Source organism: Phascolarctos cinereus, unplaced genomic scaffold (assembly GCF_003287225.1).
Source record: "Phascolarctos cinereus isolate Bilbo 61053 unplaced genomic scaffold, phaCin_HiC Scaffold_2;HRSCAF=192, whole genome shotgun sequence".
In the NCBI taxonomy this organism is placed as follows: domain Eukaryota; kingdom Metazoa; phylum Chordata; class Mammalia; order Diprotodontia; family Phascolarctidae; genus Phascolarctos; species Phascolarctos cinereus.
Genome location: NW_027555625.1, coordinates 271,620,980 through 271,693,068, shown reverse-complemented (window position 1 = coordinate 271,693,068; position 72,089 = coordinate 271,620,980). Strand labels below are relative to the sequence as shown.

Here is a 72,089-nt window from a genome sequence, read left to right as displayed (position 1 = left end):
ATGACTTCTGGCTTCCTTCAAGTGTTAGCTAAAATCTCACCTTTCAAAAAGTCTTTTCCTGTCTCCTTGTCTCCTTGTCTTTCCTCTGAGATTACTCTCAACTGTTCCTGTCTTCAAGGACATTATAGTCTATGGGGAAACAATATATGGTGTGTATATGTGAATATAAGTAAGTTATACATACATATACATATAAATGTGAAAAGACATGTAAGTGGGAGATGGAATACTGTGTACAAGAACAATTAGGCCTTTTTGGCTGAATCACAGAGTGTGTGAAGGGAAGTTATATGATGATCTTGGAAAGATAGGCTGGGGCCAGACTGTGAGGGGCTTTGAATGGCAAACAGAGTTGAGTTCACAACCCCAAGGAACCCAAAACATCATGGATGCCAGACTATGGCAGCCTGCCTTGTTGGCCCGTCATCCTGCCAGAAATTCATCATATATCTTCACTCCTTCAGTTAACTGATTTTGATTCAAATTAAAGTACAGTTCCTCCTTGCTAAGCTCCTCTCTCCCTCCCCACTGAGGGACTCCCATATTAGCCAGCATGATGGAGTGAATAAGGGTTTTTGTAGGCATAGCTTTTTAAAAAATTTATTTATTTATAAGCAATTGGGGTTAAGTAACTTACCCAGGGTCACACAGCTAGTAAGTGTCAAGTGTTTGGTCTGAGGCCAGATTTGAGCTCAGGTCCTCCTGACTTCAGGACCCATGCTCTATCCACTGCACCACCTAGCTGCCCCCAACACAGCTTTTTGAATGGAAAGGTTGCCTAAAGGCCTTGGGTGAGGAGAGTCAGAGCAGAAGAGAAGGGAAGGAACCTGTCAAAGAACAAAAAGGAATGAGTTGAAGGTGGGGGAGATAATTCCCAAATAAATTTTATTTATTTCCCAGTTTTGTGACCTCTGTGGCCTCTGCCACAAAATCAGACCAATGTAGCTCATGATGCCAAGAAGTTCTATGGTGATCTTAGAACACAGTGAATCGGCTGGAAGGGGCCTTAGAACAGAGAATGTCAGAGCAGGAAGTAAGGGTATGCTGGAGCCAGCTAGAACAGGCTCATAAAAGCCAATTGTTAAATTTTCAGCATGAGCATTTATACCTTACAAATCAGCAAACACCAAAAATCATGGCTTGATTTGTTGTTTTTTAAAATTATCTACACTTAAAGTGATGGAAATAGCTAATATGAAAATGTTTTGCATGATTTCACATGTATAATTGATATATTGCTTACCTTCTCAGTGGGTGGGGAGAGGTACAGGAGGTAGGGAGAGAATATGGAACTCAAAATTTTAAAAGAAATTAAATATAAATAAATAATAAATATAAAAAAGAAAATTAGAGGAGAAATAGATAAACTGGAAACTCAAAAGACTTTAGATATGATAAATAAAACTAAAATCTAGTTTCTTTAAAATGACAAATAAAATTGATAAATCTTTTTTTAAGCAGTAGAAAAGTATGAATAATGTGGAGTAAACCTAAGTGTATTATGTGTACATTTTTTTCCCTCGAAAAAGCTGGTTGTTAAATGTTTACAAGAATACTTCTGGCTGGAGGACCCTTAGAACATAATGTCAGACTGAAAAAGACATTAGAAGAGGGTATATAAAATGTTGGCAGGAATTTAGAGACCATTTACCTCCCTCTTCTTCTTTTTTTCCCTTTTTTGATGAGGTAATTGGGGTTAAGTGACTTGCCCAAGGTCACACAGCTAGTGTCTGAGGTCAGATTTGAACTCAGGTCCTCCTGACTCCAAGGGTAGAGCTCTATCTGGTGAGCCACCTAGCTGCCCCCCTCTTCATTTTTACAAACAAGGAAACTGGGGGCCCAGAAGGGAAGTGTCTTGGCTAAGGTGGCAGTCAGGGTCCTGGTCTCCTGGCAGGGAACTTTCCTAGGCCAGGGTCCTCTCCATCCCACCACGTCTGTCTCTCCAGTGTCCAGCCACTAGCTTTCTTCCCTGACTTGGCTGGGGTGGGCTATCCTCCTTCATTATGGAAGTTCCTTTGAATCTCTAAAGGCTGAGATGGGGTCTGCTTTGGGAGGCAGGTAACCTGCTCCTGGGAGCGGACAGAGAGGAGGCTGCTCATATCATGTCAGCTCCCTCTGCTGGCTGCTGCCTAGAATGCAGCTGACTGAGCTGGTTTGCTGTTCCTTTCTTTGGCTGAGGAAGCCTTCTTGCTACAGTGATAGACAGAGGGTCTGAATCACAAATTCAGCTCCCAGGTCAGAGGCGTACTGCTCTCTCCATCCTGGGATTGTGCTGTAATAAGCGTGTTGTCCTGAGGGATCTGACAGCCTGTCCCATTACTGTTCTCACCTCCAACCCTTCAACCTCAAGCCCTCAAACCACTTCATGAAGTCTTCTGGGCTCCGTCTCTCCCTCCAACCTGAGACCTTTCTCCTTCACTCCCATCCGCCCTCCCCAACCAGGATTAGTCTGAACTTCCTTAGGACCTTGTCCATCACTGTCCCTTAGGCTGACCACTTAAGAGTAAGGCAGGATGGTGCTGGTACCCAACATACAGTAGGTGTTCAATAAATGTATTTTGGATAAACTTGCTGTCCCCCACTACTTTAATCCTCCCTTCCATTCCTCTACATCTTACTTCAATGCCTAGATTAAGCCACATATCCCTACAACTCCTCCAAAATGCTTTCCTCATCACCACAGCTCACATTGACCTTTCCCTCCTCTGAGACCCTATTCTTCCTCAAGGCCCAAGTCCAGTGCTACCCCCTTCATTGAAGTCTCCCTTGAACCACCCAGGCATCTCCCTTCAAATTCATGTGATTTACATTTATCAAGGGGTTGACACATACTACTCATGATTTGGTATTAGATATTTTTTCATATGTGTATGAATGAGTTCTGCTTTTTGAATGAGGCAGAGTAAGGACCATACTGCATTTACTATCTTTGTGTCTACCTTGATCCCCGAGCATAGGTCTTTTTATACAGTAGAGGCCTCAGCAAATATTTTCTGATTGGTTGAGAAAAAACATGTATTGAACAAACAGTTCAAGAACAAAGGGTTATTCAAATTCATCTGTCCATCCATCTAGAGGAGACTGAGAACTTTAATTAAAAAACAAGGACATTTTGATAGCCACATTTTAATAAACTAGTTTCCTTGGCAATCATATGTATTTTATTTTATTTAAAATATGCATAAAAACATGATTCTGAGGAGGGGTCCATGCCAGAGAAATCATGATGCAGAAAATGGGTAAAAACCCCACAGTACTTGAGCACCCATCTGAGAAGCTTCTGCCCAGAATGTCATCTTCTTCTAATATCCCTTCCTCTAAAATGAAGTGTTAAAATCCTGCCCGTGCTTTGAGAGTCCCATCCAAATTCACCCTCCACTCACCATTCTTCTGAATCAGAATGACACTTTGTACCTCCCAGAACCAGCTAAATGTTAAATTTTCAGGATGAGTTTTTACACTTCAGAAATCAGCAAATCCTACAAATCAGAGCTTGATATTGTTTTTTGATTGCCTAGACTTAAGGTATTGGAGAAAATCTTAATGCAAACTAAATTTAAAAGTGGGCTGTATTCCCCCTACCTTTTTTGGAGAGTCAGCTTTTAAAACATTTACCCTCACACTATCACCTCTCTCCTGCACTTTTTCTGTTGCTCTGTATAGACCTTATCCCCTTTACTAGATTAAGATTTCTGAGAGGGCAGGGATACAGGAGTCTTGATTCTTTTTTTTAATTTTTGGCCTTTTTAAAAAAATGTAGTATTTTATTTTCCCCCAATTATATATAAAAGCCAGTTTTCAACATTATTTTTTAAAATTTTGAGGTGCAAATTCTTTCCCTCCCTTTCCATTCCTCTCATTGAGAATGCAAGCAATTTGATATAGGTTATACATGTGTTATCATGCAAAACATATTTCCATATTAGTCATGTTGTAAAAGAAAACATAGACCAAAAAAAACCAACCCCGAGAAAAATAAAGTAAAAACCCATTCTTTAATCTGCACTTTGACCCCATCAGTTCTTTCTTTGGGGATAGATAGTATTTTTCATCATAAGTCCTTGGATCATAAGTTGTCTCAGATCATTGTACTGCTGAGAATAGCTAAGCTAGTCACAGATGTTCATCTTAGAGTATTGCTGTTACTTCGTACAATGTTCCAGGAATCTTAATTCTTGTGCTGAATGAATGGTTAAATCCACTTTCTCCACAGCCTTGTGGAAAACCAGAAGCCAGGTTCTGGAAGCTTTCCCCTCTAAGCTTTCCCCACCTTTCCTCACTTTCCCCTTCTCTTCCCCCTTCCCCACTTCTGGAACTATCAATCAATAAGCATCTTAATAATTGCCTGTTATGGTCCAGGAACTGTTCTAATCTCTGAGGATACAAGTGTAAGGAATGCAGCAACACCCAATCCTAAGCAGTTCACATTCTTGTTGTTCAGTCACGTCCAACTCTTCGTAATCCTATTTCAGATTTTCTTGGCAAGGATATTTGAGTGCTTTGCCATTTCCTTCTCCAGCTTATTTTACAGATGAAGAAACTGAGACAAACAGGGATAAGTGACTTGCCCAGGGCCACATAGCTAGTAAGTAGCTAAGGCTGGATTTGGATTTGAACTCAGGAAGATAAGTTTTCCTGACTCTGAGCCCACACTCTATCCACTGCGCCATCTAGCTGTGCCACATTCTAACCATGATCAAATCAGCTCTGCCATTGTTCCTGGAAGGTGTGTGCCAATCTACTTTAAACACTCACAATACCCAAAATGTTGTCTTTTAGAATGTTTGCTCCTTGAGGGCAGGGCCTGCCTTTGCTTTTTCTCTTGATGCTTAACAGTGGAAACACTGACCCTTTGAGATGGAAGAAAGTTGTAAGATAGCCTCATTTGGGGTAGCAAAAAACTTCAAACAAATGGATACCCAAACAAATTGTGGCACACAACTGTGATAGGATATTAAATACTGCAAGAAACAATGAATTTGATGAAAGACATATGAACTGATGCAAAGCGAAATAATCAGAACCAAGAAAACAATATTAAAAATGACCACAATGATATAAATGGAAAGAACAGCACTCCCAAAGAAACTGAGTGCCATGAAATTATAATGACCAAGAGGAGATAGGAGAAAATGTGCCTCCCTCACTCTTTTTTTGCCGAGATGGAGGACTGTGGGTCTGGAATATTGCATTCATTGTCAGACTTCATTGACATATTGGTTAGTTTTGTTAAACTACTTTTAAAAATTCTCTTTCCTGTACTTTGTTGTAATAATAATGATAACGATAATAGCCAACATTGTATGGCACTTGCTATGTGCCAAGGCACTGTTGCTAAGTGGTTTACAATTATCTCATTTGGTCCTCACAACAACTCTGGGAGATGGGTGCTATTATTATCCCCATTTTACAGATGAAGAAACTGAGGCAAACAGAGGTTAAGTGACTGACCCAGGGTCACATGACTAGTAACAAGGGATGATGCACTAGGTGGGGAGAAAGGAAGGCTATATTTGAAAATGCAGGTAAAGTAAAAATGAAAAATAAAAATAATAAAGATGAAAAAAACTTAACAATCCTTAGGGGTTCTTAACCTTTTTTTGTCACGGGCCCCTTTGACAGTATGGTAAATCTAATACTATACTGTGGTTTGCTGCCTATGTTTATAGTGGAAGGAAATGCTAAAGTTCAGCTGGAGGCTAATGAAAAGAGAAATGCAATTTTTTTCCCATCCAAGTTCATGGATCCCCTAAAATCTGTCTGTCGATTTTATGGATCCTAGATTAAGAACCCTTGATCTAGATGAATCCTTCTTTCCTTCTCCCATGACTCTCTTTTTACAGGGTAGGAAACTGAGACCCAGGGAGAAAAAAGATGCCCAAATCATAGAGTTGTCTGGTGATAGATACAGGCCTGGCCCCGGGGTTGTCTGATACCCAGTCTAGTCCCCCCCCCCCACTATTCCCTGATAAACTGGGTGGAGATTTGGGGGACAACCAGACCAGGATGCTTTGCTGGAGGAGACAGCTTTTGAAATGTGGGGAAATCGCCCCTTCCTTGTTTGGGTATGTGAGGGTTATCAGATGGGCTTGTTTGTTTTAATAGTACCCAGCCACATTCTCCTAGCCAGAGTCATCTGTGAGGCTCCTGGTCTGCCTGGTAATTGCTAGCTTTGGGCAATATTGGTTAACTTGTTTGGGAAATGCCCTATTCTTAAAGTAAAATCATCAGGGTTCAGCCCCTTGGGGGTAGGGGTGGAGAAGGCAGTGGTGGGTTGCAGCCTCCCAGTAAATAGGTAGGAACCAAACACACTACAGAATTAAAATACTAGGTAGTTGGGATGCCATAATTGGTTGTAATTCTTGTGCTGGACATAATAATAGGTTATACAAGTGGTACAGCTGAAAATGATAGGGGAGAATTCAGTAAATCATATTCCAGGATGACATCGTGTCCCCACCTTTGCCAGAGCAATGTGATGGGGACCTGGGAACCCACCCACCTCCAGCCAGAGTATTTAGAACTGGAAGGACCTTAGGAGTATCCAGGCCAAACCCCTCATTTTATTGGAAGTGATTTACACTAGGTAACACAGTGCATAAATAGCAGGGTCAGGATTTGAACTTTCGACTCCTAAGCTAGTGCTCTTCCCACTCTTCCATGCGGACTTGGGCTGTGTCAGGCCTTCTGCAGCATGGCCCCTTACTACCTCCCCAGTCTTACTGCCCACAATCCCAAACACCTCTCCTCCAGTCAGATTGTTCTGTTCTTTGTTTCCTGTCCACACTTCTGAGGCACCTTTTTTCTCTGTGGGCCTTGGTCTCCTCATCATAAAATAGGGGGGGAATGTTAGACTGGATTTTTTTTTAAGGCAATTGGTTAAGTGACTTGCCCAGGGTCACACAGCTAGTAAGTGTCAGGTGTTTGGTCTGAGGTCAAATTTGAACTCAGATCCTCTTGACTTCAGGGCAATACTCTATCCATTGCGCCACCTAGCTGCCCCTAGACTGGACAGTTTTTTAAGGAAACTTCCACTCCATCCTCTCCCACCTTTAATACTCTCGATCTCTCTTTCTTTGCCTCTCTGAATTCTGACTTTCCTTCAAGGCCCAGTGAGGGCACACCTTCTACAGGAAGCCTTCCCTCTGCAGACCAGTGTTTGGTGACCTCCCTTCTGAACTCCTACGGCATTCATCATCTGTGCCACTCACTGCACATATAGCCAGGATTGATGATGCTAATTATCGATCTGCTCATGTAGATGCTTTATTTTAAGAGAGTCATTGTGGCGTCAGGGAAGGCCCTGAGGTGGGCATCAACTTAGGTTCTAATGCAGTGAAGACTAGTGAATTTGAGGAACACAAAGAAATCTGGGAAGACGTAGAGTAGAACCTGAAGAGTGGATTCCACGCTCAGCTCAGTCCTATGAAGAAGAATGTATGAACATGAAAAATCCTGAAAAAGTGTAACGATGTTTTACTTGAATTAAATCAAATGTTTAAATTATTTAAATGAATAAGTAATTTACATGAATGTTCTAAGCCACCAAACAACTGGCTATCCAGTCTTTACTTGAAGACCTCTACTGATTGAGACTTAGACCTCCCACCCCACCAGACCCATTCAATACTTGGGTAGCTCTAACGTTATGAAGTTCTTCATTCTGTTGAGCAAAAAAAACTCTTTCCTATGACATGACATTGGTTCTACCCTTTGAGGCAAAGCAAAACATTCTGCTCAGGGAAATGGGGCAGTGGTGTTACTTGTGAAGAGGACTGAAATGCGGGCAGGTGGAGCGGGGAGGACGGGGCTGCTGCTTTCTGAAGAAATTTGTTACCTGCACAACTCTCCCACCTCTCTCTTGTGACCAGTCACTCCTATACACCTAGCAGAGCCCTCTCCCCACACTCGTGTTCCTTGATTCCATTTTATTACTGTCCATTCTGAAGCCTTCTCCTAGACTGGGGGTGGGGAACCTGTGGCCTCGAGGCCACATGTGGCCTGGACCCTCTGGCTCTCATTCTTCCTTCCTCCTTTGGTAGTTTCTCCATATCCTTGAGGATATTTCCTTCCCCCCTCCCCAATTGGTTTTCCAGAATCCCTTACTATTTGTGGCTGCTTCTCACTCTTCCCTCATTATTTCTTTGGGTAGAAAGAACATTGGCTTTGGAGTTAGAGGACCTGAGTTCAAATTCTACCTCTGATGCTAAATACCTGTGTGACCTTAGGCAAGTCACTTGAACCTTCCTCTGCCTCAGTTTCCTTATCTGTGGAAAGTTGGATTAGATGAGGTCTCTTCTAATGCTAGATCTATGATCCTATACTCCCTCTCTCCACCCAAATCAGGTAAGTAAACTTACAGAAACTGGCTGTGCTAAAGATGTGTCCACTATTCATACAGGGCCTTATTCTTGAACTCTTTCACATGGATGAATGTTTTCTCTGACTAGACTGTGTGTGTTTTGAAAGCAGAGACTATTCCATTGTTATCATCAATTCAGTCTGACCTTGGGCAAGTCTATCTAGGTCTCAGTTTCTTTCTCTAAAATCAAAGCATTGTTCTAGAAAATATCTAAGGTCCCTTCTAGTCTTAATACCCAATGTACTCTTTTCTGCTCCCACCTTCTCTTACCAGATGGGCAAGCCAAATAGCTCTGGGAGGCACCTTTGCTCACAGGAAGTCACTAGAAATAGGGCCCATCCTATCCCCAATCCCACCAAATTTTCCCATCTTCCTAAGCTTCCATCTCTCCTCCACTCCAATTTCATATAACACTAGAGATAACTGTCACTCTTAGTAATTTTATTTTTCTTTAAAAAGAAAGGAGTGGGGCAGGGGATAAAAAAATCCTATAAAGGAGTAGAGCAAAAAACAGGGTACTTGCATGTACTTGTCCTCATTCCATAGATTTCTGGTCCTCAAGCCCTTGCCCCACTACCTTTTCTAGGCTTAAAATCCACTACCTTAGTCTCCCACCCTTACTAGTGCTTATCCCCTCATGGGGAACCATATCTCAGGTACCTGAATTCTGCCCCACGGGCAGCTGAGAAATACCTCTGAATCTCAATTCTGGGAAGTTTGGCAGAGACTCCAGATCTGCCACCTGTCCCTCTAGCTACACGCTGAAGGAACAGAACGCTCAAGGCTTGGCCGTGTGTATTGTCTGTGCAGAGCAGAAAGAGCACATGTATATGTAAGACAAGTATGAGGGGAACCTGCTCCTTTTTGGATGTGCCTTACTGAAAATCATTCTTTAAAAAGTAGGGTAAGTGATTTGGGGGGGGGCTGATACCTTGAACCCCATTCTGATCAAGAAGAAGGTGGCTGCTAAAGTAGAAATGATAGAAACATTAGGGGCAAAGGACCATTCCATTTTAGAATTTGTGATTGAGGAGAAGAGGAAAGACAGAGATAGTCTGATAGACACAATCGACTTGGGAAGAGCAAATGTCAGAGGGCTTCAGAACAGTGATAAGTAGGATCCAGTGGTCTAAAATTCTTCAAGGGATAGTCAGTCCAAGAGGAAAAGGAAGCTACCAAGGATGAAATTCTGAAGCTACAATTAGACAAAAATTCTGAGGAGTAAGAAAGGCGGAAATGTATGTAGAGACTAATGTGGATATACAGGGAACTCCCTGGCTCACTTAGATTTTCACCAATTGACTGAGGAAGTTTTTATTGGAAAAAAAACTGGAGGGGACTCCCAGAAATCCTGGAGTAACTTTTACCCCCAAAGAGCCCACAATATAAATTCTCAGTGTCAACTTGGTTCAAGAATAAAGGTTCCTCTTGCCTAGGCTCTCTCTGAGTCTTATCTCTGCTTGTTGTATTTTCTAGGGCCTACCTGTGCCTAGATAGTGGAAGCTTCAGCCATTATTCCTGGCTGCTCCTAACCAGTGCTCTCTTGGCATTGCTGTCTAGCCCCATTGTCTGGCAGGGTGAGGGAAAACAACCTTCACAACGTCCTTGTCTGCTGAGAGTTATGGCTTTCTCTCCAATGTGTCCCAGCTCTAGTGATGCTTTTGCTCACAAGGGATTCCCTTTTTACTTACTCAGGTTGTAAATGGATATGTATGGAGATAGAAGCAAGGGTGAATTTCACAGGATGAATGCAGAAGCCTGGCCCAGGCCTCTAAGGAAGGCAGGAAAGAGCATTTATTAAGCACCTCCTATGTGTCAGGAGCTTTACAAAAACTACCTCATTTGATTCTTACAACAACCTTGGGAGGCAGTTCTGACTTTACCTAAGTACACAATTCCACAGACCTCTACTTACAGCAGTTTTTATGTAATGCAAATTTGCCAGCCAACATGGGGAAAGAAAGGAGGTAGGAAGGAAGAGGGCCACGCTCCAGTTGGTGAAGGGAGCTGAGAATACAGAAGCAAAAGCAGGAAGAAGAATGAGAAGGGGCTGAGGCCAGCCATGTGGTGGCCTGGCCCAAGAGAGAGGAAGAACACAGGGGTGAGAGGGAGGCAGATATGTGGGGGCCAGACACAGGTATAGACAGGAGAGGATGGGCAACGTACTGGGTGCAGGGACAAACGTGGTACTCTGGTTTGGACCGAGGGATAACAGACATGCAGGGGCAAGACATATGGGGGAGGGGGGATGAGGTGGGTGGAGCAGGGCAAAGGTCTCCTCTCTTGTGGTCTCAAGCCAAGTCCATGATCTGTGGAAGTGGCAGCAGTCTCTCTGCTTCCTCAAGTCTGTTCTGCTTTTACTTGGAGGGTGTTTTATTTTTTTGGGGGTGGGGTTCTTTTGGTGGTGAATGGCAGGTTGGATGAGTGGAGGGGCAGGAGGAGGAAAAGGGGGGAGAGAGAGATCGAGCAGTACTGTACAGTAAAGTTAACATAGGTGGTATTGTGGAATGCAGATTTCTTTCAGAATTCCTTATGTAAAGTCAAATGTGTGTTACACAAATTCACATAAAGCAAGAGCTGTCTGAATTATTCCTCGATTACAGTTTAGGAAACTGAGGCAGACAGAGGTTAAGTGACTTGCCCATGGTCACATAACTAATAAGTGTCTAAGGCCAGATTTGAACTCGGGTACTTCTAACTCTGGGCCCAGTGCTCTACCCATTGCACTACCTAACTGCCTTATCTAAGAAAAGCATCAGGCGTGCTAACATCAGGAGTGCTAACAGAATGAGCTGAGGGAGATGGGCAAGAACAGCTAAAAACAGCCAAAAAAGGGGACTTCCAACTTGTGCTGCAGGGAAGAGGAGGTTCCAAGAAAAGACACAGCAGCTACTTGGGAAGGACAGGATGATAACAACAGGCAATGGAGACCAGGGAAGAGGACCTCTAGACTTGTAAGGTTCTCAACCCAATACTGGTTAGCTGAGAGTTAAAACCAAAACTAATTAAGACAATGGCAAGAGAACACCAACCAGACCTAAATCAGTTCAAGTCATTGGGGCATGACCAACTATACATCAGGGCACTGAAAAACCTGGCAGATGTGATTACTGAACTGCTGTTACTGAACTTTAAGAGAGTAGGACAGGTCTCAAATACCTGCACACAAATGCATAAATAACGGGTAATTAAAATGGTGAACTGGAGATCCTACTGTAAGGAGGCATATTCCATCCGATAGTACAATAGTAATTATGTGTAATACTACTTCTGTGATGATTTGGGGTGTAATCACCACAGAATGTAATGTGGAAATGGAAAGGCATTTGAATAAATTAAAGACATCCAGAATAAAATAATGCTTTCTGCTGATTGCTTGCTCCTTAAGACTGGTGGTGGCTGTGGTGGTGGTTGTCTTTTGTGGTCAAGGAGGACCAAAATGACATCACTATGTTGGGTCAAGGTACAGTGTGTCTGACTGTGGCTGATCAGTGAGCTCAAAAGGTTCTACTTCAGGTTGGGTACAAATAGTCCTTATGAACATTTGGAGGGGAGATATCTCTACATCTGCACATCTCATGTTTCTTTTGAGATAATGCAATTCTGCTTTGTTCATAGAGTACAGCACCTTTTTTGATGTGGACCCACCATGCTGGGTAAATGAAGACAAATGAAGAGCAATTTTTTAAAAAATGAAGAGGGTAGAGTCTATGAACTATAAATCAGTGAGATTTACTTGAATTAATGGCAAAGTTCCACAATGGATTATTACAGGAATGGTTTGTGAGCATACAGAAAGGGAAGCAATGATTGCTAAGAAGCAGCATAGCTTTAACAAGATTTTATTAACAGGTTATCAGACTAATCAGAGCAGCATCATGACATGTTGTTGTTCAGTCATTCAGTTGTGTCTGACTCTTCATGACCCCATGGACCATAGCACGGCAGGCCCTCCTCCATATCCTGATATCTCCAGAATACTGGACTTAGAATCAGGAAGACCTGGGTTCAGATCCTGCCACTGATATTGGCTCTATGACCATGAGCAAGTTTACCCTCTGAGCCTTAAGCAAGTAAGATTTTAAATTATTGATGGGTTGTGATTTGTACCCCAATGAAATCACAGGTCCTCAGTGTAGATAAGGGTAATATTGTAGATATGGTTTGTCTGGAGTTTAACAAAGCATTTGACAAAGTTTCTCATGCTCTCCTTATGGACCACAGGGAGAGATGTGGCTTAGGTTATAGCACAATGGGGTGGATTTAGAACTGGCTGAATGATTGGATCAAAAGAATGGTCATTGATGTCAACTAGGAGAGAGGGCTAGAGTGAAATGCCCTGGAGATTCAGCCTTGGGCTTATGGTGCTTAACAGTTTTGTAAGTGGTTTGGAGGAAGGCACAGATGGCATCTTTATCCCATTTGTAGACGACATAAAACTGGGGAAGGTAGTTAACACATTGGACCGCAGAATTAGAATCTGAAATTTTTGGCTGGAATGATGGTCTGGATCTACTAAGATTAAATTTAACAGGAATAAATATAAAGCCCTACATTTAGATTTAAAAATCAGCTTCACACACTATTGGGGTGGTGTAGCTGGATAAAATTTGTGTGAAAAAAGATCAGGGGTAGGGGGAGATTTAGTGGACCACAGCACAACAAGGCAGCCAACAATGCTGAACTGAAGTTGTTTTTCTAGAGACATTATGTCTAGAACCGGAGAGGTGAGAGTCCTGCTGCTCTCTGTCTGGGTCACATCACATCGTACATCACATCGTGTTACGTTCTAGATTCCACATTTTAAGAGAGACATTGATAAACTGGAGGTTTTCCAGAGGAGGAGGACTAGGGTGGGGAAGGGAATGGAAACCATGCCTTATGGGGATCAACGGAAAGAACTGGAAATATTTAACGTGGAGAAGATGTAGGGGGGATGTGACAACTGCCCCCTCTCCGAAGTATCTGAAGGACTCTCACGGGAAGAGGAATTGGACCCGTTCTCTGGGGCTCTTTGCTCACAGGACACAACTAGAAGAAACAGGCAGACATCACAAGGTGGTTCATTTCAGCTTCAGGACAATCAGCGCTATGCCAAAGGGGGATGGGCTGCCTTGGGAGCAGTAGATTTCTCCCTCGGGAGAGGACTTCGAGGAAAAGCTGGATGGCCATTTGTTGGGGATGGTGCAGAAGGAATTTCTATAGAGGGATGCGTTGAACCAGCTGGACTTTCAGGTTCCTCACAGCTCTTGAGATTCTGTACTCTCCAATTCTTTTGAGGTTCCTTCAGGCTTTAACAATCTATGTCTGACAGTTCTCAGATGAAGAAATTAAAGCCATCTATAGTCATATGAAAAAATGCTCTAAATTGTTATTGATTAGAGAAATGCAAATCAAAACAACTCTGAGGTACCACATCACACCTATCAGATTGGCCAACATGACAAAACAGGAAAATGATAAATGTTGGAGAAGCTGTGGGAAAATTGGAACACTAATACATTGTTGGTGGAGTTGTGAAATGATCCAACCATTTTGGAGAACAATTTGGAACTATGCCCAAAGAGCTACAAAAATGTGCATACCCTTTGATCCAGCAATAGCACTTCTAGGGCTATATCCCAAAGAGATCAAACAAATGGGAAAAGGACCCACATGTACAAAAATATTCATAGCAGCTCTTTTTGTGGTGGCAAAGAATTGGCAATTGAGAGGATGCCCATCAATTTGGCAATGGCTGAGCAAGTTGTGGTATATGAATGTAATGGAATACTATTGTGCTATAAGAAATGATGAACAGGCTGACTTCAGAAAAAACCTGGGAAGACTTATATGGTCTGATGCTGAGTGAAGTGAGCAGAACCAAGAGGACTTTGTACACAATAGCAGCCACGTTATGCAATGACTAAGATTGTTAAACTGAACCCTTCTCAGCATTACAAGGATCTAAGACATCTCCAGAGGCCTCAGGATGGAAAATGCTGTCCACATCCAAAGAAAGAACTACCGAAGTCGAATCACTATCACGTATTTTTACCTTCTGTTGAGTTTTGTTTCATCTTTCTGATGGTTCCTCCTACTGGTTTTAATTTTTACTTACAACTTCACTAATGTGAAAATATGTTTAATGGGTATGTATATGTAAAGCCTATATCAGATTGTGCGCCGTCTTTGGGAGGGTGGGGGGAAGGAAGGGGGAGAAAAATTTTCAACTCAAAAGCATATGGAAGTGATTGTTGATAAATCAAAATAAATTAATAAAAAAAATAATAAAACAAACAAACAAACAAAAAAAACCCCAATCTATGTCTGAAAGTCTCTTCAGGGTCTCACTTTCTTTCCCCTAAGGTATCTTCCACCTCTCCTATGCTCCAATGTCTACAGTTGTAGGATCTTTCTTGTTAAATACTTGACTGAGATGAGTGAATGTCATGAGCATGCTCTGGAATGGGGGAAGGGGCATCTCCTGGGTGGTATTAACAGAGAAAGCCAGCCCTAGAAAGTGATGACAGCTTTTGGACTAATCTGAACTAATTAGATACTAGTCTGAGTGAAGGTTTCTCTCCACTTGTGTTTATTTTTTGTCCTTTTCTGGTTGGCTTATCTGTTTTTCTCACATTGAGCCATGAGACTGATGGTTCAGCTAGGCAGAAGCAGTACCTCTTTCTATCATTTCCATAGCCCCACAATTTGGGAAAAACAGAAAGGGAATGTCTACTATAATGTCACACCCCCAAACACACATGGCCTCCTTCCATGGATGGAGACAAAAATCTCCTCTCCTTCCCTCCTTCTTTGTGGGAAGAGCCCCCCATATAGAGACTTGGGATCTATTTCTCGCTCTGCCACAAAAGATACTTCTCCTCCCTAGACCTATTTCCCCAAATGGGAAGGCTAGGCAAGATCATCTCTACTGCTCTTCCAGTTTACTCTGTGAAGGTCTTCTCCAGCTCTGACATTTTGTGTTCTAAGGGCTCTGCCAGCTTTCACTTCCTACAGCTACAGCTCACCAAAGAAATTTACAGAAATCTGCAAGAGTGGAAATGGAGGTGGAGGGCAGTGGTAACAAGCATGGTGCAAGAACACCTGGCGTATGGGGGCAGCCAGCAGGGACAGATCTCTGGGCTTCTTTAACTCTGCCCAAGCTTGGTAATAGAGAAGGTTAAGAGAAGCACCTTCCTCTGAAGGCACGAGAGTGGGACGTCCTTCACCACTGCTGTTGTATAACATTTTCTATTACCATTGTTCAATGTATGGAGTTGTATCTGGTGGCAGGGTATATCCCACAAACCCTCACGCCTGAGGTTGAAGCAGGAATAGCACAAACACTCATCTCAAGTAGGCAAACAGTCTAAATATCCTCTTCTTCCATGACAGGGAGGGGAAAGATACAGTGGAATGAGCCCTCAACTTGGGATCTGCAGATTTGGGTTTGAATCCTCCTTCTACCACCAACTAGCTGTATGACCATAGGCAAGCTGCTTAATCTTTCTGACTCTCAATTTATCTATCTGTAAAATGGGGATAAAAATCCCTACCTTGTTACCCTCATGGGGTTGCTGAAAGCATCCAATGAGACAATGGATGTGAAAGCCCTTTGTAAACTGTAAGGCTTATAAGCAGTAATGAGCTTGGGAGACTGTAAGGCACTGTATCAAAATAAGGGGGACTATTATTATTATTTCTACCCTGAAAGTTCAATGGTCAAGTAGAGTGCAAATCAAAGACAGGAGGGGCTTAGAGGAAAAGCAGAGGAGGCAGCCACGGCCTGAGGAGGAAGTACCTGTTGGGGAATGTGCAAAAGTGAAGTGGGTGCATCCTTTGCAGACACCATCTGAGAAGTAACTGAGTGAGAGTGTGTGTGTGTGTGTGTGTGTGTGAAAGAGAGGGAGAGTACATGAAAAAGGGTGTATATGTGTGTGTGTATATGAGCAAGAATGTCTCTGTGTGTGTGTGTGTGTGTGTGTGTGTGTGTGTGTATATTGAGAAGAGAAGGTGTGTGAGCAGCCGGGGTCTTGGGTGGGCTTTCCAGGTAGGCCAGCCCTGGCTGAGTGACATGGCTACTTCCAGAAGCCCTTGACCCCAGTCTATCCAGGCAGGAGGGGAGCTGGACAGCAGACAGCTCCAGCCTCCTCATTCGGTCACATCGACAGAGAGGAAGGCCTTGATCGCTGGGAACTTGCTGCAGGAGAAGTCAATGAGTAGCTGTTTGGTGCCGCTCCTGAGGGGAGTGATCTCAAACTTGAAGTTGGAGCGCTCCTTCGGGCGCAGGGATGGCACCCTAAAGGGAAAAGAGAAGCAAGAAGCAGAGGAGAGGTCAGGAGAAAAGAGAACAAACTGCCCCAATCTCACGTCCCCCAGGTGACACCGCTTTGGCCAAACAGTGCTGTACGAAGAGGGAACTCTGCTGGAAATCAGGGGACTTGGATTCTGGTCTTAACTCTGCCAGTGTAGCCGTGTTACTTTATCTCTATGGCCTCAGTTTCCTCCTCAATTCTTCCTCCCAAATAGACTATGTGGTCTCTGAGGTCCCTTCCAGTTCTGATGTCTTATATTCTATGATTCAGGTTCTCGTGTCTAATGGGTAAAGCTCTGGAGGGTTGGGGACACCCAGGTGACATCCCCGCAGGGCCGAGTTAGGAGCGGAACTTGGTGACAGCCTCTTGAGTCACTGACTTAGAGCTGGAAGGTTCTCAGAAGTCACCTTGTCCAAACCCTCACTAAGTGCATGAATTTCCTCCACTTTGGGAAAATGAATAAAAAATCCTCTAGTGATGAGGAACTTGCTGCTTCTTGAGACCATTCATTTCACTGCTGAGAATGTTAGGGAATCTTTTGTGTGGTGGTCCTGGGACAGCCTGCTGGGGCTGGGCAGAACAAACCTAACAGCCCTAATGGAAGCCCTGAACCAAGAGTGAGCCTGAAGGACACCTCAAGTATCCTGTTACAGGACCCTTTTCCTCCAGTCACCCCTGAACTTAGAGGTATCATATTAGATGTAGATCTTGGAGGTAGAGATGATCATGTTATTATACATATCTTACAGGTCTACATTCTTCAGAGGAGGAAATTGAGTACCAGAAAAAAGAAGGGACCCAGTCCTACAGAGAACTCTGTGTTTGTTTATGTGCCAGAACCTCAGGCCTTTGTGAGTGCCCATCCAATGGTGTTACCTTCTTGTCCTCTCCCTCCTACCTTTGCCCCACAGGCTACAACCCCATAGTAACTGGCATGGATAGGGTGGAGACTGGAGAAGGAGTGTAGAACACAGGCCTCAATTTGTCACACCCGAAGGATGGCACAGTCTCTGAGCTTTGGGAACTATAAGGGTCCCCCAATTACTTTAGATTTAATCAAACCAGCTTCCTGAATCACACTAGTCCTAGGGCTGAGGCCCCCAAAACTCACTTAATCTTGAGGTTGCCCCGCATGAGACCGCTGCCTTCCACCGTGAGCACACAGTTATTCACTGGTTCATCCAGGGGGTTGGCAAACAGAACCTGTACATTTACAGGGGTCTTCACTCTGGCCTGGTCCAGTAACTGTGGAAAAAAGATGTACATTAGATTATGGCATTGTCTCCCAAGCCCAACCAGTACCTGCTCCTCTGTACCTGACCTAGAAGGCAGTGGGGAGTGGATGGTGTAAGATGCAGTGTTAGGGAAATGAGTAGGAGCCAGGAAACCTGGCTTTATAATTCCAGCTCTACCACTGACTCACAGATTTAGAAACTTGGGAAATTAGAGCAGGAAGGGCTCTCAGAGGTCATTTAGACCAGAGACATCCAATAGTGAGGCCCAGGGACAACACTCTAGAGTAATTATACTTGTAATTGGAAATAATTTAATAACCTAATGATAATTGGGTAATATTTAAAAAAATAAATTTTAAAATACAATATACATAATGTTAATATGAGGTTTCTAAGTTTCATGGGGGCTTCTAGGATCTTTAGTGGTCCTGTTTCTATTTAAGTTTGATAGCAATGAGCTAGACCAACCCCTTCTTTTTCATGGATGAGGAAACTGAGGCCCAGAGAGAAATGACTTCTCCAAGGTCACCTGGAGACAGGGACAGAACCAGAAAAAGAACTCAGGACACCTGGTTCCTAGGTCAGGGTTCCTTCCACTGAGTTCCCCTTCCTCTCCCGATTTGACTCTGGGAAAAATACTTGAACATTGACTCAAAAAAATGGAAAGTAAGTTAATATCATTTTGCAATAATGTATGTTATAATAATCATAATAATATTAATGATCTTTTAATATAACATGTGAGTTTAAACTATTCAAACAGACCAGTGACCTCAATGCCATGGCCAATCTAACCCATGCCTGACTACACTACACATTCATGTCTCCCAGTTCGCTAGAGGGATGCCCCAACATGCAGGGGCCTCACTCAATTTCTCTTGACACCTTGTTGGTAAGAGTGGAGTACAGAGGCTTATTCCTCACTCTCACTACTTGACTATACATTTTTTATTGGGCCTTTCTTCAATAACATCCTTTACTCTGGCTTTTATTTGACATTTCCTTATTTATCATGTGTTGCAGCCGGCTCACAGCCCCCTGCTACCCTCCACGCCCTTCTCTACTGCTCACGGTGGGACCCTCATTTTAAATATTCTTCAGAGACTGTAGCATGCCATACTGTGCTACCAGACAACCCCACTGGAGACTACTGGTATGAAAAAGATAGGCCATTGTTTATGGGAGAAATTTGGGGTTATTAAAAGAGCTTTGCAATTTCCCCAAATTTATCACTTTTCTATTTTGTTCAATACTGGGCTTGCCTTAATGTTTGGCTATGCTGTCCGTCCAAGCTATTCACACTGATGGATGAGTGTCATAGGTCATCCATCCAGCTCCATGTCATCATCTGGACAGAAGGCCTTCTTTCTTCACTTGGTTTTTCCAGTGTGGATGGGCAGGCCAAACTGCCTGGAGTGGTTACAGATCTCTTCCAGGAAGCTGTGCAGTGTTCTGGAGTAAGATGCAACTAGCAGAGAAATGCTCTATCTTCTCCATGCCCCTGGGAGGCTGGTGGGGCAGGGATCATTCCAATTAAAGGGGGATGATAAAATGACAACATCCTTGGAATATATAGTTTGCCTCTGGAGAACAGCAGGGGTAACACAGTGAAAGACAGTATTTGGAGTCTGAGGTTCAAATCCTATCTCAGTTACTTGCTACTGGATCACTTTAGGTAAGTCACTTAATTTCTTTGATCCTAAATCTCATTAGTGAAATGGGACTTCAAACCTGGTGATACTACTCTGAAACAGACATGCCTCATGAGTGTGTGCCAGAGAGGGTCCATTTGTTACCCCATCGGGCTCTCTTTTAAAGCCATCTGTGGTTAGAGGGGAGTCCTCTGTACAATGTCACAGCACAGACTGGTCAGAGCTGGGGAAAAGTTCTCAGGCCGTTCAGGAGGCAGCTTGGAAGGATTCTGGCTTCAGACCTGAGGCTGTGCACAGGCTGATGTGCCTGATGGTAACCCAGCTTCTTTTCTCTCCAGTTCTCCTCCCTGGCTCATCTCTTCCCCTCATCTGAAGCCGGTGTCCCCTCTGGTGGACAACTATATGTTCCAAGGATGTTGTCATTTTATTATCCCCCTTTAATTGGGATGATCCCTGCCCCACCAGCCTCCCAGGGGCATGAAGAAGATAGAGCATTTCTCTGCTAGTTGCATCTTACTGCAGAAGATGCACAGTTTCCTGGAAGAGATCTGTAACCACTCCAGGCAGTTTGGCCTGCCCATCCACACTGGAAAAACCAAGTGAAGAAAGAAGGCCTTCTGTCCAGATGATGACATGATCAGAACTCTGATCCTGTACAGCTCCGCAGCTTTGTACTTAAGCTGCCCACGTGTCTGCTGGCTACCAGGCTCTACTGTAGATATTGGCAGTGGAGAGATTGGCCTCACCTCTGCAGTGGCTGTCAGACTCCAGAGGCAGGGCCTTGAGACCTTCTGTGCCTCAGTGCTCTCTGGACAGGACAGGGAGGAGCCCTCTGGGAGTCATGCAAACTGGGTTCAAGTCCCAGCGCTGCTACTGCCTAAGAAGGGGACCCTACAGAAGATGCTGCTTCCTCAGTTCTCTTGGTCTCAGATTCATTTGTAAAGGAGTGGACATGCCTTGTTGCCTCATAAGACTGGATCCTTCTGAGGATCCAAGAAGATAATAGATACAGCGAATCCATATCAATGTATTTGAACAATAATGGCTAATGAGTGCATTTTATAAATTGTAAAGCCCCACACATGTCTTAAAAAGTTAGCATTCTTCTGGAATTTAGAGCTGGAAGGACCTCAGAGGCCATCTCATCTAACTCTTCATTTGACAGATGAGGAAACAGGCTCAGAGCATCACTGAGCTGGGGCTGGAAGGGATCTCAGATGCCCTCTAGTTAAAACCCCTCATTTTACGGGGAAGAAAACTGAAGCCCCAGGAGACTGTGACTTGCCCAAGGTCACACAAGTAGTGACCAGCACAACTGGATTTCAAACCCAGGTTCTGTGACTCTGCTCAGCGCTACCATTTTAATATCTCTTTCTACTATAAGTAGCTGGTGAGATATATGGGTTGGGGAGAATAGGTGAGGTCCTCGGAGAGGAAACCCCAGTTCAAGGCAGAGAATCCTCCATCGGAATGAGGACTCAGCCTTGGACAATCTCAGAGCCGCTTGTGGGCCAGCATGCCCTGAGGGAGACGGGGCACTAGCCTGCCTCGTGCAGGAGGATGAGTAGTCAAGAAGGGAGCAAGCTTCTGAAAAGCTGGCAACGGTTTCCCATCAGGGCACGGTGTTACTCTGGTGGAGTCTGAAGACATGCTTCACTGGCTGTGTTGTCCTGGCTTCCTTCATTCCCCCTTTATTATGTGTCTCCAGTGTGCTCTGGGAGGTTCACAGATGTGTCTTAAACTGAAAAAGGTTGGTAAATGTTGGGACAGAGGAAAAGGGGAAGGTAAAAAGGAAGTGTGACTATGTATCTTACTGGGCATGTGAATATGGCACCAGAGAAACAGTCTGGTACAAACTCCTGGCTTGAGACACTACTAGGTGCTAGGCAGGAGTCATGTTTGCACCAAGTTCCCTGGCTCTGTGTATATTTAGGAAGGATCTTCTTCTTCGAAAGAACTGAGGGGTTGTGGGTATGGCAGTGGTTTCAGCACCCTCAAGATATGGCTGTACTAATTTCAAAGTAATGAGTGTGTATGTGTATTGGTGAGGGTCCCCTCACCTTTAACCTTCACTCACAGGGTCTCTCCCCTTTACTACCCCCACATCCTCCAACCTATAGCAGGAGCATCCTTCTACCTCCAGAGTAATGGCAGGGTTGTCCAAGATGACATCTCTCTCCACCACAACCTCGGCTTCATCTGTAACTTGACATACAGCAGTGATGCGGATCATGTTGTCTGCTGTCAAGAAGTTTTCATATTGAGCATATGTGAGCTTCAGTGGGTATTCCATCTCTGGAAGGAGAATCCAAGAGTGAGTGTGAGTTTTCGTAGGAGGTGAATGTGAAGCTGGCCTACTCTGGGGAAATGTTTTCTAGCCAATACTTGGATGACTTCCCTCTTAGTTAATTGCTGACAAAAATATTTCCTTCCTTGTGGATGATGGGATGGTCACACATCTGGCTAACAGCTGCCCCGGGATTAGGCTAGGACACCCACCATAAGAAGTTGAGCAAACTCCCAGGAGGCCAGACTTATGTAAGGGAGAGTTTTCAAGAGCTAAGGCACTGTTGTTTCCTCCCCGTCCTAGAGAAGAATGAAGGACGTGTAAGTCCCCAGGGCCCAGGCATGCTTGGGCTGGGAGGGCTACCCAACATGTGACTGATGCTCTCCTTCCTACCCTCACGTGCCAGAATCACAGAAAGTGGCTGGAGCCACAGGCTACATTTGAGTTAAACAGGAAAACTCACATGAGCCAGGAAGGCATATCTCAAACTCAAAGCAAACTTTGAGGGTGCCAGGTTAAGGAGAGGTATGGAGCCTAAACCAGCAGTTTCTGTACTGGTTTCAGACCCTCCCACCTGCCTATTGGTCTCACTGCAAAGTTTAGGGTGGATGTGGCTCTGTGCTCTTCTCCTTCCTCCTCTATAGGGGGACTCTGGGGCATTCTGCCCACTTGAGTAACACCGATGGCACAGGTTTATGTATTGCTTTATGGTCCCAAGACACTTCACATACATCACTGCATTGGACTGTCACAACAACCCTGTGAGGTAGGCAGTGCGGGGGTTATTATTCTCATTTTATAGATGAGGATACAGACTCGGAGAGAAATAATTTGCTTGTGGTTGCATAGTGAGATATAGACATCTGGGTAGCAAAGGGTAGAGACCCTGTGAGTGAGGGCTAAAGGTGAGGGGACCCTCACCAATATACACACACACACACATAATGAGTAACACAGCGAGTTAATGGCAGAGACAGGCCTCAAACCTAGGTGTACTGTGTCCTAGTCCAGTGCTCTTGGCTTCATACTTTGTTTCCACTTTCCCCAGAGGAGGAGAGGGTTCAGGTTTCTTTCCTTCCTTTTTTTCCTCCTCCCCACCCTATTTAGATGGCCCTTCCTGGGCTTCTACCAGGGTCTGACTTCTCTGGGGGCCTGTCTGACTAGTGTCTCTCACTCCAAGTACTCTCTGGAAACAGAGCTCCTGTGTCCCATAGCTGCTCTGCAAAGGTTCTGTATGTCAATCACACAATCCCCAAAGTCAGTCTAGACAGGCCCATGCCTGAGAGAGGCAAAGAGACAAATGATCGTCTCAGACCTGGCCTCTGAGGCCATCTACAAAATGAAGGAATTAAATTAGATGATCTCAATTGTCCTTTACAGTTCTGACATTCTAGAATTCTACAGCAACAGCTCCCTTCTCAGTCCCCCTCCCTGCCTCTAGTCTCCAATCTAGACTGCCAAGGCAAACTTCCTAAAGCACCTTCCTCCCCTGCTTGAGAATATTCAATTACTTCAAAAGCACTATTTCATTGCTTATAGGTGAAATGCAAAGTCCTAAGCTTGGCATTTAAAACACTTTATAATCTGGTCCTAGCCAGCCTACCTGTGAGGCTGCTCAGAGGCACAAGATGAAAAGAATGCCAGGCCTGAAGTTAGGAAAACCTGAATTTAAATCCAGCCTCAGATATTAGCTTTATGACCCTGGACAAGCCACTTTACTGCTGTTTGCCTCAGTTTCCTCATCTGTAAATTGGGAATAATAAAGGCACTTCTCTCTCAGGGTTGGTGTGAGGATGAAACGAGATCTCTGAACTTTAGTTTCCCCACTTGTAAAATGGGGATAATAAGTAATACTACTACAACAACAACATCAACGTGGTATCTACATCACAGAGTTGTTGTGGAGAAAAATGTCATTTCTTTAAACCTTAAAACACTATTTTTTGTTATTATTATAATGTTTGCCACTGGGAGAAGGTATAAGGGAAGGGCTGTTGTTGTTACAGTTTCTTTCCAACCAGAACCCAGGGAAGAGGGAAAGTTGTAGTTCTGGTTCGGCAGAGGCCCCTGGAGCTCAGGAATTGCTCTGTAATATACAACCCAACTTTGGGAAAATCTTTTATCTGAAAGCCTCAAAGCACTTAGGATACTTCCCGGACTGCCCCAGTCTCTTTCCACCAGTGACCTGGATTCTGGCCCTGGTCTCTTGGTGCTGATAGGTTGATTTCTGCCTGATTTTGCTAGGCCCAGCAGTTTAATCTGCATTATTAACATTTACACCATCACTTTCTCAAATCTGGACAAAAACAGCAAATAACCCAAGCCCTGGTTTGTAACATTTGAAGACTCGCCAGGTGTAAATGCTCACCCTGAAAATTTAACAAATGGCTCTTGAGAGCTGGCCTGCACTGGCTCTAAGTCCTTGCCTGCCCACTCCACACCTTGCGGGTGTGTGTGCCTTCCCTTCCTTCAGCCCCCTGTGTGTCCTCAGGCCCCTTTAGAACAGAAGTTCCTGGAGGGCAGGCTTTGTCTTGCTTGCTTGTATTTATATCCCTAGAGCTTAGTACAGTGCCTAGCACACAGTAAGCTCTTAATAAATGTTCTGTCTATCTATGAATGAATAAAACGTTTATTAAGCGGTTCCTATGTGCAAAGTGCTCGGCTAAGTGCTGGGAATATAAATAGAAAAGTAAGACAGTCCCTGATTTTAAGATGCTCAAACTCTAATGGGGGAGACAACATATGGATCTATCTATCATTATCTCGTCCTTCACTGCTTGTCCCCTCTCTCCATCTCTACTCATCTGGACAATCTGGAATCCTTTGGGTCTCTTCTTGACTGTACTACAGGTTGCTACAGCCAGCTCCTATTATTTTCCATAGTGCAGCATAAAATCAATAAGCATTCAATAACCCTTTATTAAGTACCTACTATGTGCCAGGCATTGTTCTAGGGCCAGGGGATATACAAAGACAATAGTGAAGCAGTCCCTGCTCTCAGGGACCTTCCATTCCACTGAGAGGGACAACATTCCCACCTTCTTTACAACAGTATCAACTCAGTGACTTTGGGCAAGTCGATTGCCCCCTCTGAGCCACAGGTTTGATAGGTGCGCAGCGGGGGCAATAATTTCTGCAGTGCCTACCTTCTTTGTAAGGCTGTACATAATACCCTCTCAGATAATGTACACGTGAGAATTCTGTCAACTGTATATTGTGGTAGAAGGGGGAATTATGAAGGAAAGAGTTCACAAATTACCTTCTTGAGGGTCCAGAGAAGCTGTGATGGAGTCCTTCCACACCTCGTGTACCAGGGTCCCATTGTACACAATGGTCCAGGCTGTCATGTTCACCGAGACAGTCTTCCAGTCATCACTCAGGTTTTTGAGCTGCAGGGACACGTTGACCTCTTTTCCCACTTCCAGAGTGCCATTGACCTTGAACTTCCCAGAGATGCTGGGTGGCTTCACTTCTGCGTTTTCTGGCCCAGCTGCTGTGGAGCCAAACGCCCCAGAACTGGGCTTCAGTTTCTGCAGAGCCTTCTTGAACACCTCCCTCTCCTCCTTGGAACCTGTGCAAAGCGGGAGGGAAAAGGTGTTGGAGGGAGTCTAAGGCGTTTGGAAGTGGCGTTATAACAGTGGTGAGCGCACTGCACTGCAGGGTTTGAGGCCCAGTCTTGCCTTTGCTGTGGGTTTACAGGGTGAGCTGCTGCCCCTCCTCATGTCTCAGTATTCTCACCCGTAAAACAGGGAAGTCAGACTCCTGGACGATCTCTACTTAGGTTCCTCTTAGCTTTAAGATTCTAAGTTTGACTTGTTTCAATTCCATAAATATTTATGAAGTATCTACTAGAAGGCACTAGGGATACAAACATCAGTACAAGACGGATGCTATTCTTAAGGAACTTACAATCTCAGGACAACTCCAGGCTGACAGTCTATGTTTTAGGGGCCACTCCAGCTCTAACAGCCTATATTTGAGGTTGTAACTGTCTGTGACTGCCCCAGTCCCTTACACTGCCACACAAAATAAAGCATCTCAAGGGAAAGAAGGGAGATGGAATTATTGGCCCCGCCCCTAATCTCCTCCTGTCTTGGCCCCAGGAAGGTTCAGCTCCAGCTTACAAGGGAGAATTGTCAATCACATTACCGGAGCAGTCAGTTCCTTGAAGTGTTGGCTCCTCTTGGCTTTTTCCCATCCTTTAGTCAAGATGCAAGCTGAACACCTGGGGCCAAGAGCTCTGCTGGTAACTATTTTTGTGCCCAAGCTGTCTGCAGAAAGAGGCTCCTACTGGGGCTGGGGCAATGTAGGTCAGCTGCTGGGGTTTGCCCAACGATCTGGACTTCCTACCCCTGTTTTCAGTCTTCAGCATTTTGTTATGCAAAATGCTTAGCAACTACTTTTATGAGCTACTCCTTAGGGCAAAGTTAGCGTCATTAGGTGAGGAAATTGAGGCTGACTGGTCAAATGACTCGGCTTCATGTCACGCAGGGGCTGGAGCAGAGTCCAGAACCCAGGTTAGGTCACCTGGATGCACTGGGTCATTTTCCCCCTTAAAGGGTCCAGTAAGGGGATAGAAGTAGCCAATCCATGCTGCATGGGGCCAGTTGGGGAAAAAACAGTGGACCAACAGCCAGGTCCTGGATCTGCCAATGACTCTTGTGTGAGTGACCCTGGGTAAGTCATTTCACATTTCTGAGTTTCAGTTTTCTCATCTGTTAAATGGGGATAATAATACTTGCCTTGCCTACATCATAGGGCTTTTGTGAGGCAAAAATAAGAGACCTTATACGAAAACTTATGTACTAATGCTTCGCTTTGTAACTATACTTTATAAAGTAGTTGTTACAATAAGTTGTGGTCTATTTGTTAAATAGTTCTTTTGTTTCTAGTCTCACCTTTTATTCTAGGCTTTTTGCATTAACATGACATTAACTTGGAATGGGTCAACTCTCACATCTACCTCTTTAGGATGCATGGGACATTTTTTTGCTGAGACCTATTTTCATTCTGAACTCTTAGGCACTTCCAGAGGGAAGTCTTTGTGACTTTGGGCTGGGGGACAGTCTCTACCCTTGGTTATAGAGTCCCTTCAGAATAGTGACATAAAGCTGATGTAGTTGTGATTGTTGGTGGGAATGGAGCAGGCAGCGTCTGTATGCAAAGAATCTTCTTCCTGGCACTGATTATGCCCATGACTATTTCCTACATAAGAGCCATAAAAACAGAGAATATCAGAGCTGGAAGGGACCTTAGAACAGATGATATTAGCTCAGAAAGGGACCTTACAGGTCATCTACTCCAACCCTCTCATTTTATGGATGAGGAAACTGAGGTCTGGAGAGAAGAGATTTATCTAAAGTCATGCAAGGAGTTGATGGCACAGTCAGGGCGAGACCTCAGGCCACCTGACTGCCAGTCTACTGTTCTTTTCACTACATTCTCGTCTATATTTTGAATCAGTGTGTGTTAGAGATGGGAGCAATTATTTGTATAAGGCTAGGAGTCTATCTGGACTTGGGCAGGAGAAAGGAAGAATAAAAACCCCTATGTTAATCCTCTGAATCGGGATCAGCAAACAGGACGCTTTGGGCATTACCTGTAGGGATAAGCTAGGCTGGCAGGGGTTGCGGATGGGCCCAAAGCACTCTCAGAAAGGGAAGAGGGAGAGGGAGTAGAAAGAAATGGAGGAGGAGGACAAAATCTAGAGGAAGGAGGGAAAGAAAGATAAAAAGGAGTGAATAAAGAACATACTCGTAGGAATCTAGAGACCTTGATTTTAGTCCTGGCTTTATTACTAAGGAGCTGGGTGATCTTAGGCAAGTCACCACACCACCTCTCTGGGCCTCAGTTTTCCCATGGGTGGAATTCGAGAGTTGGATTATATTACATCTCTAAAGTTCTTTTCAGCCAGAACTTTATATGTTCTATGTTCTCAGGTCTATTCTGTATTCCTTTTAGTTCTGACATTCTGTGGTCTATGTCTTCAGTGACATTTTTAGATTCTACAGTGTAAGGTATCTCCCAGCAATGACATTCTTTTTCTAGGCTCTAAGGACCTTTCAATGGTCTGCATCTATTCTGTGCTTTAAGATTCCTTCTTGCTCTGACACAGACTGTAGTCTAGGATTCTACATGGATTATTTCAGGTGCCATTCTGTGATGCCAGTGCCATAACTCATCCAGTTAGGAAACATTTACTGAGGTCTGCTGGGGACAGAGCTCTCTGTTAGGCACGATGACAAAGATGACCAAACATGGTCACTGATATTTTGAGGAGATAGTCACGGTCTAGACGGCCTTAATTTTCTCCCCTACTTTTCTTGCTTCCCTTCATAACAGCATCTCCTGGCTTACTTTTCAGTGACTGATGCTTGTAGGCATCACAGCCTTCTTTAGAGACAAGAGCTCCACCCCCCCCCCTTTTTTTGAGGTTGTTCAGATAATGTCACTTCACTGCTGAAAACTAAATGGCTCCCTACTGCCTAAGGACACAACCCAAACACAGTCCTGGCACCCGAGGGCATCTACCACCTGGCTTCGGGTGGCCTTCCTGCCCCATTGTTATCTTCCAAATTGACGATCTGCTCTCCCTTTCTTAACATAGCCTGGATGCTTTTGCTCCCATTGATCCATATGCTAGAAAGCCTTATCTTTGCCATTCAAAATCCTGCTTGCCTTTTAAGACCACCTCTTCCATGAAGCTTTTCCTGATCTCCCTGATTACCACTGTCTGTGTACCTCTGTGACACTTTATACCTTGCTGACACTCATTTCACACTCCCTAAGAGAATCATTTGCAGACGTGGCTTCTACCTCCCCTAGCCAGCAAGCTTGAGAAGAACAGAGACCATGCCTTATTCATCTCTCTATTCCATAGGACACCAAATATCAGGAGCTATCCGGAGCAGATGCTAATATATAGTTGCTAACTGAGTGAATGAGAGAGAGAGAGTGAGTCCTGCCACGTCTGGAATCCCAGGGCATGAGATGGACGGCCCTCTGCCTGGGTGTGACAGCCTCGTCTCTGGACCAGGGACCTCACCTTCAGCATATTTGTATTTGTCTGTGACATCCATGCGGGAATTGCTGCCCACGGCTTTTGTGCTGATGAACCTGCCCACAGAGCTAGTTTTGGAGGAGGTTTGTTTTTTGCTGTTATCAGAGTTGATAATCCAGGTGATCTGGTCAGCATTCACTTCCGAAAACACAAAGGGCATATCAAAGTCCAGGTTCACATCACCCTGCCGGACAGCAATGACAGAAGCAGGACCACACTGGAACACTCCTAGGGCACAAGGAGTCAGACAGAGCATGAAGATGCAGTCCAGACATCCCCACCTGTGCCATTCCCTGCACCCTGAGAAGGCCCTTCAATTACGTCTATGTCCTTCCTTTTTCTCCTCTGCCTCTCCAGATCCCATCTGTCCCTCAAGAACCAGATCAAGTCCTACTCCTCCATGAAGTCTTCCTTGAACACCTCATCTCTGAGGGATTGCTTCCTCTTCTCACTTCCAATAGATTACACTGTCTGTACCACTCACTGAATTTTTGTCATAAGCTTCCCAGGAGTATTAGACTGAGGCCCAGAGCTCCTCAGGGACACGGACCATGCTCTCTGTTCTTATATTTGCTACCGTGCTGTAGCAGATCAAAGAGAGGCCTGGCAGGGCCAGGCTTCTACCCTTTGATGAGCACAGGTCCTAATTCTTTTTAAGAAGTGCTAGAACAGGCAGAAGGGTCATTAGTTTGGGCAGGCCTACAGAACCGCATTAAAGAATAATCAGTGTGACACATAGGCTATAATAAAAAGCTAGGAAAATTTTTGTTAAAGTATCAAAGGATCAGTAGACTGAGGGCAGGGAACATATCCTATCTGAATTTTGTATCTTCTTTGGCCCCAGCAAGGCATTCTACATATAACAAGCTCTTCAGAAATCTTTTCCCAATTGAATCCTTTAATATAAGGAAAAGTCAAAGCTGAGATGAGGCATTTATTTCTGGGCCATGTAACTCTGTAACTGAAACAGCAACAGACTTGCTGTCAGAAGATTTGAGGTCAAATCTTGAATCTCTTACTTACTATTTATGTAACTTTGGTTAACTCGTGTCACCTTTCTGGGCCTCTGTTTCCTCAAAGGTAAAATAAGGGAATTAGATGACATGATATCCAAAGTCCCTTTCAAACATAAGTCTTAGGAGCCTATGAAAAGAGAAAGACCTCTACTTTGTGGAATTGCTGAGTGCCTTTGTCTTGTGGAGAATTCAAAAGGAGATGGCATGACCTCTGACCTCATGGACCCCATTGTCTACATAGGGACCTGAGTCTCATAACAAGAGAAATTATGAGTCACACCAGGCTATGTGTGATCAGGGCCCAACAAGTGGTTAAAAAACATTAAGAGCTATTCGAGTCTATATAAAGAGGAACTTCTTTACCACAAAAGCTGTTAAGTCCAAAGAATGGGCTGCTTTCGGAAGTAGTGAGCTTTCCACTGCTGGATGTCCTTAAGTTAAGGCTGAATGATGTGCCATCAGGGCTGTTATAGACAGGGCTGGACTAGTTAACCAATGAATTCTTTTCTAGTGATAAAAATTTTGTGATCCGCTGAGTTCACAAATGGGAAGGAGAGATCAATGAGGGTTGTGGCAGGGCCTTGAAAGATGGGTAGAATCTAGATCCACAGAGAGAAGGGGTGGGGGCATTACAGACACTGAGAAAAGAGGTGGAAACAGGAGAACACAAGGCATGTTTTGCATTTGGGATGGCATGATGGCCACTCTGGAACAGAGGATCTGAAGTTTGACAAAAATGGGAGATAAAGTTGGTATGTAGGCAGTGAGGCTGTATTATGAAATTCAGACTTCATCCTGAGGGCAGAAGGGAGCCAATGAAAGTTTTTGGTCAGGGAATGACATATTGAAAGCAGTATTTTAGGAAGTTTCTCCCTAGCAAATGTTAAATCCCAGGATGGCTTCCTGATACCTACCTTCCCCGCCTTTAAGCGGTGTGGAGTCAGAGAATACAAATCCATTTTATTATCAGTCAAAACCAAACAGAATAAGGAGGCTAAATTTGCTAGGGAAAATACCATCTCCAAGACAAACCGAAGTAACTTAGATACCATCTGTATCATCCTCCCCATTTCTCTCCATTAGCCAAAGATATAAAGATTTAGCTGAACCATGACCAATCCAAGAACCAAAAATAGTCAGACCAACTTAATCTCATTAGGTTACCTTGACTCCTCTCCTGAGGAGTTGCATCCAACACTTGCCATCCATTATATTGTGAGTCCAAGTCAATTCGAACAAACCAGGCTTCATTCCAGACATGAAAGTTCCTGAATAACCAAATCATAGTCAACTTAGATCATCAGGGTCAGGTCAACTAGCCCAATCCTCTTGTTTTACAGATGAAGAAAACAGTTGTTGTAGTAGAACTATTTCAGTAGCAGTTATTTACCACATGAATTTGAAAAGGAGATATTTCTCCCATAATGCAAAGAAAATCTGATCACTTGAGGGGCTTTCAAGCATGGGTTATAACCTAGCTGGCCCGTGAAGCACCCCTGAGAGTCTGTGATTCTGCTGCAGTGAATTCCAAAGCCATAAAGACCTGGAGTTGATCTGGAACTCCAAAGTAGCTCTGTCCATCTGGGCTCAACCCCCAGATCTGGAATGGAGAATAATTTCATTCAACCAACATTCACTGAGCTTTCACACAAAGCCCTAGACTCTGCATAGGTGGAGGACAAAGATATATCCCCCTGCCCCCAGGAGCTGGATCTCGTGCAGAGAACCCTGGACTCAATTTCTGCCTCCTTCACTCACTACCTGGATGACTTTGGGCAAGTTTTTTCCCTTTCTGAGTCTCAGGCTCCTCATCGCTAAAATAGGGATAATGCTATTTGTCCAGCTTTCCTTACAGGGATGTTGTGAGGACTGAATGAATTAATGGGTGTGAAATCACTTTTGAAAAATGCTACACAAATGTTATGCGACTATTTTTATCAGCAGAGATGATGATAATTTTAATAGAGAGAATAAGCATAAATAAAAATAACTATACAATCCAATCGACTACATGTCAACTCTCCCCAAGACAATAAACATCCCAGAGGTTTAGGGAAGGGAGAGAGCACTATGGCTTGGGATGGTCAGGGAAGGATTCTTGGAGATTAGACTTGACCACGGGGTCACAGATCTGAAAGGGACCTCAGAAGCCATCTAGCCCAACTCCCTCATTTACAGATGAGGAAACTGAGGCCCAATGAGGTTAAATGACTTGCCTAGGGTCAAACAGTGCTATCTACAATCTGAACCTAGCCACTGCATTCAACCAATCCTCAGAATCTGACATTCCAAATTCCTCCTCCCTGTGGAGTTAGCTAGGGCCAGGAGACCTTCATTACATGCTACAATTTGAATATTCACAAAAGGACTGTTTTACAATGGAGGGACAAGAAATTGCTCTCCAAATTCTTCCCCCTACCTCTACCCCTATTAGTATACTCGAAATTACTTTGTATTTATCTGTGTAGGTCTTGCAATTCCCTAGCGGAATGCAAGGTCCATGAGGACAGGCATTTCCTTTTCTTTTTGTCTTTGTGTACCTATCACCTAGAACAGTACTGTGCACATGGTAGACATTCATAAATTTTTATTGAATTGAATTAGAGCCCTGCCTCTAGGCTGGGAGTTGGGATCAAGCCCTTGGAACAAAACTGTTTTTCCAAAGGAGTGTTTATCCATAAGGGTCTTCATTCACCAAGCATTTGTTAAGCATTTACTATGTGCCAGGCACTTTGCTAGGTGCCTCGGATGTAATACTACAAATGAAACTAGTCTTTGTCCTTCAGGAGCTTACATTTTACTGGGGGAATGCAACATGTATACAAGTATATACAAAATGGTAGGAGGGAACCTTAATGATGGGTATGGGACCAGGAAAGGTCTTGTGTACAAGGTGACATTTGAGCTAAGCCTTAAAAGGAGCTAAGGATTCTAAGAGGTAGAAGTGAGGAGGGAGTGCATTTTAGGCATAATGATACTTTATATAGTTTTAAGGTCTGCAAAGGGCTTTGCAAATATTATCTTATTTTATCCTTACAACATTCCTGGGAGGTAGGCCATGTGAGTTGGAGAGATGATCATTGAACCAATGGAAACTAATGAGACCACATAAAAGGTAGAGTATAGAGAGAGAAGAGGGCCCAGATTAGACCCTTGGCGGACACTCACAATTAGAGGCTGAACTTGAATGATGAATCATCAAAGGACACCCAGAAGGAACATTCAGATAGACAGGAGGAGAACCAGAAGAAAACTGTCACAGAAACCTAGGGACCACCCAGGGGATAGTAAGCAGTGTCTAATGCTGCAAAGAGGTCATGAAAGATGAGGACTGAGAAACAAAGTTGGGTTTAGCAATTAAGAGTTCTGGCCTGAAAGGGAAATTTTGAGGTTGAGTTGATAGGTAGCAATTTCTGCTCTGTTACCCATGGAGAAGAAATTAAAGTAATAAGCTGTGAGAACGCGGACTGTTCTTGGCATATACTTTCCTACTTTGGGCTCAAAAAACTCACAGAAACGAGAGCTGGAAGGGACTTAAGCATACAAAATATTAGAAAATAGAAAACAAAAAAGCAGACCTGTCATGGATGGGTTTTAGACCATAAAATGTGAGGGCTGGAAGGGATCTCAGAGGTCATCCAGTCCAATCAAGACCTAGAGGGGTGAAGTTACTTGTCCAAGGTCACACTGCTAGTTAGGACCCTGTTTTTCAGTTCCATATTCCATTACTATACCAGACTGGCTCCAGTATGTACATTCTTATCTCAGTGGGTAGCTCAGAAAGCAATTCCTATTTCACAGGTTCCATGACTATGGAAATAGTAACAAGTCAAGGATGGGGAACATTTGTAGGGAAAGTTTACAGGGAAAATCATAGCAGGCAAATTTCCATCATTCCAGGCCGGAAGGTATAGAACATGCCATTTCTCTGTTTCATAGAAAGCAACTCACTTCATTTCTTTGAGCTTCAGTTTCCTCATCTGCATAACGAATGATAGGGAAAGACTACATAATCAAAGGTCCTTTCCAGATCTGACAATGTTCTAAGGGTCTGATGGCCAGTGTTTTATGGTTGATGACCTTACAAATGAACCACAGGTCTCATAGGTCATGGATCAATTTCTTAAATTTCTCTTCCTTAAAGGGTACCAGACAGCATTCTGTCCTGGGGGAGGGGAATATCTCCCAGGTCTGTAGCCTATGTTGCACTGACAGACACCCAGGAATGGGTTCTCTGAGAAGCAGGGCTTTAAGAAAGTCCAGGGGAGGTGAGTATTCATCTTTGAAGGTATGAAGCTGCGGGGTGGAAGGGGCTGAGGTGGCTGGCTGATGGGTCACAGGTGATTAAGTCTGAGCTAAGGTATGAGGATACTTGTCCAATCTGCCTAAAGCACCCTATTCCTGCCCTTTCTCTTCTCTCAGGGATTAGGTTGTGCAGCATCCTACAGAACATGGCACGACCTGGTACACTTACTGCTTCTACCAGTCATCTCAAGCTGCGTTTTTACACACACAACACACACACACACACACACACACACACACACACACACACACACTCCTGCTCTTTCTCCAACTGGACTGTAAGTGCCTTAAGGGCAGAGTGTGTCTTGTTCATCTTTCAACTTCAACACACTCAATGTCCTCCAACTTTTATCACCCAATATATACACAGTAGGTGTTCAAAAAATATTTGTTGTTTATGATTGGGTTGATGTTATCAGGAATAACATAAGCCTTGGAAATATTTTAGTGTTAGATAGTTGGTCAGGGGGATTTGGGGGAGAAAGATAAAGAGTTAGAATAAATGGCCTTTCAGGTGCCTTCTGAGTCTGACCCTCTATTATCCTATGAATCTTAAGAAAAAAGGATTTTTTTTCCCCTCAGGCATTCAGTACCAGGGGAAACATTTAAGGGCTACTAGGACAAAACAGAAACATTGCTGGGTTCAGAGTCAGGGGACCTGGGTTCAAGTCCATGCCCTCTTATATATGACCAGGGTGACCTTGGGAACGTTGCAAATAAGGGGGTTGGACCAGATGACCTCTGAGACACCTTTTAGTTCTTAATCTATGATTCTTGGAATGGGCCCAACCCTGCTTCAATGAGCACAGGGCTGGGCTGCCAAAGAGCTCCTTAAGTACAGGAAACATGCAATCCAGTTTGTGGATTTAGAAAACCAAGGTAGCTCAGAGACAAATGAAATGTACACAAAGACACATGCACATAACAGAAACATCAAGGTAAAAGTTAACCACAGCCTAAGCTGTTTCAGCTGATTTGGTTATGCTTATGGACTGGACTGGGCCTGAGGCTTCATTTATGTTAGCAGACAAAGGAGTCATAGAAAAGCCCTGGGGAAGTAGATACTGAGTGGAAGACTCTCTCTGCCATCTGGTGTCAAACTATGGGATGAACTTCATAGTCTGAAAATGAGATTTAACCCTTGAGCTGCTGCTCTGTATTTGAGGACTGTTAAGGCTGGAAGGGCCCCACAAGGATCATCTGGTCTAACTGGGGCTCATTTTATAAATGGGGAAACTGTAATGAGGATTAGAGAAGGCAAGGTTATACATGGAGCAAATGGGTTCCTAACTCTCAGCCAAGTACTTTTTCCACTCCTAGGGTCCTTCCCTTGGACAAACATATTTCCTACCTCTTCACAATTAAAAAAAAATTGGCTTTGACTTAAAGCCTGTTTGGGTATGTCGGGGGTGTTCTATTTTCTGACTTGGGTGTTTGGTGGGGGCAGGGGAAGGAAGGTTCAAATTTAAGAAAGGTCCTTTGAGGAACACTAAAGTTTCATCTGAGGGACTGACACCTTGTGTTGGCTCAATATTGCTTTCCTTCTGGTCTGACCAGCAGGACGGACACAATAGGGTGCCCTCCCAAAGGGAGGTCAGAATGGGGTATTCTGACCATCTTGGCATCATGAAATATAGACCTGTCTGTCCCGTGGTGATCACCTTGCTCAGGACACAGCTCAGCTAGCTGCACCAGTGATTTTGGCTAATGAGGGGGTGATACTCCTTTCCCCCCAGCCCTGTGATCAGATGCCACCAATGCCAACTGGGGATAACTGGGAGAAGGCCAGTGACAGACCATGACTACAACTGACCGTACTGGGATTTGTAGGTCCTTGAGGTAACATCAGCTAATCAGGGAAGGGGGAACCCTGTGCAATAATGGATCAGAAAATCACTTTGGGTTCTACCGCATCACAGAATCTTAAGAGGTGAATGGGAATTTGGGGCTTCTAACTTACACCCGAGCATGAATCCCTTCTATTATATATGCACCATGGGTATTACAGCTTACATAACAAATCAGCTTATTTCCTTGTTAGATGGTTCTGTTTGTTCTTGGAATAGTGAATTCTTATTATACTGAGCCAAAATCTGAGACCCTGAAACATCCCCTCACTGGTTCTAGTTCTGCCTTCTGGAGCCACCTGAGACATAAGCCTGCTTCCCCATTCCCATGATAGTGTCGGATAGCTGAAGACAACAATTGTATTCCCACCCAAGTCTTCTCCAGGCTAAATACCCCAGATTCCTTCAACTGATCCTTATAGTTAGGGGGCGGCTAGGTGGCACAGGAGATAGAGCAGCTGGGCCTGGATTTGGGAAGACTTTAGTTCAAGTCTGGCTTCATATGATCCTAGGCACGTCACCTAACCCCTGCTTGCCTCATTTTCCTCATCCGTAAAATGGTGATAATAATAGCACCTACCTCCGCGAGGATCAGATGACACGATAACTGCAAAGCGCTTAGCACAGTGCCTGGCGCATAAGAGCTACAGAAATGACAGCTATCGTTACATGCCGTGATCCTGAGGCCCCTCCCCATCCTGGCCACTCTCCTCTCTTTGACCTGCTCCAGCTTGTCGATGAGCTTTCTAAAATGTGCTGCCACATGGACTCTGACCAAAAACAGAGCTGCATGAATATAGTTTAGGATAAAATCAAGATGATTTATTATCTATTCTTCATAGGATTCCATTAAACACTAATAGCATCTGTATTGTGCTATAAATTCTTGCAAAGACAAGTCCTAATTACCTACCAAGCCTAAATGACTCCAGCCTTCTTTCCCCTGATAGTGCAGGGATTAAGTAAAAGAGGGTGTGGCTTCCCTGGGAGGAGCAGCTACTGGGAGGGAAGAGACATCTGGAGAATCAGAATTTTTAAGATGACTTTAGAGATCATTTGATCCATTCCCCCCCAATTTATATAGGAGGAAACTGAACCCTAGAGGGGAAATGACTTGCCAGGGGCACAGAGCCAGATAACGGCACAATTAGGGCTAGGACCCACATCTTCTGATCTTTAGTTTCCACTACCCCTGGCAAAAAAGAGAAGGGGGGTGAGGATCAGATCCCACAGCTTTCTGTGCAGCATTCACATAGACTTGGACAGGGGCACTGAGGGACCTTCAGGCTGCTTCTGGAGGAACATCCTGACATAAGGCCTGGCCTCCTACCTGGCTGATGCAGAGTCTGGGGCTATAGGGCTGCATGCAGAGCTGCTCTGCTGGTATATCTGGATGGGCTAGGCAGCTGTGGGGGTTAGGGGACTGATCTGAAATTCTGCCCAGAGCTTTCCACTGCATCCCCCAAAGACTTCTTAAGGCCTTTAAAATGGCATCAGGTGGCAGAGCAGAATTCTGTAAAGAGCACTGGAACTCAGGAGGTCTAGGTTCTAGGTTTGGTTCTGCCACTTTACTAGTTGTACCTTGGGCAAATAACTCAACCTCTGTGAGCCTCAGGCTTGTCCTAAGCAGACTGAGAGGTCTGGATTAGATACCTCCAAGAAACCTTCCAGCTTTAACCTGCTCTATTCTGTGCTCCCTTTAAGCTCTGAAATGTTCCAAGGTCCTAGCAATTTAAAACTTCTTGGCTCTGAGGTCCTTTTCAGCTCTGATACTCTGTTTTCTAGGTTAGCTTCCAGTTTTAAGTTCTAAGAACTCTTCTAACCCAAAGTTTTTATAATTTTAAAACTGTCTGCACTAAGTGAAATTTCCAAAATATATTTTTCTTTTCATTAGGCTTGATTCAAAGAGTGAGCAACCATTGTGATAGTGGGTTTTCTGAGTAACCTGTTACCAAAACACTACATTATGTGTTCCATTCTGTCAGATCGTGTGCTGAAATAGGTCGGAATGGTTTCATCGTAGAGGCGTCATCAGTCTGTCTGTCATCGAGAGTCTGCGTTTCTCCTCCTGCCACCTCTGTAACCTCTTACCCCACGTGTGGAGCTGAGTCACTGAGGAACAATACATTAAGGAGATGTCTAAGTGTTGTGGAGTCGGTACAGAGGACAGGAGAGGTGCTTACCAAATGCTGTCACTCCCTCTGTCTAGGGGATTTCCTAGAGCGTCATAGTAGACATCAATGGTCAGGTTGCGGTCTGTGTCATGGGCTGAGTTAAAGTTGGTGATCACCCGGGAAGGAATCCCCAGACACCGAAGCACTGGAAGTCAAAAACCAGGGAGACAGCTTAGATGATGCCGATGCCGATGCCGATGCCCATGATGGTGGTGGTGCTGATCTCCATGTATATAGTGTTTTACTGTTTACAGAAGCATTTCCTCACAATAATCTTATAGGCTAGCTTGGTGCAGTAGAGTCAGGAGATATGGGCTTGAATACAGGGTCGGACAGTTGGTTATGTAACCGTTGGCAGCTCAGCTCAGTTCTCTGAACCACACCTCCCTCATCTATAAAATGGGGCTGACATGCTCATGCCACAGGGCCTCTTACAAAGCGGATGGCACTTTGTAAGCCTTAGAGCACCATTTACTTCTAACCTCTGTGCTCTGAGGCTCTGCAGTTTCATCCCCTGCTAGCACGGGTCACAACCTCCCTATAATTTAGCAGAGGGTTACTAAGTGTTGCTGTGCTCTGGCCAGCCACATGATTCTCTCCGCATTTAGTGTGGAGAGACAATAGTCTTTGGATAAGTCTATTATTTTCCCCCTTTCTATAGGTAATAAGATGATAACAATAACTTACATTTATATAGCAGTTTAAGGCTCATTGAACTCACAGCAGCCCTGGTAGGCAGATAGTACAATATGATTATTCCCATTCTACTGAGTCTCAGTGATGTTAAATTCACAAAGGGAATTTAACAAAGTCAGAACTGGAACCCAAGATTCCTGACTCCTAATTCAGAGATGGGAGTTTGGGACAAGCTTTTGGGAGTGAGTTCACTATTCTGTACTGACCCAGCCAGGCTGCACTTCGCCCAGGGTACCTGTATTCAGGGTCCCAGCAAAGACCCAACATTGGCCAAAGCGGACAGGCTGGAAACGATTTTTCTTCCATTCCTTCAGGATCTCCACACTGCCATTCCAGTTCCTAGGGTCCTTGCCACCAGTGTAATCTCCACTCCAGTTCCCAGATAACACACCATTATCATCATTGCCATTGATCTGAAAAACACCTGTGTCCAGTCAGCTCCGAATGTGGAGAGGAGGAAAGGTGGCAATGTGTGGAGAGTGGGTGAGGAGAGAAAGAAATCTCAGAAGAGGAGAAGAGCTCAGCATGGTATAGAGCAGAGGTTCCCAAACATATTTGGCCTACAGCCTCTTTTTAAAAAAAATTACTCATTGCCCTCTGGAAATCAAACTTTCTTTAACTCTTTGTTTTTTTTTTAAATTTGCATCATTTAAAAAAAATATAAATTAAAAAAAGACACATCTTAAATTTAATAATTTATTGCAAATTTGTGGTTTTTTCCTACACTGAAATTCTGATGATGTAATATTGTGTCATGTAACCATATAGTATCATATATAACAAGTCATTACACACACATATTCCTGCCCACACACGCTGGACTTTCCAATAGTGCATGACATGCTTACCTGCCAACACTTGCTTGTTAAGACCTATTGGTGGACTTGACCACTGATTGGTTATAACTTGCATTTTGTGTGTTTATTTGGAAAATAATGTAATCACTAGGACTTTAACTCTGTTATACAACAGTTGAATCATGTATGAATGGTTTTTCAAAATTCTCTTCTCTTCTTTCCTTATGTTTCCACTGTCCCCTTATTTTTATTCAACACCCCCCAATTGCTCCCAAGGCTACTATGGCCCCCACTCTAGGGCTCCCAGGGGGCAGTACTGCTCACTTTGGGAACCTCTGAAAAGTAGTGGCTTGGAAGTCAAGAGACCTCAACTTGCTGGCCAGTCACTTTCACTATTTAGGCTTCAGTTTCTACCTCTATAGACTTTGATATTCTCAGTATTATCCTCTTTGTGAATTAGCAATAGCATGGAAAATTTTATGTCAATCTTTTAATTTAAATCTATTAAAATCTTTCTGTATTAAAGGTATTTCCTATAAACAACCTATTGTTGGATTTTAATACATTTTGTAACCATTTCTTTTTTTTCAAGCAGTTCAGTTCATTTATATTTAGCATTATAACTGTTAAATCTATTTTTCCCTCTCATTCTTTTTTTTTTTTGCTGAAGCAATTGGGGTTAAGTGACTTGCCCAGGGTCACACAGTTAATAAGTATCAAGTGTCTGAGGCCGGATTTGAACTCAGGTCCTGACTCCAAGGCCAGAGATCTATCCACTGTGCCACCTAGCTGCCCCCCTCTCCTTCTTTATTAAATTATTTTTAGATTTGCTGGAAGGGAATATTCTTGTTACTGTTATTAACCAAACTTGTCAAAACCATTAAAATAAGTTTCCTCTGTCTTATACTACTAATCATATTTGTGCAAAAGTCTTTTAATTTCACATAATAAAAATTATATATTTTATCTTTTGTGGTCCATTTCCTAGTCAAGAATTCTCTTCCTAGCCATAGTTGTAAAATATACCTCATTTCACTTTACTCTAATTTCTTTATGGTGTAACCTTTTATATTTAGGTCATATTTCTATTTGGAGGTTATCTATGACGTACAGTATAAAATGATGGTCTAAACTCACTTTCTCGGGCAGGTAGGTGGGGCAATGGATAGAGAGAGCCGGGCCAGAAGTCAGAAAGACTCATCTCCCTGAGTTAAATCTAACCTTGTCTAACTTACCAGCTGTGTGACGCTGGGCAAGCCACTTAACCCAGTTTACCTCAGTTTCCTCATCTGTAAAATGAGCTGGAGAAGGAAATGGCAAAACCCCAAATGGGATCATGAAGTGTTAGACATGACTGAACAACAACAAATTTAATTTCTGTCATACTGCTGCCCAGTTTTCCCGGCAGTGCTTGCCAGATAGGGAATTCTTCTAGAAGTAGTTTATATTCTTGGGTTTACTGGGTTATTGAATTAGACTGATTCTTGTTTATATATTATGTGCCACTGATGTGCTTTTTTCTTGTTTTATTTTTTACTAGTACCAGTTTTGATAATTACTGCTTTACAATATAAAGTCTGGAAATACTGTTCTCTCTTCATTCTTCTTTTTAAATTTTATTTCACTTAAGATTCTATACTTTTTGTTCCTCCAAATGAATTATTATTTTGTACGGCTCTACAGACTACTCCTTTGTTAGTTTGATTAACAGAACATTAATTTTCAAATTAATTTAGGTAATGATGTCATTTTTATTCATTTGTATAGCTTAACCATGAGCAGTGAATATCTCTTCAATTACTTGTCATTCTTTATTCTCTTAAACAGTGCTTTGTGATGTATATCTATATCTATATCTATATCTTGAGTGTTTCTTAGTAGACTGACTCCCAGATAGTTTGCATATTTTGTAGCTATTTTGAATGGGCTTTCTTTCTATTATTTCCTCTGGACTTTGTTATTGCTATACTATTACAGATAAAAATTTTAAAAGACTCTCAACTTCACTTTTTTCAGAGAAGAGACTTATTTTGAAATGTTTTCTCTTTTATAAAATGATGGGGGCGGACTAAGCTTTGACAGTTAATGTTCCAAGGCCTCTTCCAGCTGCTGATGTCTATGATTCTATTTAGAAGAGAGACTAGCACTCCCCTGTTTGCAGTTGGGCCATGGACCTATAGATCTTTCTCCCCGCCTTCCATTTTGATGGGGCCATCATTTGAGATCATAAGATATGTTACAGACAGGCCAAGATGAAAGATTTCGCCATCTGTCCCCATCTGCTGAATCACCAGGGCCCCAGCATGGAAAGCAGTAATCAGCTGGGTTACCCTGGAGCTTGGATCCTTTCAAAGGGCCGTGCAGGTGGTAATTAGTGTAGTTCACCCAGCCCAGCAGTGAGTTTGAGAGGGATCATGTCCAAGGTGTAGTTCAGGAAACTCTGGGGAGATAAAGCAGCTTGCCTGAGGGCCTAGGAATGAGTCAGCAGCTGCAGCTGAAGCCCAACTTGGAGGATGTGCACCGAGGAGGGCTGGGCGCTGTGGAGGACCTCGCTGGCTGCCTCACCAGGCCGCAGGCTTCGGCTTTTCTGCACAGATCTCCCCTGATCTTTGGCTTGGCTTTCAATGCTCTTGTTTCTTCTGAAGCCTCAGCTTTCAAAGTCTCACCTGCCCTCTGAAGCCTTCTTTGACCACCTTAAATGTTTATTTAATTTATTAAATGAAATGTTTAGAATATCCGAGTCATAAATGGGCAGCTGGGGCACAGCAAAGAGAGTCCCAGAAAACAAAGTGTTCCACATAATGAAGGACAGCACTTAATCAATGCTGTTGCTTCTTAGTGCTGAGAGTGCAGAATTATACACTTCTAGTGGCAGCTGACCTTAGCGGCCATCTAGTCCAATCCCCTCCTTTCACAGGTAAGAAATCTGAGGCCCAAAGCAGTCAAGTGACTTGTCCAAGATCACACTGCTGTGATTCAAACCCAGTTCTTCTCATTTCAAATCCAGAGATCTTTCCACCTCACCATGATGCCCTGGCTTCTAGACCTACTCTTGCCATTGACTAAGCTTTATGTTAGGTAGACCCCTTCTTTGTTACAGGCCTCTGTTGTGTCCTCTTGTAAAATGAGGAGGCTGAGTGAGCCTATTTCTAAGGTCCCTGACTTTGGAATAGTCAATGAATTAGGGGCACCTAATGGATAGAGCGCTAGCCTTGGAGACAAGAGGATCTGAGTTCAAATCTGACCTCAAATACTTACTAGCTGTGTGACCCTGGGCAAATCACTTAACCCCAACTGGATCCAAAAGTCTACGAATTATTTGAAGAGACTTTAGTGACAAAGATAGACTTAGAATACAGGGCTTCTGGCTAAGCATTTTGAAGACAGTAATCTCCAGAAAGTGGAGGGCAAAGTGGGATTTTGTGGTGATGTTCTGAAGGCTTATCAGTAGAGATGCTGGCATCCTAGACCAGACAGGCAGGGTTTCTGACCTGAATCTAAGAAGTCATTTCATGAACTTGTTAAAATGTTAAAAGTTAAAAAGTTCAAAGTCATGGAGATTGCTTTACCTTTTAAACTTTTAGCTAAGTCAATTCACCAGCCAACTGAGCTAATTAACAAGTTGAAAGGTAAAGAGATTTCTAGTTAATTAACCAGGTGACACGTGACAAGTCAAAGCCATCCCTTTGACTTTGAACTTTTAAATGTTTGTAGGGAGCCAAGTGGTACAACAGAAGGAGCCCCACTGAGGGTGAGGAGCCCTGGACTGCAGCTCTGACTGTGCTTGTAATTCTGGGTTTGACCTTGGGCGATCAAACCTTCCTTTCTCTGGGCTGCAGCTTTCCCACATGTAAGACAAAGGTGATGAACCACTGAGCTCAAAGATACTCTCCAGTTCTAACATTCTGGGAATCTCAGCTTCTTTAACTTCTATCACAGAGGCTGAACCAGTTCCTAGACACCAGGCCACTCTCACAGGAAGAGTGTGGACGCTAGAGGTGCCTTGATGAGGCTTCCTGAGGACAGGGCTGTACCAGAAATGTGATCTTGTAGAGCTCCCACTACTGCATCCTGGGACAGACTGGGACTGGGAACTATATCCATCCTTAGAGGCCCAGCTCCCATAACACTTCATCCAAGAAAATTCCTCTGAGCCCGCCTCCCCCCCATCCCTAAACATACGTAATGTAATGCTTTCCCATGAATACTTAGGACAACTGGTCTGTTATCACCCTGTATTTTGTAGGAGGGTTACTTTTTGTCTATGTCTCATCTCTTTTATTGGATTATAAACTCAACAGGGATGGTATGGGAAAAAGAACACTGGTTTTGGAAGACCTGAGTTTTCTTTTTGTTTCTTTTTCTTTAGGCAATTGGGGTTAAGTGACTTGCCCAGGGGCACACAGCTAGTGAGTGTTATGTATCTGAGGTTGGATTTGAACTCAGGTCCTCCTGACCTCAGGGCCGGTGCTCTATCCACTGCGTCACCTAGATGCCCCTGACTTTTAGCTTTCTAATTATTATCTATGTAATCTTGGGAAAGTCAATGAACCTCTGTGGGGCTCAGTTTCCCCATATGTAAAGTGAACTTTGTAATATCTTAGGTCCCTTCCAGCGCTTCGTCCTGTCATGTGCTAGGGTAGGGGGTGTGAGTCTTTTTCTCAGTATCTCACCTATATCCTGGGATACTACACAATCCTCGTTTAATACATGCTCGCTTGCTTGCCTGCCAAATGCATGAAGGCTTTTGCAGGATGTGGCAGAGCTGGGGCCAGGATAATAATCGTTCACATCTCTAAAGCTTTTTGTGGTTTAAAATGCACTTTCCTCACAATAATACCTAAGAGGGAGGAGATATAAGGGTTATTATACTTATTTTATAGATTAGGAAATTAAAGCTCAGAAGGGGAAGTCATTTGCCCAGGGTCCCCCAACCAGTGAGTATTGGAGCTGGAAATGGAATCCAAATCTGATTCCAAGAACAGGGCACTTCCCAGAGCCTCGAGCTGGAGGCAGCTAGATGGCACAGAAGACAGAGTGCTGGGCCTAGAGTTAGGAAACCCTGAGTTCAAATGCAGCCTCAGTTATGTGACCCTAGATGAGTCACTTAACTTCTGTCTGACTCAGTTTCCGCAACTGCAAAATGGGGACAGTTGTAAAAACGCTTGGCTCATAGTAGGTGCTGTATAAATGCTTATCCCCTTCCCTTCCCCATCCCATGTGGAACATTGGGAGGAATGTCCTAATGTCCTCTCTCCTTGCTCTTAGGCTGGGTTCTTGCTCTTAACACTACGAGACTTTGTAGACTAAACCCTGCCTTGTCTCTTGGGCCTGCTGGGCAGAGACCCTGGCCACACTGACCATAAAGCCAGAAGAAGAAGAACTATAAGCCAGGGTCAGAGTTACAACTGTCTAGGACCTCAATTATGGGCTGGATGATGCTTTTCTTACCATGCCACTCAGCACTCGGCCAACGTATTTAGGGTCATTTCTTCTGGCCACATCAGTGACCGGGTCACGGCGGAAGTTGAGGCTCCTGTCCAGGATTATGAGGGAAATGTTCAGAATGTCTTCTTCATACTGTTCAGAGAGAGAAGCCTGGCGTTACTATTCAATATGTAACTTGTAATGAGGGAAGGAAAGAGGTGCTCGGGGAGGGCCACAAGGTAAGCTCCAGGCTCTCTTTACTCCACGGTTTCTGGCACCCAGGAAGGAGCAGCCAAATGATACTTTTCTTGTCTCCTCCTTGAGCTGACTTACCCAAACTGTAGGAAAAAAGTGTCCCAGGTTCCAAATCTGCCACTAACTTGTGCGGCTTTACAGAGGTGACTTAATCTCTTGGTTAGACTAGATAATACCCAAGGTTTCTTCCTGCTCTAAATCCTATGACCCTATTAAAAAATTTAGGGTTCAGGCTGGAGAATGGGTTTGTGCTGCTGTGGAAGAATTTGAAAGACATGAAGCAGTGGCTATCCACACCACCAGAAAGCCAGCCAGTTTACTAGTTTATTACAATGCTGTCATCAAATCTAAAGTCATTGAGGTTGCCAGAGAACCACTGAATATTATAGCTAGAAGTAGCCTTAGAACATAAAGCTTAAAATATTAGACTTAGAAGGGCCCTTAGATCACTCATAGCTCTACAGCTAAAGGTGATGAAGGGCCAGATGATCCAAAGCCCTCCTTTTTAATTGATTAGGAATCTGAGACCCAGAGAGAGGGACCATCCCCAGAACTTACCTCAAAGGCCATTATCAGGCTGTACAATTAATTAACTGCACCTGGGTCACCTCCTCCCACCCCAGGGTCCTGTTGTCTTTCCAATCCCTGAGAGGATGAGGGCCAGACTGTGTCCTCTCCCACAGAGACTGAACCTGCGGTCAGAAAGGCCTCTACAGCGATGCTGTCCACTGGATCCTCCCAAACTGTTTTTGTCCTAGGTGAAAACAGTTCTTGTCATGGTTCTGAACACTAGTCTTAGAATGCCAAAGCTAGAGGGAACCTTCTACACAGATCATACATTTAGAGCTGGAAGGGACCCTTCAGGACCTATAGCCAAGTCCAACCCTTTCATTTCACAGAATGGTGAGTTATATTACAGAATGTCCAAGCCAGAAAGTACCTTAGAAAAGAAAGAGTTTTAAGCTCTTAATATGTATTAATAAAAGTTAATAAGGTATTTATTAAAAGCTAAGAAATGCACTAAGACTTTTGAGACACCTTGTAGAATATTAAAGGTGAAGAGACCATAAAACAAAGAACGCTAGAGCGAGAAAGGATCTTAGAGATGATATCCAACCCCTAGAGACACACAGGTAGCACAGTGGATAGGGCATAGGGCCAAAGAGGATCTGAGTTTGAATCCGGTCTCAGACACTAGCTGTGTGACCGTGGGCAAATCACTTAACCCTGTTTGCCTCAGTTTCCTCAACTGTAAAATGAGCTGGAGAAGGAAATGGCAAGGCACTCCAGGATCTTTGTCAAGAAAACCACAAATGGGGTCATGAAGAGTTAGACATGACTAAAACAATTCAACAACAACAAAAGTCCAACCCCCTTATTTGAACCTTAGGCTCAGGGGAAGAAAGTGACTTGGTCAAGTGATGGGTGGGTCCAACTATAAAATGTATCAAACACATTTTTCCAAGCTAGGGAAACTCAATCTCACTGTGTACTAGAGGTAGAAAGAGGGGAGAAGGGGCAGCTGGGTGGTGCAGCGGGTAGAGCACAGGCCCTGGATTCAGGAGGACCTGAGTTCAAATCTGGCCTCAGACACACAACACTTACTAGCTGTGTGACCCTGGGCAAGTCACTTAACCCCACTGCCTAGCCAAAAAAAAAAAAAAAAGAGGGGAGAAGAGCAAGGCAGGAGCTTGGAGCTTTGAATGAGAGCGGGAGCCAAAAAGGTTTGGATATATTTTTTAGTCAAATGACTAACACATAAGATATATACAAATGAGAATCCAACTTATTCTTTGTTGTTGTTGTTGGGTTTTTTTTTGGTTGGGCAATGCAGGTTAAGTGACTTGTCCAGGGTCACACAGTTAATAAGTGTTGTGTGTCTTAGGCCGGAGTTGAACTCAGGTCCTCCTGAATCCAGGGCCAGTGCTCTATCCACTGTGCCACCTAGCTGCCCCCCAACTTATTCTCTGAAGTCAATCACTCGGGAAATTTGTATGCAAACCTTTGGCTGCTTTATTATTAATTTACCTGTCCATAATTCCAGCCAACCATGCTGATTCGATTTGCGCTCCCTACGAATATGACACCGGCATCTTCCTCCACATACTCTTCTCTCTCTGCATTATTCATCATGAACACACCATCCGCTGGAAAACCCAAAAAAGGAAATGTTTGAAGTGGAAAAGAATTAGGAAGCACCCTTTCCTTCTTACATCCCTTCCAGACAGTCCTCTGTGCCTGGGACTGGCTGTCTCGGGGGAAGCCCTGCTCTGGCCTCATTGACACAGAGTCTCCGAATTGGAAGGGACCCCAGATATCCTCTAGTCTAAGAACCCTTAACCTGAGATCCTGTGGATAGATTCTGGCAAGTCCGTGAACTTGTTACATCTTTATATTCATTAATCTCTTCCTGACATTTAGCATTGTCTTTGATTGCGATTTTAAAAACCAAACAACTGGTATTCTGTGAGGGGGGGTTCACTGGCTTTACTGGCCTGCCAAAGGGGTCTGTGACTCCTTGCAGATGAAGCTTGCTCTAGTCCAGCTCATATCTGAATAGGAATTGGTTCTATAACATCCTGACAAGTATCTAGAATCTGCTTGAAGACCTCCAGTGAAGTGGAGTGTGCTACTTTCGGCTAGCTCTAATCGCTGACAAGTTTTCTTTACATTAAGCCTAAATTATGCTCCTCTGTATCTTCCGACCTTTGTTTCTGACTCTGCCCTTTACAGCCAATTCATACAGAGCTAATCCCTTCTTCACATGACAGGTCTAGGCTTGATGCCTCTGACTACCTGTTCATGCTCTGGAAACAGTGCATGCAGGTGGGAAGTGAGGTTGGAGAAAGGTCCTGCTGCCAACCAGCTCTAGATCCTATGATTAAAATAAACAGAGATACTTTAGGAGTTCAGGCTGAAGAGATGAAATAACTGTGCTGCAGTACTGAAATTTGGAAAATGTGCAACAGTAGCTCTCTACACCACCAGGAAGCCATTTGGTATTACTAGTTTACTGCAATGCTGTCATCAAATCTAAAGGCATTGATGCTGTCGTAGAATTACTGAATGTTAAATCACTGTCTCATTGACTTACTGGGACAGAAATATTATTGATGCATAAAGTCCTTGTGCTAGAACTCACCTCTGAAAGTCTCTGACCCACTGCCCCGACTCCAGTGAGTATCACTGAACTTTAGAGATATAACAAGCCTTCGACAGAACAGAGATGTATAGAGTTGCAAGACGTAGAGCAGAGATTTCAGAGCTGGAAGGGACCTTAAAGCATGGAAGGCAGAACATCAGAGATGGAAATGACCTCAAAACATACAATGGCAGAACTAGAGAAAACACAGAACACACAACATTCGAGTTGAAAGGATATTTAGGATGTAAAATATTACGACCACAAGAAGCCTTTGAAATGACTTAGCCCAACCCCCTCACAGAGAAAGTGAGGCCCAGAGATAGGAAGCGAAGTGCCTAGGTGACCCCAAGGCAGTGGGAGAACTAACATTAAGACCCAGCTTTCCTGCCTCCTGGGGCAAGGCTCTTTGCAGTGTGCCCTTCTTCTTCTGTGAGCAGGGAGCTGCACCTGGAGTGGGAGCCCAGCGGTGGGGTAATGACCTGGTCTGGGGCTTGGCTCCTACCTTGTAGCCAGGGGTTAAACAGCAGAACCCACGTCCCCAGAGTTGTGGAGGTGCTTCCACCTTCAGAGGCAATCTGAATGCTGAGCGTATATCGACCAATAGGGGCGTTGGCTGGACTGGAGATGGCGACGGTCACAGAGCCGTCGCTGTTGTTGGAGGAGAGTACTGCACTCCAGGAGCCACCACTGGACCCAGTAGACAGAGGAATCACGGCTTTGGTCCGGGCTGATTCAGAAGGGTTTGGACCTTTCCAAAAACAACAGAGAACAATGGAATCCATGTAGCATATCTGAACAAGGAGTTAGGATAGAGTAGGTGAAACTGAACACTGTCATAGCCAGAGTCAGGCTGAGTCACTGAAGAAGTCACAGACTATCACAGCTGGATGGGATCTTGAAATGTTATGTCTAATATCTCTCATTTTCTAGATGAGGAAACTGAGGCACAGAGAGGGGACCAGAGATAAGAACCCAGGTCATATAATTTCCAGGAAAACGCTGAACTGCTACTGCCCCTATAAGTCACCAAATCAGATAATTTTAGAGCTTGAAGGGACAGCTAGGTGGTGCAGTGGAGTCAGGAATACCTGAGTTCAAATCCAGCCTCAGACACTTACTAGCTGTGTGACCCTGGGCAAGTCACTTAACCCCATTTGCCTCAGTGTCTTCATCTGTCAAATGAGCTGGAGAAGGAAATGGCAAACTACTGCAGCACCTCTACTGAGAAAAGCCCAAATGGGGTCATGAAGAGTCAGACAACTGAAACGATGAACAACAACAGAGCTTGAAGGGGTCTTGCTCATTATCCAGCACAGACCTAGAGAAGTCACACAGAGCCTAGATCTCTCGCATCCTGGTCCAGGGCTCTTTCTACTACATCATGCGTCTTCATGCTAATCACACCATGCTGAAGCAGTAAATTTAATACAATGTATTCAGTGTCCCTTGTATGTAGAGCATTATGCTAGACCCTGGGAGAGAAAGAGAAAAAAAGAATTCAGTCACCTGTTGAGGCTGTGAAGGTCAGCCTCTCCCCAGAGGCAATGGGTCTGTTGAAGGACAACTTCAAGTAAAAGGGCTGGCCCCTCCTTGTGGTCAGCTCATTAATGTAGTACTTGTCTGTGTGATGGGCATATTTGTTAGCCTGCATCTGCCAGTCGAAGCCTGAGAGTTGCAAAGCTGTGAAAGGATAAAGAAGAAGCTGCAGACTTTGGGGTCTTTCACAGAACAAAAATCAGGCAATCAACATTTATCAATCACCTACCAGGCACTGTGCTAAGCACTGGGGAGACAAAAAGAGGCAAAAGACGGTCCCTGCCCTCAAGGAGCTTACAATCTAATGAAGCAGACAACATGCAAACAAATATAGACAAAGTAAGCTACATACAGGATAAACAGGAAATAATGAACAGAGGGAAGGCACTGAAATTAAAAAGCATTGGGGAAGGTTTCCTGTAGAAAGCATGGTTTTAGTTGGGATTTAAAGGAAGCCAGGGAGGTCAGTAGGTGCTGCAGAAGAGGGAGAAAATTCCAGGAATTGGGGACAACCAGAGAAAATGCCTGGGGCTGAGACAGAATGTCTTGCTCATGGTACACCAGGAGCCGAGGGTCACTGAATCAAAGAGTTCATGTTGGGGAATAGGATATAAGAAGACTGAAAATGTAGGAGGGAGCTGGGAGATGAAGGGCTCTGAATGCCAAACAGAGCTGTGTTTGGTCCTGGAGGCTAAGGAAGGAGCTAGAGAACCTGGGACACTCACGCTGGGGGCCACAGGTTAAAGTACAGAGGAGAGGTGGAACTGGGAGCATTCAATCATGCATGCATTTATGTATTCAACAGACATTACTAAGCATATACTGTGGGCAGCTAGGTGGCACAGTGGATAGAGTACTGGGCCTGGAGTCAGTAAGACTTATCTACTAAGTTCAAATCTGGCCTCAAGACACTTACTAGCTGTGTGACCCCAGGCAAGTCATTTAACCCTGTTTGCCTCAGTTTTCCTCATCTGTAAAATGAGCTAGAGAAGAAAATAGCCAACCACTTTGGTATCTTTGCCAAGAAACCCCAAATGGGGTCAAGAAGAGTCAGACACAACTGAAATTGAACAACAAACAGGCCCAGTGGTGGCATACAAAAAATAATTCTCCTTTCTCCAGCCCTTTTGGGCTTACAAAACACTGTCGATACAAGACTCCATCGAGGTAGGCACTATCAGTATTATGATCCCATTTACAGATGAGAAAACCTGGGTCCAGAGAAAGTGACTTAGGCTGGTAGGAATTAGAATTGGGGTGGGGGGATGGCATCAGACCCCAGGGGCCATCTAGTCTAACTATCTCATTTTAGGGACTCGTCTGTGGTCACAGGCTGGTTCAAGATTTCAAGGAAAAAGGACACAGCCACACTCTCCATAATGAAGGAGTCCTTCACTGCATTTTGCTGCTGCCCCAGGTCTCAATCTCCACAGGATCACAGAACTGGGACAGGGCCTGAGAAGGCCATTAAGTCTAACACGTCATTTTGCAGATGAGGAAACTGAAGCACAGAAGGGTCAGGTGACCTGTCTGGGTTCGTTCACAGTGCTAGTGAAATGCCTAAGGAGAGATTTGAATCCAGGTCGTTCCTTCTCTAAATCCATGTTGTCTCCCACTAGTTATGTTACTAAGGAGTCAAGCCGTACACACAATAGCCCCACCCCACCCCACTCCTGTCCCAGGGCTTGCAACTAAGAGGCAAGATGAGATAGAAATCCAAATAACAATAGTGTAAATTATTATTATTATTATTATTATTATTAATAATAATAATAATAACAGCTAACATTTATATAGAGCTCCCTGTGTTTGAGGCACTATGCTAAGCACTTTATAATTATTATCTCATTTGGTCCTGACAACAACCCTGGGAGGCAGGTAATATTGTTACCCCCATTTTACAGATGAAGAAGCGGAGGCAATCATGGGTTAAGTGACTTGCACTGGGTCACAGAGTTATTGTCTGAGGCTGGATTTGGACTCAGATGTTCCTGACTCCAGGCCTGGTGCTCTATCCACTCTACCACTTAGCTGCTAATAATAATAATAATAGCAGCTAACATTTATATAGTACTTACTGTATGCCAGACCCTGTGCTAAGCACTTTACAAATACTACTTCATTTGATCCTCACAACAACCCTGGGAGATAGGTGCTGTTATTATCCCATTTTTTACAATGAGGATACTGAGGCAGATAGAAGTTAAGTGACTTGCCTGGGGTCAGAATTGAATGAACTAGGGTCTTGCTGACTCCAGGCCCAGCGCTCTATCCACCAAGCCACCTGTCTGCGCATGGTTCCTCTGTGGTCAAATGAGATATTTTTGGTCATATTTCCAGGGCTTAGCTGAGCCTTTGAGCACTCTGTGGGCAGGGCCCGTGGCCTATTCTTCGATGTGTCCCCAGAGGACTGAGCACAAGGCTGTGCACAGTGTAAATGGGTGTGACGTGACCCTTACGAGGATGCGTGACCATCTCGGGGCTTGATGCTACGCCCTAAGGACCGCGGGCTCTGTTCAGCGACTTGCAGCTGAAAACCTCCCGAGGTGGGGCCACCTCCACTAGCGTTCGAACTCCTTGACAGCCAGGCCTATCGGACTTTTCTATTTGCATCCCCAGTGCTCTGCACATAGTTATAAGTGCTTAATAACTGGCTCATTCTTTCACTCATTCAATCAATAACTATTTGCTGAACTGAGCTGAACAGCAGCAATTTCTCTCTCTCAGGTTGGACAAAGACAGAGACCGATGAAAGGTGTGCCTCCTTCCTGCCCCACGGGGCATTCGGTTTTATGATTATGTCTCAGGTTATTCTGGTCTCTTTCTTTCCGAAAGCCCAGGCCAGTTATTTGCGCCTCCGATGAAGGAACATGGATTAGGGAAAAGGGTGTCTAAAGTAGCCCCAGCCCCTCCCTGACTCCACCCATCAGGAAGTACCTACAGCCCTAGGAAGGTAGTGGTGTAAGCAGGGAGGAGAAGACGCCAAGGATGGGGAGGACCCCCGTTGCTCAAAGACTATGAGTTCAATCAATTAAATTCATTTCAATTCAGGGTTATAGGCCTCTAAGCTCCATATTCTAGGCAGGACTATCTCTAATAATGAGGATGATGCCAGCATACATTTATATATCCCTTGAAAATTCACAAAAGGCTTTACTCATCATAACCCTTTGAGGTAATAGCACATGTTCTGATTTTCATTTTTATAGATGAGGAAACTAAAGTGAAAAATGCAAAGTAAAATGATGTTCAAGGTCACACAGATACCAAGTATTGAAACTGGACCGTCAAACCCAGGTTTCCTAACTACAAGTCCAATGTCCTTTCTACTATATTGCAAGTACCCAAGACCACCCACAGAGAGCAAAGGAACAAATTTTGCTGTGAACCATTTCTCTCCCTCAATATTATTTGTATGTCTGTGAAATCAGGTTAAAGTGAAAAACACCAAAGATGGCCTTAGACAGAATTAGCAGGACCATCTGTTCGCAGTCCATCTCCCGGCTCATTCTTAGGTGTCCAGGGCTGATGAGTCTAGCTTATATCTAAAGTTGCTGTATGTGTTTCAGTTTATGAACCCATGACTCTGACTTGCTGTCCAGCAGGATGAAATGCATCCAGGGAAGGGTGCTCAGGACCCTAGGGGACAGAGTTCTCCCATTTAACCTCTTTAGATTTCCTTCTTTAGCCAAGAAACAGGTATCTTCACTTCATGGACCTTACAATGTCAGAGCTGAAACCTCCATTAGAACATAAAATGTCATTGTTGGAAGAGACCTCAAAACAGAACACAGAAATTCAGAGCTGAACGGGCCTTAGAGCATAAAATGTTAACGGATGGAAAGTTTCATTCCATTTAAATACATATTTATTAATCTACTAAGTACTGGGTACTATGGATAAAAAGATAGAAAATGACACCCTTCCTAAGGGGGCTTAGAGTCTACTGTGGAGCTATGCCATGTACCCAGATAAATATAATACAAGATAGATTTTGATGGTGGCAAAGGAGAGATCCAGAATGCTATAGGACGATTTAAGAATGAAGAGAACATTTATGGCACAGAACATACAGTGTTAGAAGTGGGGGGAGACACGAGAGACCTCATTTTATATTGTAAGATCCAGAGAAGGGATTGTCTTGGTCCCAATTGCACAGCTAGTAAGGAAGAGGTACTAGGACCTAGGTCTCCTGAATAGCCTGATACCAGCTGCCTTCAGGGAGGATGAATGCATTGAGGGAAAGGCCTTCTTACTAACAGCCTCCAGGTTGCACTGGAAATCTAAAAAAGAGAGAAGGAGGTGAAGGCTATGGATTGACTTCTCTACCTATTTCCTCATTCCCTCCCAGCAGTCAATTTAGGGGCTCTGGTCCCTTCTTCCTGTCAGGGAAGAGAGCACCAGTTCTCATTTCATTTCTCTGGGAGCACCATTTCCCCAGGTGTTGAGGCTCATAACGGCAGGGTTTGGGGGGGGTAAGGGGAAGATACATAATCTCTCTGAGACGAATACAGAGAAGCATAGAAGCCAGGAGACTTGTAAAGACAGTGGGGTGGGGAGGGAGATAGCTCCTTACTAATGAAAGAGGAATTCTCCAGAAATTTCCCTTGGTATGGAGTACAAGATTGATCCAGTGAGTAAATCTTTTAATAAGCCAAAGCTGGAAGACAGGTCCACAAAAGATCCATCAGCACCTGGTAGAGTGGGAATGATTCCCATTTCAGATCATTTGAGGCAAATCCTGCCACAGATGGAGGGGAGTGGTTTCTGTCCCAGGTGAAAGGCCTTAGGGGTGAGGGGAGTGGAGGAGGTGGCTCCTCTTCTTAACCTAATAATAGAGTAACTAGATGCATAAGACATTAGCCATCTAGGCCTATTTCTCAGATATGCTTGACTTAATGGGCCTGATTCTAGCCTGGATGGTTGTTCCTGTATGTTGAGGGAAAGTCTAACAAAGAAACCCTGTTTCCTAAAGGTTTAGAGTGAGATCTAGGGTCCTCCTATTGTCTATGTAGAAAGAAATGTCAAGCTGCTCCTTTTCACAGAAAACCACTGATAGAAAGGGCCTTAGAACATAGAATGTCAGAGTTGGAAGGGACTTTAGAACACAGATTGTCAGAGCTGGAAGGGGCCCTTAGAACACACAAGGCCAGAGGTGGAAGGGACCTTAGAACATAGAATGTTAGGGGTAAAAGGCACTTCAAAGTCCATCTGGTCCAATGCCCACATGAACTACAGTCCTCGCTACAATATACCCAATAAATCGTCAGCCAACCTTTGCTTGAAGACCCTCAACTCCCACAGCAAACCATTCCAATTTGGATTAGCTATAAATGTCAGGAAGTTTACATCAAGGATAAGTTTGCCTTTTTGAAACTTCCACCCATAGTTTCTACTTCTTTTCTCAGGGATCAATTATATAGAATACCAGAGAACACAGAACATAGGGCTGAAAGGGGTATTAGAGTTGTCTCATCTAGTTTAACCTCATTTTGCAAAAAAAAAAAAATAGGCCCAAGTTAAAATGCAGATTCATAAGCAAGTTAGTGGTAGAGTTAGGGCATGAACCCAGTTTTCTTGGTTCCCTATCCCTAGGAAACATGCTTTTAAGATGAAAGCTGGTAGAATACTATTGTGCTTTAAGAAATGCTGAGTAGGTGGACTTCAGAAAAACCTGGAAAGACTTGTGTGGACGGATGCTGAGTGAAGTGAGCACAACAGAAGAACACTGTACACAGTAACAGACATACTGTGTGATGACTAACTTTGATAGACTTAGCTCTTCTCAGCGATGCAAGGCTCTAAGACAACTCCAAAAAACTCATGATAGAAAATGCTGTCTACACCCAGAGAAAGAACTACGGAGTCGGAATGCAGATCGAAGCATGCCATGTGCTCTCTTTGTTGTTGTTGTTTATATTGTTTCTTCTTTCTTGTGGTTTCTCCCATTGGTTCTAATTCTTCTTTACAACATAACTAATATAAAAATATGTTTAACATGAATGTATATGTAGAGCTTATATCAGATTGCACACCGTCTTGGGGAAGGGGAAGAGGAGGGAGGGGAAGAAAATTTAAAACTCAAAAGCTTATAGAAGTGAATGTTGAAAACAAAAAATAAATAAACAAATAAATAAAAAGCTTAAAGCCAGGATCTCCAGCTGTATCCAGAAGCTGACAATCAGCAACTAGGGGGATTCCATGACCCTTGGCCTCCCCTAGGCAGAGGTTAGTCAGGCAGGTTAGGAGAAACCCTTGATCAGACAATGTTCTCTGACTTCCACGTGGGTTGGGGGACGGCAAAAGTTGCTTAAATAAATATGTCTTTTTTTCTGAGGCAAAGGTCGTCTTGTGCCTAACTTCTGACCGGTTTGTGGAGGCCACAGGAGAGGCAGGATCCAGAGTCATGTTACAAAGAAGCAGCCTGCCCAAACCTCGTCCCTCAGCCCTGATCACTGGAGCAATCCAGAGGTCAGTCAGAGGAGAGTCTCTCCAATCCACAAGGACTTCAGAAACGTCAGCCTCAGAGCCTTAGAAATTTGACTGATACTAGGTCACATGTCTATAGTACTTGGCATTTTACAAAACACTGTCCTCCTAACAATCCTATGAGCTAAGTCATAGAAGTATTACTATTTCCATTTTATAAATAAGGAAACTAAGGCTGCTAGAGATTGACTTGTCTTAGTTACTAGCATGGCTGAGACTTCAAATCTAGTGTTCTTTTGACTGCTCCATGCTGCCTAAGATTCATGTGCTCAGTTAGCTCTCAACACTTAACCAAAGACAGAGCCACAGAAATCTCTGGGCACCTGCCCTCTGAAGATTTAAATGGGCCCAGATGTTAGGCCATCCAGAAGACATAAGAACCTTTTCTAATGTGATTTTCAGCCAGCTTTTAATTAAACAGTCAGACTCATCCTTTAGTCTCATGCAGAAATCACCTTCAACCATATCACAATTTCCAAGAATTTATTCCTAATTTTTTTCTTTCAGGAAAATTACAGGGATTTCTGGACCAGTAATATTCTCCTTTCCCCAAGCTCGCCCTCTTGTTCTGGTACATGCAATTGCTTCTGAAACATCCTTTTGGTACTAAAGAATGTGGTGTGACTGTATAAATCACTTCCCCACCCAGGCTTTCATTTGTCAATGGGGATAATAATACCTGCACTACCTTCTTCATGGGACTTCATTGAGGAAAATACTTTGTCAAGCATAAAGTGCCAAAGGAATGACATTGTTTTATTATTATTACTAAGGTCATTGGCACTTAGCATAGTGCCTAGAACATAGCAAGTGTTTAATAAATCCTTCCCTTCTTTCTTCCTCAAGTGATATTAAATAGGATAGTCTATGAACAACATGAATTGTGCAGTACCAGTGTGATACATATGTCATGTTACCTTACACTATGCTCTCAGAAGGCTAGGACCACACCCTGGGGATGTTTGGTACAGATGTTTCAGGCTTTTAGAACTATGTGGTTTTTCTGTATGTCTATGCTATCATCCCTGACTGCATCTCATAGAGACAGATGAAATCACACACACACACACACACACACACACACACACACACACACACACACATCTATTTATTCCAGTTTGGCTTTGGGACAGCATGACGTAAGGAACAGAACACTGGCTGCTGGTCCGAGAATGAAAAGACTGAGTTTCTAATCCTGGTCCTGCCACAAAATAGTGTTACTCTATGCAAATCATTTTGCTATTCTGTAAAATGAGCTAACATCCCATGTCCAAAAGTTAATAAAACTCGTTCAAAGCTGGATGAAAATGACCTGAATGCTTAACTAAATGCCTCACCCAGAATCACAGAGCATCCGAGTTGGATGGGACCTCGGTGGCCAATTAGCACAACGGGTACCTGAATAAGAATACCCTGTATTGCTTCCCCAAGTGGTTGCTCAGCCTTTACTTAAAGACCTTCAGTGATAGGGAACCCACTACCTCCTGGGGCAGTCTATTCCATTTTGGGACCATTTGGATCATTCTAATTGTTAGAAGATTTTCCTCATACCAAGCCTAAGTTTGCACCTAAATTAGTGAAGTCCTGAGCTTTTAATAAGGGATCAGGTGCAGAAGATAAAACAAACAAACAAAATCAACCCTCCACGAAAAACAACAAAACAGCACTAAGACCTTTGGGACACCCTGTATCAGTCCCAGAGTCCCAGTACTCTCAAACCTCAGCTTAGCGGAGTTTCTAACAGCGACATAAAAAAATCCCCCAAAACAAACAAACAAAAAAACCCCACTGCTACCTACCCCCATCTCCTTTTCTCCCTAGGCAGGCTGTGTACACTTCAGACAGTGTCAATAATTGGCATTTGGGTAATATATGACAACCCCAGCCCTAAAATGAAAATCATATAATAAATGTATTGCAAAAATGTTGCAATGAGTAAATACCACTATGCACCCCCAAACACCCATCCCGCCAGTCTCAAGCAGAAGTTTGATGTTGACCCCTCTTCTGGATGAAGGGCAATCATTAGGAGAGGATCCATGGACTTATCTAATCCGTGTGCAATGTAGATTTGCCTGGAATGCTGCTTTGGTGATTGATGAGAAGCACAGGCATTTTGTTTCACCTAAGCCAGAGAAATTCCTATTCCCTGGTCTTACAAAATCACAGAGCTGGAAGGGCTATCAGAGGCCTCCTAGTCAGTCCAGCCTCAACCTGAGAAGGGATGGAGCCACCTGTAACATTCCAAACAAGCAGCTGTTCAGCCTTTGAAGACTTCAGGCAAGGAGGAGGAACCCATTCACTGTTGAGGTGGCTCTAGTTTCAGCTGGCTCTAATTTTTTAAAATAATTAATTTATTTATTTTTAGTTTTCAACATTCACTTCCATAAGATTTTGAGTTTTAAATTTTCTCCTCCTCCTCTTCCCCTCTCCCCAAGATGGCGTGCATAGACTGCTCTAATTTTTAAGAATATTTACCTTACATTAAGAGTTCTAATATTCTATGCTTTCATTCATTTTATCCATTCATTCACTCAACAAGCATTAAGAGCTTACTATTTGCCAAGCATTGTAGGTAGTGGGGATACAAAGACAAAAGTGAATTAGTCCCTGTCCTCAAGGAGCTTACATTCTAGGGATGGGGGAGGGGTGAGAATAGACTATACACAGAAAAGAAAACACAAAACATACACGAAGTTATCTGGGGGATTAGGGGATCACACAGGCCTCCTATAGGAGACGGCATTTGTGCTACATTTTGAAGGAATCTCGGGGTTCTAAGAGGCCAAGACCAGGAGGGAGATGTTCCAGGCATGAAGGACAGTCTGTCACAGGACACAGGAGATGGGATGTCATGTGTGGGGAATGGCAAGTGGGTTAATTTGGCAGGTATGTATGGTACACAAAATGGAGTAATAGAAGTGCAGGCTAGAGGCAGACTGTGATGGGTTTTAAAAGCCAAATAGAAGAATTTTTATTTTATCTTAGAATCTTAGAGGGGGCTTTTTGAGCATAATAATAACTAATAATAACACTGCCTATGTGCCAGGCACTGTGCTAAGCACTTTACCATTACTATTTTAATTGATCATCACAAGAACCCCAGGAGGTAGTTGCTATTATTATTATTCCCATTTTTACAGATGAGGAAACTGAGGCAGAGAGAGGTCAAGTGACTTGCCCAGGCTCACAGAACTAGTAAGTGTCTGAGGTTGGATTTGAACTCAGGTATTCCTGATTCCAGGCCCGGAGGTCTATCCACTGATCCACCTAGCTGCCCTCTGGGTATGACAGTGACATGGTCACACTTATGTGTGACCTTAGGGTCCCTTTCATTAGGTTCATTTCTATAAGGCTATGTGATTATAAGACTCTTCCCTGCAAAGGCCACTCTGGCAAAGGCAATGTGCTCCCTGCATAGAACAGCATGAGATCTGTGTAATTTATAGTCCTCCAGCCCTATGCTTCACAAACCATGAAGTGACTGGGGCTTGGCTCCCACATCTGGTTGAATAATTTTCCTTGGCAAGCTTTGTTGCAGGTTTCACCACCATTCATGAGATTTCTAAGAGTTTGACTCATGCCTTGTTTGGGTTTGGCTTGGCTATCACCCACCCTGGCTTAGCTGCAGCACACAATAATTAGCCTGCTGGAGAGCAGAAGAGCTGTCTACCAAGTGCCTGAATCCTTGACAGCCATTGTCACCCCGAAGACATTGCCTTTCTTCTCTCTTTTTCTTAATTTCTTTGTCTTCCTTTGTCATTCTTTATTTCTTCTCTCTTTCTGGCTTTGTTGCTTCCTCTCTCCCTTTACCCTCCCTTCCTCCTCCTTCTTTCTTCTACTTCTCCCTTCCTCCCTTTCTCCCTCCCTCTCCTCTCTCTGTCTCTGTCTCTGTCTCTGTCTCTCTCCCTAGCCCAGGAGCTACTTATAAAAATAACGATAATCCTGCACTACCACCTGCTCTTCCTGCTACTGGGAGTTTTGACATTACCAAATCACTTTCAAGCCAGGCTGCGGAGTGCTTCTCGATGTTACTTAACTTAAGTACATTCCTACATCTACAATGCAGATGTTTTCTTTTCAATCAACTTAGTTACGATAGCTGTTTTCCTAGAAACAGGGACTGTCAGAGCTAGGAAGGCCCTTAGAACACTGAAAAACAATGCCAGAGAAAGAAGGGATCTTAGAGGAGAGAATGTTAAAGCTGAGGAGTGGGGCTGTACAAACTACGTATACTCTAAAACTCTACTTTACTGATGAAGAAATTGAAGCCTAGAGGAGGGAACTGATTTGCTCAAGGTCATTCAGTGAGTGTCAGAACAGGGACTAGAACCCAAGTCCTCCGACTCTCAGTCCTTCCACATCATGCTGAATTCGAGGTCGTTGTTATTGACACCTCAGAAACATCATCACTGTTGAAAAATGCTAGGAAGCAGGTACTGCTTAGAAAAGACGACTAGAACCTAAGATGTTCCAATGAGGCAAAACTGTTCCTTATACATGGACATGCCTAATAACTGCTCAACAGATGCCTGCCATTCTCAGATTCATCCCAAACACACACACATCTGCTGCCTTGGAGATCAGAACCTCAAAACACGCCTTGCAACCCATGTGATAGTGAACCTTGGTGAACCCGTTCAAAAAACTGACCTTATCCATGAATCACAAATAACAAACTCACATTTCTATGGCACTGTATGGTTTCCAAATACTTAGCAATAACCCTGAGGTAGACAGTACCACTATTATTGTCTCCATTTTATAGTAAGAAACTGAGGCTCAGAAAGGTTAATGTTAGTGGAGGAGTCCAGTCTTGAGAGCTCAGTTCTTTGGATTCCAAATCCAAGGTCCTTTCCACTAGGCCATGCTGCCTGCCTTTCCAAGATGAATGAGTGAATTAGAGCCCGCAAAGAAACCCTCCTGGGTCAGACTGAAAGAGGTGGCTGCCTCCCTAGCAGTTATCCATTGGAGAAGTTTTCATCACACTTACCTGCCATGTCTCTCCAGCCTCTGCTTCGCCTCTGTGCTCCTCTTGGAATGGTTGAGGTACTGTGCCAGGAGACAGGGCTGCTCCTGACTGCCTTACCATTTATAGAAGCCGCTCCTACACACACCAATTAGAATTATAACCAGGTGGGTGAGGCACCAGGTCATTCCTGTAGTGCCTGTAGCCTTCACTTACGACATACCTATCACCTACAGAAAGGCCACTATACTTAAGAAAGATACAAAAAGTAACTGGGAGAAAAAGCAGAGAGGAGGGGTCAGATAGCTGGACTTTTTTTTTCTTTTTAAAGAAAGAAAAGCAATTTCAGGATCTGAATCCTGGGATTTAGTGTATAACACCCTCTTCTTCTCTATAAAGGACCTTCCCAGGCCTGTGGCAAGGGGCCAGACAGTGTATGAGTAAACCTTGCAAACCAGAAAAGGCAAAGACCTCTTTCTCTTTCCTATATACTTATGCATGGGAACACAAGATCCTGAGAACAGGAAAGGCACTTAGAAATTAGCTTGTTCAATTCCCTCACTGAATAAGCAGGGAAATCAGTTCTAGGAAGGGAAGTGTGTGCTCACAGTCAGACAGTAGGTGGGTGGAAGGGACAAGGACCAGCAGGATCCCAGTTCTCAGGCTAAGCGCTCTTTCCACTGAATCAGATTAGGTTTTTATTGGTAAAAGGGCCATGATTCTACCTCATTCTTACAGAATCAGGATGGCCTAGTAGTTAGAGAGCAAACTTCAAAGTCAGAAAGACCTGAGTTCAAGGCCTACCTCTGACACATACAAGCAACATACAATACAATACAATACATACAATATAACATACAAGCAATACATACAATAACCTGGGTGAATCCCTTAACCTCTCAGTGTCCCCAGATAACCCTCTAAAACTAAACTGCAGAACAATCAGAATGACCTCCCTATGAGTTCCTTGAACTGATGAATGTAGTCTAGCTTTTTTTAAAAAGTTTAATCTTTCAGGATGTTGCACGTCCTTTCTTTGCAGCCTAGTGGTGAACACTCCTACTCATCAGCCCCTACTAGAGGGCAGGAAGACTGGAATTGACAGTGAGATTTCTCCTGCTCCATGTGGAGAATACATTACCTTGCCAGGTCAGAAGTTACATTAAAAATGTATATCTTAGTATAGAAATCTAGCCTGCCCTACAGGAAAATTGAAGGGGAAGGGGATAAGAGAAGGGGGGGGAGAGATAGAAGGAAGGGCAGATTAGGGTAAGGGGTATTCAGAATGCATGCCATCTTGGGGTGGGAGGAGAGACGAGATAGGGAGAAAATTTGGAACTCAAAATCTTGTGGAAGTGAATGTTGAAATCTAAAAATACATTTAAAAAAAGAAAAAAATTATATCCTACTATGTTATATAACTGGAAGGGACCTTAAAACATGAATGTCATGGCAGGCTGGCAGAAATAGTAAGATGTCGAATGTCAGAGCTGGAAGGGACCTTACATCACTAAAAATGCCCAGACCTAGAAGAGACTTTAGAACAGACTGCTGGAATTAGAAGGGACTACAGAACATAGAAGGTTGGAGCTGGAAGGGACCTCAGATGTCAGGGCTAGAAGGAATCCCAGAGCAGTGGATGACAGAGATGAAAGTGATTTCATAACACAGAATACAGAATGTCAGAGCTGGACGGGTTTTAGAAATAATCTGACCAACTTCAGTTGACAGGAGGAAAGTGATGCCTGGAGAAGCGAGGAGACTTGCTCTAGTTCACAAAGTTAGGCAGTAGCAGGTGAGAACTGAACTCAGATCTCCTCTTCCTAGTTCTCAGATCTAGCTGCTGGCTGGCGACTTGGTCCAGTTACAGTAAGAAGGCTCTGCACACACACACAAGGCAGAGCGTGGCCCTGCGTTTGTCCAGGCAGATGGCCAGGGAGATAGTATGGGTTGGCATGGGAGCACAGTGTGTCTAGGCCCTACGGAGCACAGTTCACTGGGGTGCCCTATGGAAGCTCTAAGGAAGCAACATCTTGAGAAAAAGATCCTGGGGAAGTTGTGGTTCCTTTAGGAAACACATACTTATAGTAACTATATATTTTGCTGAGAAACCACAGGTGTTCAGGAAGAAATGCCTTCATATATGTAGTACATACAGCACTATAGTTATTAAGTGTTTCATAGGTATTACTCATAGAATCTCAGACTTCCTCTTTTGAAAGAGGACGACGTAGCTGTGAGAGGCCAAGTGGGTTACCTGGAGTCATAGTATGATTTAGTGGCAGCGCCAGAATTCAAACCTCGGTCTAGGGTTCTTTCTGCTACTCCACTAAGGGACCTAACATGTGGGACCTGCCCGATTGATTCTTCTGGAGAGCTGCCTTTACTGGGGAGGATTTGTAGTTGAACCCTATAACCTGAGAATGAGCTTTCCTCACTCCTTCCAGATTAGACCTCAGCTCTGATTCTCTGCTCTCAGTTAGCTTCCTGTGTAATTAATGAGCATGCAGAGATTCTGGGCCACAATAAGAACGCGCATCTCCTGGGCTCCAGTATCATGAGTCCTTTTAATATTTTTAACCCAAGATTGCCCCACCATAGGGAGCCAGAGCCCAGGCCTGCAGGATGACAACTGTAATTGGCACAAGGTTGTGTCACAATTTCAGGGTAAATGATTTTAAATTCATAGGTGGAGTCATCTGTCTGTAAGCCTCATGGATTTCCTGCTTGGCCACGCTCTATAACAGAGACATTAGAAAAACCAGATAGATGGAGGTTAATGTGGGTTTTTTTAAGGAGAGGTCAATTAATCACTTATACTTTTCCCTCTCTAATTGAGAAATTGAGCCTTTGCAATGGCTTCCTCAGCAGGTGTAATAACTGGAAAAGGGGACTATTCAGCTAGATATCTTTTCCTTTTACCCTCTTGCTGAGTTGAGTTCAAGATGAAGGTAAGGCTTGGGCTACAGCCGGGAAGGAACAGCAGTGGCCTTGATAATAACAGTTCATATTTATATAGCATGTTAAGATTTATAAAGTTTGTCACAACTACCCAAGAAGGAGGTTGTATAAGTATTATTACCCATTTTACAGATGAGAAAACCGAGACTGAGGTGTTAACTGATTTGCCTATGATCATTCAGCTAGCAGCCATCCTGGCCCCAATTCTAACCTAGTTTACTGAATCCAAATCCATTGGTTTTTCTACTGTACTAGGCTGCCTTGGTGAAGGGTTATCTCCTCTCCTAAAAAATACTCTTCAGTTGCTTTCTGTTAATTATAGAAGTCCATACTCCAACTGGGAATTTAAATCCCTCCACAACTGGGTCCAAATTTAACATCTATCCATTCATCCACCGAACGTTTATTAAGCATCTACTATATGTAATATAGCATCGCTGACTTCAAGGAGCTTATAGTATGGTAGGATATCATGCACATATATAATATAATATTTAAATGCTTCAAGAATCTATGATTTATTAAGCATGAATACTCCCACCAATGACCAATCAATAAATAAGCATTAATAAGAAGTTACTATTTGCCAACTTACATTGTTCGAAGGGCTGAGGATACAAACACAAAGCAAAAACAGTCCTTGCCCTCAAGGAGCTTGCATTCTAAAGTTGCAAATTGCAAACCTGCCATCAGTAAGCGGTCAGCAGTTGTTTTGGTCCCCAAATTCATCACTCTGCAGTCAATCTGCTAACAAAGTTTTTCCAAAATTAGCTAGTTTGACCTTCAGACAACAAACAACTATCACTGAGTCCATTGTATTAGTCTAGGTGATGTTGTTCTTTTAAGGTTCAAGAAAGATGCTATTTGGCACAAACACCATAAGGAGTAAATGATTTAATGGAGAAAATAGAGAAAAGAAACAAAGGTATCTGGGAGCCACCAATTATGTAGCCACTTTGCATGATGCAGGTTTGTGTAACAGGGGGATCCCTGCACCATTTGAACAAACTGGGTCAAGACGGAGTGGCTTGCCTCACCCACTGTGTTGCATAGCCCCATTATAGCTTTACTGCAAGAACTAGTCACAAGAGCAATGCTGACTAATCCAGATCCCTAGTTGCAGTAGTGATTGATCAATTTCTAAGGGATGGCCCACTGTGAGCTACATGCTCCCATGCTAACTCCATGATAGGCCCGTGCCAGGATCCTTATTGTTCAGGTGTTTCAGTCATGTCTGACTCTTTGTGAGCCTATTTTGGGTTTTCTTGGCAAAGACACTGTAGTAGTTTGCCATTTGCTTCTCCAGCTCATTTTACAGATGAGGAACGGAGGTAAACAGGGGTAAGTGACTTGCCCAGGGTCACACAGTGAGTACATGTCTGAGGCTGGATTTGAACTCAGGTCTTCCTGACTCCAGGCCCAGTGCTCTATCACCTGCTTAACCTAGCTGCCTGCCACGATTCTTAGGTACATGCGATGATCCCTAAGCTAGTGAATAGGAATGGACTACTTCCATTCTTTTCTCTAGATAGTCAGGAAGATATATGTATAAACTAGTACTTCTCAGTGGTGCTGAATAAGAGGATATACATATGTAAAAAGACATGTAGGATAGAATAAAAAACATGAATAAAATATGAGGTAACATTAAAGAAGATACATTAATTTGCTTTGCTGCTTCATTCTCAGAACCATGTCTTCTTGTTTTTTTAAAATTTATATCCCCAGAACTTAGCTCTATACTTTACATATGGTAAGTACTTAATAAATACTTTTTAATTCATTCATGGGGGCTACCTACATGAAATATTCAACTACATAAAAGATATTTGACATATATTTATTTTTATATAACGTAACAGAAATATGATGGAATATAAGCATGAATTATAGAATAGGATATGCATCTGCATAAGAATATATGGAAACCTGATGTTCACAAAATACGAAAAAGAAAAAAGAACAAACATCTATTAATCACTCCAAAGGTTTAACTGATGACTTCTTTTAACCAAATTTATTTTTATCGATGCCTTTTGTTTTTACATTACATTCATTTCTGAATATAATTCTCTCCTATCTAGAGAAACTTCTCTTATAACAAAGATTAAAAAGAAGTGGGGAAAAATTTCAGCAAAATTAATTAACACACTGACTGTGCCTGAGAGTATGTGTAATATTCCATATTCATAGTCCCCCATTTGTATAAAGAAGGGAGAGAGGTGCATTTTTTCCTCTTGTCCAGAGCCAAGTTTGGTCATTATAATTACACAGCATTTTCCCTAATTATTTGTCACAGGTGCAATAAACCTAAGCTTGGTCTAAGTACCTAACTTTGCTCTACCACCACACCCACACATAAAGCCTTTCCAGCATGGTAGGATCTGCCAGAGCTTGTACTTCACAGGTATATCCTCTGAGAGCATAGGCTCATCTTCCTGACATGATGAGGCACTGAAGGCAACTTCAGATGAAAATAAATGTGATAAAATTAGAACCTGTTAAGTACATAAAGGAAGTATTAAGTCCTCTGAGGTCAAATGAAGGAGAAATCACTTCCAGCTGGATGGGATCAGGGGAAGCTTATGGGACACATTTTGAAATGTTTTACATGACTGCACAGATTGCTTACTGTCTCAGGGAGGGATAGAATTTAGAACTTGAAACTCAAAAAGCAACAACTATTAAAAATTGTTTTTATGTGTAACTGGGGAAAAATTAATTATTAAAAAATAAGGGGCAGCTAGGTGGTGCAGTGGATAGAGCACCAGGCCTGGAGTCAGGAGGACCCGAGTTCAAATCTGGCCTCAGACCAGACACTTGACACTAGCTGTGTGACCCTGGGCAAGTCACTTAACCTGATTGCCTTACCAAAAACAAACAAACAAATTTAAAAAAAATAAGGAAGCTGAACTAGTTGGTCTCTTCAGATTCGAATGCTCTCTGTTCTAAAAGTCTTTCTAGATCCTACATTTGAGCACAGGGTCTATGCTATAAGATTCTATGTTCTGTGGATTCCTTTCATTTTATGAATCTGTGAACCAATAATGACAAAGTATCGAGTGTCCCAAAAGTCTTAGTGTAGATTTAAGTATTAACAGCTTAAAATTGCACTAAGATTTTTGGGACACCACATATATGTAAAGCACTTTGCAAACCTTAAAGCGCTATATTAAATGTTGGCTATTATCATGAATACATTGGTGATTCTGGGCTGACTGAAGTCTCCATGAGAGAGAAGAGTCCACCAGGAAAGTAGAAATGAAATGTAATGGCCCCTGACTAGGGGGGCAGAGTGGGCAAGTGGAAAGGGTACTAATTTCTGAAGTTAGGGGACCTGGGTTCAAATCTTATCTGTGTGACGGTGGGCAAGTCACTTCCCTTCCCTGGTCCTCAGTTTCCTCATATGTAAATGAGAGTGCTAGACAGGTGGGTGCTGAGGTCCTTTCTAGCTCTGGGTCTAAGATCCCAGGATGTTTGGGCTATTCAGAGGAAGGGTTGCTCTTTGATCCATTTCATACTTTTAATCATCTTCCCTTGTAGAAGTTTTCCTATTAAATCCACACATATATAACCACCTATCAATTTCTCTCTCCAACTAGCCTTCCATCCCTCTATTTAGAATTGTTAAACATTGCCTTTGTCCTCTAAATTAGGAGTTCTTAAACTGGGGTCCATGAACTTATTTGAAAACATTTTGGTAACTGCTTTTCAATATAATTAGTTTCCTTTGTAATACTATATATTTTATCTTATGCATTTAAAAACACGATTCTGAGAAGGGGTCCATAGGCGTCACCACACCGCCTAAGGGGTCTCTGCCACAAACACGGTTAAGAGCCCCTGCTCTAGTGCCTGAGTTACAGTCACCCTACTTCAGGACCATCACCATACCACCATACGATGTCTGGCTCTTTGCTGGACGTTCCCCCACCCATCAGTTACTTGTAAAACTATCTGAGATACCTTTTAAATATCCAGATGGATCTGTGATCTCATAGGTGTGTTTCCTCCAGTCATGCAGCTTGTAATGTATCCAGACATGGATACATTATCTATCCTGTGGGACTCTTGTCCATATTTTTCCATAAGTTTCCCAAGGGGGAGCACACCCATTGTGCCGATCATCTTCCTTGTTTTCTTGTCATGGGGAGGGTACTGATGAGGAATGCAGGCGGTATCTACCAGTCATCCTTCACTCTTACCATACGACAAACCCACCTGTGTTTCACTAACAGTTTTTTTGGATGACACGCTTTATACTACTTCCTTTTTGTAATTTCTTGCTTGTGATGTGTTGCAGAGTGCAGCTGGAATGTGGTCCACTCTGCTTGGACTCAGGTGCACAGCAAGGCCAGGAAAAAACTTCATGAAATAGGTGGCACTTGAACCGGACCACAAAGAAAGGTATTTCATTCAATAGGCAGTGTCTGGACAGGAAAATGTGGGGAGTTGATTCCAAGGATAGAGCATGTTATGAGCAAAGGCCTGGAGATGAGAGAAGGCATATAAAATGCATGGGATGATAAGTAGCCCAGTGTGACTGGAACACAAGAGGGCATGAAACCTCTGAAAGAATATTGAAATCAGACTGAAACCTGCCTGTAGAGGGTTTTGAATGCTAGAAAAGTTTATATTCTATCCTGTAGGCCAATGCCAAAGGTTTCTGATAAAATATACCTTTGAATATAATGTGCTAAGCTCCATGGGATAGGTACAAAGTGTGTGTGGCAGGAGGGCACAGAGGGAGATGGTGGTGGTGAAGGATGATCAGGGTTGGAGAAAAAGCTTTATTTATTTATTTATTTAAACATTCATTTTTAAATTTTGAGTTCACATTCTCTCCTCTCCTCCAGTCCCTCCCCTACTCACTGACAAATCAAGCAATATGATACCTATTATACATATGAAGTCATGTAAAACATATTTCCATATTTGCTATGTTGTAAAAAAAAAAGCAAGAAAAATAAAGTTTAAAAAAATGCTTCAATTTGCACCCAGAATTCATCAGTTCTCTTTTGAAGGTGGAAAGCATTTTTTGTCATAGGTCCTTTGCAATTATCTTGGATCTATGAATTAAACAGAGCAGCTAAATCTTTTATAGCTGATCATCATTACAACATTGCTGTTACTGTGCACAGTGTTCTCCTGGTTCTGCTCACTTCACTCTGTATCAGTTCACATACGTCTTCCCAGGTTTTTCTGAACCCATTTTGTTCATCATTTCTTATAGCACAACAGTATTCTATCACAATCACATACCACAACTTGTTTAGTCATTGCCCAATTGATGAGCATCCTCTTGATTTCCAATTCTTTGCCACCACAAAAAAGCTGGTAAAAATATTTTTGAACACATATCTCCTTTCTCTTTTAGGAAAGAAAGCTTTAGTGAGGTGGTGGTTTTTGAGTTGGGCTTTGAAGTGTGGATAGGATGTTGACAGAGATGGCAGGGAGAGCATTATAGGCATAGATAACATAATGAACAAAAGCACAGAAAGGTAGAAAAAATGGCATGTTTTGGGGGGATAGCAAAGCAGACCATTCTGATAGAACTTTGACTGTTGAAGATGGGCTGGGGGGGTGGGGAGGATGATATTTCAGACAAAGGGAACAGTGTGAGTAAAGATATAAGAGGCTAGAAAATCAGAACACGTTAGGGGAACAGAGTAGTCTGATTTGCCCGGGAACATAGGGTATATCAAAGGAAGTTGATCATCAACGATTGCTTCATTTCCCATCATTTTAGATGAGAACACCATTCTTGCTACCTTTACTCATAAAGTTTTGCAGATTTATTTCAGATTAAGTGGTTGAGAAATAGAGAACTGATCTGAACTGATTAATTAGCACCAACTAATCGGCAATGGATTCAGCATTAGTAGAATTATTTTGTTGATCTTTTGCACAATCAGTTAGCTTTTGTTAGACAAATGACCCATAGGTGGCCAGTTCCTAGGGGTAGAGTTAGCTGTTTTGTCTTTCTCAAGTGATATGAGAGGAGTTTCCTCATCAGAAGATTTATATCTAGGTTTCAGGACAGACCTAAAGATGGCTATAAACTGCAGTGGGAAAGAACTCGTCCCAGCATAACAGGGGCTCCTACAGCAAGGACATTCATACTTTCAGACCGGAATGGTGACTTACATGTTATGCCAGGACTTCTTCCATTAGGAAATCTGGAGAGTGAGGGAGAAATAGGGTTATGAGAAATAACTCATCAGTCAGAAGATCTGACCCTGGTCAAAGGCCCGAGGTCCAAATAGTCCTGGGGATGCCCCAGTATATAAAGTGGAGGTGATGCTCACTAATTCCATTGAAGGGAATGGTATGAAAAATGATGCTGCCTACTACTACTAGCTGTGTGTATACACACACACACACACACACACACACACACACACACATAAAGTGGAGGTGATGCTCACCAATTCCATTGAAGGGAATGATATGAAAAATGATGCTGCCTACTACTACTAGCTCTGTGTGTGTATATATCTATATCTCTATATCTCTATATATACATACACACACACACACACACACACACACACACACACACATATAGATATACCCTGAGGACTATTTGTATCCGGCCTGTGGCAGAGCCTTCCCAGCTCATACTGGTTTGATCAGTCACAGTCAGATACACTGTACCTTTACTCCAACAGAGTGATGTCATATGGTCCTCTACAAGACTGAAGAATAACAACCACATATGCTGAGAAAGTCATAAACAAGAAGAAAGGTCTAATGTATAAAAAAATATTTATAGCAGCACTTTTTGTAATAGTATAGAACTGGAAGGAAAGTAAGTGCCTAACATGGCAAAAATGGAAACTGTTAATGTTGGAGGGGCTGCAAGAAGACAAGAACATCAACACACTGTTGGTGGAGTTATGCACTGGCCCAACCATTCTCAGAAACAATTTAAAACTAAGTTTTTTTTTTTTTAAAAAGTGACTAAAATGTCTATACCCTTTGATGCAGAGATCTTATTACTGGGAATATAGCCCAAGGAGGTAAAGAAAGGATTCATGTAGATAAAAATATTCATAATAGCACTTTTGTAGTAGCAATGAACTAGAAACAAAACAGCTATCCATTGGTGGGGAAATAGCTAAACAAACTGTGGTACATGAATGTGATACAACATTATTACACTCTAAGAAATGATGAATATGAAGAATTCAGAGAAACGCAGGAAGACTTCTATGAACTGATGAGTAAAATAAAGAGAACCAGGAAAATAATACACACGACTACAACAATGTGATAGCAGCTAGGTGGTATAGTATATAGAGTATTGGGCCTGGAGTCAGAAAATCTGAATTAAAATCTGGCCTCAGACACTAGCTGTGTGACCCTGGGCGCTTAACCTTGTTTGCCTCAGTTTCTCATCTGTAAAATGAGCTGGAGAAGGAAATGACAAACCACTCTGGTATCTTTGCCAAGAAAACCCCAAATGGGGGCATGAGTAGTTGGGCATGATTGAAATGACTGAACAATAACAATGTAAATAGAAAAAAAAAGAAACTGAATACTGTATAATTATAATGATCAAATTTGTCCCCAGAGA

The 72,089-nt window shown here is 43.3% G+C and overlaps 1 protein-coding gene across 1 annotated transcript; it reads right to left on the bottom strand.

The window, feature by feature from the left end:
* Window positions 1-12,073: 12,073 nt before the first annotated feature.
* TGM3 (transglutaminase 3) lies at window positions 12,074-52,566 on the bottom strand. The gene is made up of 13 exons (XM_078149170.1): window positions 52,551-52,566; window positions 50,062-50,235; window positions 49,058-49,303; window positions 47,439-47,557; window positions 45,180-45,308; window positions 39,167-39,344; window positions 38,245-38,380; window positions 31,074-31,177; window positions 28,879-29,121; window positions 25,093-25,404; window positions 21,684-21,841; window positions 17,771-17,904; window positions 12,074-16,643 (listed from the first exon to the last, which is right to left on the bottom strand). The coding sequence occupies exons 1-13, from the start codon at window positions 52,564-52,566 to the stop codon at window positions 16,496-16,498; spliced, it is 2,097 nt and encodes a 698-aa protein (XP_078005296.1). The 3' UTR covers window positions 12,074-16,495.
* Window positions 52,567-72,089: the final 19,523 nt, after the last annotated feature.

What these genes read in the sequence shown, in the direction of transcription:
- TGM3 (XM_078149170.1), bottom strand. An exon ending in GCCGAGTGCTGAGTGGCATG is followed by an intron (nt 39,345 to 45,179) that starts GTAAGAAAAGCA and finishes GGTGTTTTTCAG; the next exon opens with ATCAATGGCAATGATGATAA. An exon ending in TCCTCAGGAGAGGAGTCAAG is followed by an intron (nt 29,122 to 31,073) that starts GTAACCTAATGA and finishes CTTGTGCCCTAG; the next exon opens with GAGTGTTCCAGTGTGGTCCT.